Raw genomic sequence first — 72,089 nt, forward strand, 5'->3', positions numbered from 1 at the left:
CTTACCTCAGCTACAAAGGCATCAACGCCTACAGGAAACTGCGGAACGTTTCCTAACCGCTCACGAATTGGAAGCTTGGTCATGTTCATCTTATCTATCTGTTGTTGTGTGATGAAAGAAGAAAGCAAGGGTGAGCAACAAGCCCATCGAAATAATATGTATAATAATTTACAATATATGAGCATTCTCATAGTACTCATGAAAGTCTTGGTCAAGAAGAAATGAACCAAGTTGATATCTTAACGCGATCAAGTCGCAAAATATTCAGTATATATATACCTATATACTTTTCACAATCCTTGAAATCCTCTGACATGTATAATATACACAGAGTTCCAGTTTATAATTGTATAAAAATATCGTTGCAAGGTGATCTCATATATCTAACCTTGTCTCAACGTTTTTCTGAAAACCTTTGTTATTCATAAGATAATTATTAACTAGATATAAGTTGAAAAGATGAAGTTACAAGATACTCCAATATACTTATATCTTTTCCGAATACTACTTGAACTACCACCGTTCAAGTTATAATTAGTTTCAAAAGTTCATCACACTAATGAGACTACAAGATAAGACTTGAATAGATTCAATCTTTGAAATATCATTTGAAAGAAATGAAGTTACAAGATACTTCATTAAGTCCCGATATATATATACACCTATATATATACATTTCATACACTCCTTGAAAACCTCTAGTATGAAAATTATAAACAGAGTTGCAATATCCAATGAATTTGGAAGGGAGAAAACCTTGGCATAAACCTGATATCTTGTTGATCAGGCAAAGATACCAAGAGTAACATTTTCTACTAGTAGATGGACGAATTCCCCACTGGTCATCACCCTGGCCGCAATAGGACCTTATGTTGGACTGCCACTCAGCCACTTACGCATTTGATGGACTCCTGTTAGGTCACACTTTCACTGTAGAGAGGGTGAATACAGTGTTTATTACAATCAAATCAAACTTCAAGAACTTATGTAACAGAAAACAAACTTTATTTAATCAATAAACTCTGTTACAATCTGGAACTGTTATCTCTCAGTGATGAACAAAATATCACGAGAGCTGCTAGGGTTATAGTAAATAATATTCTCGATTATGATAACACTTTTAGTGTAAACCCTATGTCTGTGTTTATATACTACACAGTTACAAGATAATCGCTAATTGATATGGAATATAATTCTGCTTCCTAAAATATATCAATCAGATATCTTCTATTCCAAGTATTCCATTCTTCACGGAATTCCTTCTTCATGCATATCTCTTCTTATGTTTATCTTGATCTTCTTAACTTTAATCAGCTACTGTCTTTATCTGATCGTCCTTCAGCACTTAAGTTCTGATATCTATCTCCTGATAACATAAGTACTGATATCCCTTAAGTTCTGACTTCCAGTATAAGTACTGATCAGTTAAGTACTGATTTGTTCTGTTCAAATAAGATCTAAACATAAAACATATTAGCCATGACATTATCAAATATATCTAACAATCTCCCCCAACTTGTAAATTAGCAAAATATACAAGTTTAACAGATATTTGATGATGTCAAAAACATTAAGTACAAATGCATGAGAAATAGACAAGATAACTACAACTTACAGTCCTTAAAGTTTTTACCAATTCAACTTCTGATAACAACTTCAATCTGTATAAATGTCAGAATTTAAGCAGTTGTAGATCTTCGACTTGGCTTCATCATTTTCTGATCTCTCTGATGTCAGGAGTTGTTCTGAGATAATTTTTCAACAAACATTTCTCAGCATATCTGAGTTCATCAATCATTCTCCGTTTGACATCTTTAAGCTCTGCAGTATCTTCACCAGTTTGAAATATTGCAGCTCTGAGATCATTAATCTTTGCTTTTCTCAACTCCCGATCTAGTCTTATGACATAAGCTTTGTTAGACTCTAGATTGAATTCAAGCCCCTTAATACCAAGATATGTTCTGATCTGTGCAGTATTAGGCTTCATATCAACAATATCACCATTGTGATTTCTGTACTTTGGAACATATCTGCTGTCAGACTTAACAGAATAAAGTCTTTTCTGTCTCTGAATCTGTTCTTTTAAGTAGTTTGCAGCAGTCTCTGTTATTCTGTTATCCACTTGAAGTAAGAAAAGTACATGCTCCAATTCTTCAAAATACTTCAAAGGAATGGCATTTTGTCTTATATGATAAACCCTACCATCTGTCATGAAATACAACATAATGTATTCTTTCAAGTAGGTATGGTAAACCATCTGTACAGATTCTAGTTGATTCAATCTCTCAGGAGTTGCTCCAATACCTGGTTCACTCAAGGAAGTTGGATCATCAGTAGTGTTGTGTACTCTTCTTTCATCAGCACTTCCCAATCCAGTTTTATCTCTAGCTTCCTTTCCAGTAACTACTCTTGCTTCAAAACCACTTGGAGTAGTCTTCAAAGATTGAGTCTGTTTTGCTTTAGTGAATCCTGGTAGGAGTGTTTTAGATTTATTTTCTGATATCAAGTTAACTTGAGCACTGTCAGAGGTTACTTGCTTCTTCTGAATATCAGAACTTACAATTTCTTGACTCTGAACAACTTGAGCCATGTCAGAGGTTGTTTTAAGAACTTTTCTTGAAGTCAGAGCAAGATTATCTTTTCCATCAGTAATTTCTTCTTCCTCAGGAGGTACATAAGGCTTGATAGGTTCACCAACCTTTTCTTTACCCTTGGATCTTGGATCTATCTGTGGTTGTGATCTAGCCAAAGTTTCTTCAGTATGTATCCTTTCTTTGATCACAATGCCTTTAGGTTTTGGAAGTAACTTTTTACCAGAAGCTTCAGATTTAGATGTGACTTTCTCTGATTTAAGTCTGGCTTCTTCTTCCTTTAAGCTTTCCAAGTCCATCCCTGGATTTTCTTGAAGAAATAACTGTCTTGACATTTCCTCATCAAGATCTAGAAGTTCATCAGAACTTATCCTTTTACCAGCAGCAGAACTCATTCTTTTCCCAGTATCAGAACTTGTTCTGTGACTAGCTTGTCTTGATGTAAACCTTCTACCTTGACTATGACCACTACCCATTCCAGAGTTTCCTTGGTCATCTTTTCCATCATCCTTTCCTTGCAGTGACTTGTTGGTTTTGCATTTGGACTTAATTACCTTCTCCCCCTTTTTGGCATCAGCAGGTAATAAAAGAGAGATAAGTAGTTCCACTGAGGTCTGGATTTCAGTAAGTTGCGATTGCTGAGAAGCTTGATTTGTCAGAATTTGATCAATCTGAGCTTGTTGCTTCTCTTGAGTTTTCTCAATATAAGCAACCCTGTCAATGGTAGGTTGGAAGAACTTTTTCTTATCAAGTTTCCAAACTTGTTCCTGTTTAATAAAGTTCTCCTGAATCTTGTGTAGCTCTGCATGAGTGTTGGAATGAAGACCTTGTAGATGTTTAGTACTCAATGCAGTGACTCTAAGCTGGATTTTAAAATCATCAGAATGTAACATTTCATCAGCTTTAGTCAAGTGCTCAGCAAGATGTAAAGCATTAGGAACACATGAAACTGAGTTCCATTCCTTAGTCCACTCCTGACCTGCAGGAGTTTCACTCCAAGGCACTGGTGCATCCCTAATAACAAACTCCTTTAGCAGTTCAGACTTAGGAAGAGTCAGTGGAGGAGTATGTACTGAAGGACCTGCTTCATCAGCATCTACAGTTGTAGCAGCTTCACCAGTATCTCCAACATTTGCAGCATCAGAACTTAAAGAATCAGTATCTTCTGATAAGACAACTGTGTGAGTAGCAATGGAGGCTTCAACATCCTCTAATTGCTGATCTGATAATAAGTTCTGATCAACAGCCATATCCTGATGCTCACCTAAAATCTGATCATCAGCATCTTGATGCAGAGAAGGTGTTCGTGATAACTCAGGAGGTTGAACAGCATCAGTAACAGGTGTTGTGGAAGGATTATTTGCTGTTGGAGCTTCTAATAAAAGTATGTCAGGCACAACCAAGTTCTGAATATCAATTTCAGCACTTGTGCCTGGATCAACAAGAGACATAGAAGGTGAATTAGCCTTGTCAGATACAGGTTCCTGAGATGGAGTTGATGGAGAAGAAGTGACTGGAGCAAATTCCTTGTCTTGTGAGATCAGAGATTCCTGATCCCCTTCCTTAGCTGCTTCCTCCTCATCATCTGAAACTGGCCTCTGTGCCCTCTGTTTCTTGTACTTCCTTGTTGATTTGGATTCCTTGGGAGTTTCAGGAACCGTCATACGTCTAAGCCTCTTGAGAAGCCTAGAACCCCCAATTGCAGAATCCTTCTGAGAAGTTGCCTTCTCAGCTTCATCTACCACAGGTTCTGAAGAGAGAATCTGATCCTCAGAATCTGAGTCATCTCTCAAAGTAATCCTCCTCTTCTTCTGAGATGTTTGAGGAACAATCTTTGTTCTCTTTGGCTTAGAGGATGTAGGCTTCACAGTAGGTGCTGAAGAAGAAGGTTGAGCAGTCTGTGAAGTGGAGAGATAGGATTTGAGATAAGTTCTGAGGGTAGGTTGAGTAGAATGAGAGGTAGGGACTGAGGTTGATGGATTTTGGTTATGGTGAGTTGGTTGAACATTTGAGTAAACAGATTTGTAAGTAGCAGGATCAGCATTTACCAGAATCTGTTTCACAGACTGAGGAATCTGTAATTGTCTCACCATTGATTTCTTTGTGTCAGCATTTATCAGGTCGTTAAAGTACCTTTTTGCAACCTTAAAAGGTGGGGTTTGAGTGCTGACTAACTGGGGTTCAGCAGTACAATACATATAAATAAGTTGACAGAATCTAGCAAAATAAACAACATCTCGATCCTCTGTCATCCTATCCCCAATAAAACCAATTATTCCAGTTGCAAAGTCAAAATAAGTTTGATGGATAATAGCATACCCGATGTGCTGACTCAGAATTGGGATGGCATCAAAATTTGAACACTTGTTGCCAAAAGCCTTGGTGATGCAATCGAAGAAGAAACTCCATTCTCTTCTGATATTAGCCCGTTTCAACTGTCCAAGTTTCGTCAGACTCTTTTCATATCCCAAATCAGTCATTAACCCCCGAAGTTCTGATTCCTCTGGTATAGAGAAGGTACAATCTTCTGGAAGATGTAATGCTCTTCGTACTGTACCAGGAGTGACTACATAGGAAGAATCACCCACTTGGAAGATAATACTGGGAGTTCCTCGTTTACCACCATCATCATAAACTCCAGTCCTCCAGAACCGCAGAACTTGTTGACTTGAAAATAATTCAGGCTGAGTTAAGGCGTACCCAACCTCACTATGTGCAAGAAGATCTTGCACAAAATGCAATTCAGATGGAGCTTCACCATGATCAAGAATTGCAGCATAGTTGTTTGGAACAAACTTTGCTCCATCAATGATTAAATCCTTTGGTGCCATGTGAAAAAATATTGAAATTCAAGTATGCCTGTTAGGTGTTTGAGATAATGTCTGTATGAAAAACCAACGTGAGAAGAATGAGAAAGAGAGTAAAAGTAAGAAGAGAGATAAAGTATAAAGAAAATAAAAGATTAAAGAAATCTTCTCTCTGTTGTTCTTATACTCTGAAAAAAAATGTTACCGTTGGACACCTGTCAGACATGCAGTAATAACGGATAGTTACTGGGCTCGAGAAAACAGGAATGATTACTTACCCAGTTGCCTTGTTTCAAGGAAAAACCATTTCAGTTATCAAGAGACACAGTTTTAATTCAAAATTAAAACCGTTAGCACTGATTGAATTATTTTTCACTGCAACATTAATATTCTGAAAATGAATCATGTTAAAAATGACCGAGATAATTTCGATGAATAAGTGCTGACAAAGAATCAGAACTTAAATAAAGACAAAATTTAAATGGTCATCAGAATATCAAGCAGGATTTAACAACACAGATAAGTCAAGTAAAGGGTTAGACTGAAAAATCAGAACTTAGACCTATACCAGAACTTAACAGTCATCAGAACATAATGTCTTAACTCGAACAAGGAATATCTATCTTAGTAAATACTCATCCAAGTTCTTAGTTATGAACGTCAGAACTTAATCATCAGAACGTGTAACTAGAACTTGTCCTCAAAATTTGTGCAAAAGTGACACAATGACTGTTTATCTAAAATAACAAAGACCACCACAGAAATTTCATCATTCATATGGAGTGATGTGTGTGTGCATTAAGCTAAATAACAGACAAAGAGTAAAGTCTGATCTACTTCAGTACATCTTAGAAATAAGTCATAATTAAAATTTTGCTAAAGAGCTGTCATTATCCTGAAACCTACTGATAAATGAGTTCATGCATGAGTCCACCTCAACTGTTTTTGTTCTAATTTTATGCATCTTTTGAAATTCTATTTTACAGTGGCTTCTCAGTGTAAGTGAGTCACGACTGTTTATCAGAATTTATGCTATTATCAGAGTATTTCTCCAGTAATCATAGAGTGTGAACAGTCACCAAGAAAATATTTTGCTTTTCTAATGCATATTTACTTAATACCAGCAATGCACTTGGGTCATCCCATTCACATTTTTACTCTAGATCTCAAAGGAGTACCTGATGTTATTCTTTGATTCTTTTTCTTTTTCTATTGATAAGTGAGGTTTATCAGCACTTAGTACATTCAGCAGTTTTACTAGAATCAGAACTTAAACAGATGAGTAGCATTATTCTAATTTGGGACTTAGTAATAAGATGAATAAAGTAAACTAAACTAAGCTCAAGTATCAGAATTTGCTTGTGTCATAAGATTTCCACAGAAATAATTACTTCTTTCATGGGATCATTTGTTTATTGAAGACTAGTAGGTCAGTATCTAGCACAATTATCCTCATAGGATTGAATAGTTACTGAAACAGACATATCACTTATCAGAGTTTAGAAACATATATCAGACAACAGTCAGTACTTAAAGACATTTATCAATTAATGCACAGAATATACAAAGAGATTAATTCTGTAAATACTGATCATAAAGTCTGATAACATAGAACAAGTTTAAGCAGATTTAGAGAAAGAACCTGAAATCATTCCAAGTTCATTTACCAATTTTGAAAAGGTAGCTTCACACAGTGGTTTTGTGAAGATATCTGCTACTTGTTGATCTGTGGGAACAAAATGCAATTCCACTATACCTTCATCTACATGTTCCCTGATGAAATGGTACCTGATGCTGATGTGCTTTGTCATAGAGTGTTGAACTGGATTACCTGGCATAGCAATAGCACTTTGATTATCACAGTAAATAGGGATTTTGAAATATGTTAACCCATAATCCAGTAACTGATTCTTCATCCAAAGAATCTGTGCACAGCAGCTTCCTGCAGCAATATACTCTGCTTCTGCAGTTGATGTGGAAATTGACTTTTGTTTCTTGCTATACCAAGAAACCAACCTGCCTCCAAGAAATTGGCAGCTACCACTTGTGCTTTTCCTGTCAATTTTGCAACCTGCAAAATCTGCATCTGAGTAACCTATTAATTTAAAATCTGATTCTCTAGGATACCATAATCCTAGATCAACTGTTCCTTTAAGATACTTAAAGATTCTTTTTACAGCTGTTAAGTGAGGTTCTCTTGGATCTGCTTGAAATCTTGCACAAAGACAGGTAGCAAACATGATATCTGGTCTACTAGCAGTTAGATAGAGAAGTGAGCCAATCATACCTCTGTAATCAGTAATATCTACTGAATTACCAGTATCCTTATCCAGTTTTGTTGCAGTGGCCATGGGAGTGGATGCACTTGAACAGTCTTGCATTCCAAATTTCTTCAGCAAGTTTCTAGTGTACTTAGATTGACAAATAAAAGTTCCTTCTTCACTCTGCTTGACTTGAAGGCCCAGAAAATAACTAAGTTCTCCCATCATACTCATCTGATATCTTGACTGCATTAGTTTGGCAAACTTTTTGCAAAGTTTGTCATTTGGAGACCCAAAAATAATATCATCAACATAAATCTGGATCAAAAGTAAGTCCTTGCCATGGTTGAGATAGAACAGTGTTTTGTCAATAGTTCCTCTGTTGAATCCTCTTTCCAGAAGAAACTGAGCTAAAGTCTCATACCATGCTCTAGGAGCTTGCTTAAGTCCATAAAGTGCTTTATCAAGCCTGTAGACATAATCTGGATGTTTGGAATCTACAAAGCCTGGAGGTTGTTCAACATATACTTCCTCTTCCAATTCTCCATTGAGAAAAGCACTTTTCACATCCATTTGAAAGACAGTAAACTTTTTGTGAGCAGCATAAGCCATGAATATCCTTATGGCTTCTAACCTAGCAACTGGAGCAAATGTTTCATCATAGTCAATTCCCTCATGTTGAGAATATCCTTTTGCAACCAGCCTTGCCTTGTTCCTTACAATTATGTCATCACTGTCAGTTTTGTTTCTGAATACCCACTTTGTACCAACAACCGATCTATTCTTGGGTCTTGGCACTAAGGTCCAGACTTTGTTTCTTTCAAATTCATTCAACTCTTCTTGCATTGCTTGCACCCAATCAGCATCTTGAAGAGCTTCTTCCACTTTCTTTGGCTCAGACTGAGAGAGAAAAGAATTGTAAAGACATTCATTCGAAGTACCTGTTCTAGTTCTGACACCTGCCTCAGGATTTCCAATTATCAAATCAGGTGTATGTGATTTTGTCCACTTCCTTGCAGATGGAAGATTTTCTCTAGAACTGGATGCTCCCCCATGATTCATGCTGTCTTCGGTTTCATTTTCTGATGCTCCCCCTGAAACTATGCTCTCTGAGTTGGATCCTTCAGTATTTAGATTTTCAGTACTGTCAGTACTTGGCTTATCAGAAGTTGACGAATCAGAATTTGAAGAGCCAGATGTATGTTCTGATGCTTCTTGAGATGTGATAATATCTTGAGTCTGCTCCCCCTGCATTGGTGCATCTTCCTTTGACGTAGTCACCACAGTTTCAATAACATCAGAGTTTAATCCATCAGAATTTATAGTATCAGGACTTAGACTGTCAGGACTTGAGGTATCAGAATATGAATCTTCATTTTCAAATCTCAGCTGATCATGATCAATGCAATCTTCAAGTCCAGTGATCTTCTTGTCATCAAAAGAGACATTGATAGATTCCATGACCACTTTTGTTCTCAAATTATAGACTCTGAAGGCTTTTGTAGAAAGTGGATATCCCACAAAGATTCCCTCATCAGCTTTTAAATCAAACTTGGATAGCTGTTCAGGATGAGTCTTGAGAACAAAACACTTACATCCAAATACATGAAAGTATTTGAGATTTGGCTTCTTGTTCTTCACCATCTCATATGGTGTTTTTCCATGCTTGTTAATGAGTGTTGCATTCTGAGTAAAACAAGCAGTCTGCACAGCTTCAGCCCAGAAATAGGTTGGAAGCTTTGCTTCTTCAAGCATTGTTCGTGCAGCTTCAATTAGAGTTCTATTCTTCCTTTCAACAACTCCATTTTGCTGTGGAGTTCCAGGAGCAGAAAATTCCTGCTTTATTCCATGATTTTTGCAGAACTCTTCCATTATCAAATTCTTGAATTCAGTGCCATTATCACTCCTCAAAATTTTCACAGAATCTTTGATCAATTTATCCAGATGTTTGACATGATCAATCAGGATAGATGCAGTTTCACTTTTTGTGTGCAAGAAATACACCCATGTGTATCTGGTGAACTCATCTACTATGACCAACGCATATTTCTTCTTTGCAATAGACATGACATTCACTGGACCAAATAGATCAACATGAAGCAGATAATAAGGCTCAAGAATTGATGATTCAGTCTTGCTCTTGAACGAAGATTTTCTTTGTTTAGCCTTCTGATATGAGTCACAAAGACCATCAGGAACAAACACTGATTTTGGCAGTCCTCTCACAAGATCTTTCTTGATCAGTTCATTTATCTTGTTGAAGTTTAAATGAGAGAGTTTCTTGTGCCAATTCCAGCTTTCTTCAGTTGAGGCTCTACTCACTAAACAGATTGCAGAACCATCAGAACTTGTTGAAAGCTTAGCTTCATAAATGTTACCACGCCTGAATCCCTTCAGAACAATTTTTTCTTTAGATTTACTAACTATTTCACAATGTTCTGCAAAGAAATCAACATGATAACCTCTGTCACAGATTTGACTTATACTCAGTAAGTTGTGTTTAAGTCCCGAGACCAGAGCTACATCTTTAATGATGACATTCCCAAGATTGATATTGCCATATCCCAAAGTTTTTCCAATGTTGCCATCTCCATAAGAAACACTTGGGCCAGCTTTCTCCACAAAGTCTGATAGCAGGGCCTTATTTCCAGTCATATGTCCTGAACATCCACTGTCCAGAACTAAAATATTTTTCCTGTTGCCCTGCAATCAAAAAGACCACTAATTATTAGTTTTAAGGACCCAGACTTGCTTGGATCCTTTGGCCTTTTTAGGTTTGTTAACATTTGCAGCGGATTTAGCATCAGATTTTATGTTAACAGTTTTCTTATCAGAACTTATACTACCAGACTTTGAATCAGAACTTACACTAGAAGGAACAACAGAAACTTTCTTTAAAGAAGGTTTTATTTGATAATAATCATAGTACAAACTATGATATTCCTCACAAGTATAAATGGAATGCCATAAACTACCACAATGAAAACAAGGATTTTGTGGTTTGTATCTAACAGACTGACTCTTAACTCCTGACTTTGTAGATAAGGAGTTAATATTCTTATTCTTCCTGCAAAAAGAAGCCAGATGGTTAGAACTTCCACATTTATGACATGCTTTCCTAGGAGCATCGGGAACAGATTTATAGTTATTGCTTTTATTCACACCTTCCTTTCCATTCCTGTTTTTCCTAGGTGATTTTACCTTGTTTGCATTCTTAACATCTTTCAGCTTATGCTTAAGCTGCTTCTTTGTCATTAAGCCTATGTTAACTTCAGCTATCTTTTCCTGTTTTAGTTTGTCAGAAGCTAATTCCTTTTTAACTTCTGATTTCTCATTTTCAGATTTTTCAGTTACAAACTTAACAGGTTTTAACTTCGGCTTTTGCTTATCAACAGGCTTAATTTCTACAGTTCCTTTTTCATTTTTATTTTCTCCATAGCCTAAGCCCTCTTTCCAGTTTCCACTGCTTAGCAAATTTTGAGTTGTTTTTCCAGAGTTAGTCCAAGTTCTTATAATCTCTCTCTCCTTTTCTAACTCAGTTTTTAGAGATTCATTCATTTTTAGCACTTCATCCCTAACATAAAAAGCATCATCTCTATCCTGCTGAGTTTGATGGAACATGACTAACTCTTTTTCTAAGAAATCATTTCTTTTCCTAAAAGCAAGATTTTCAGAAGTTAATCTTTCACATGTTAAAGTTTGATCTCTATAACTAACAAACATGGTTTTAAGATATCTTCTCAACTCATTAATATCATCAGTATGAAAAGCATAAGTAGTCTGAGGTACCTTTGTTTCAGCAGCTTCAGAACTGCTCTCAGAACTTGATTTATCAGCATTTGCCATCAATGCATAGTTCTCCTCACTTTCAGAGTCTGAGGTGTCTGTCCAGCTTTTCTGCTTTGTGACAAGAGCTTTGCCTTTGTCACTCTTGGTCTTCTTGCAATCAGGAGATATGTGGCCTTTCTCACCACAATTATAACATTTAACATTAGCGTAATCTCCTCTGTCAGACTTTCCTACTCTTCCTTCAGATCTTCTGAAATTCTTCTTTTCAGAACTTATGCCTTTTCTGGAAAACTTCTTTCCCTTCCTGAACTTCCTGTATGCAATCTTTGTGATTCCTTTCACCATAAGAGCACACAGCTTCATCATCTCCTCATCAGCATCAGTTTCAGGCAAGCTTTCAGAATCTGAGTCATCATCACTCTCAGAACTTGATGACTCAGTATCAGACTTTATGATAAGAGCTTTACCCTTGTCTTTCTTTGAGGAAGGTGGTTTGGGGGATTCCTCTTCAGCCTTGAGAGCAACTGTCCTTGACTTTCCTCCTTTCCTCTTGCTTCTTTGTTCCATCTCAAGTTCATGAGTCTTGAGCATTCCATAGATTTCATCAAGAGTTATTTCATCAAGATTGTAGTTGTCTCTTATTGTTGTTGCCTTCAAATCCCAACATTCAGGAAGAGCTAACAGGAATTTAAGGTTTGTATCTTCAAGATCATACTCCTTATTTACTAATGACAAGTCATTTAAGAGTTTGACAAATCTATCATATACATCAGTCAATGACTCATTAGTCCTAGAGTCAAAGTGTTCATACTCTTGAGTGAGTATTGTCTTCCTGTTCTTCTTAACTGTTTCAGTTCCTTGACACCTTGTCTCCAGTGCATCCCATATCTCCTTAGCAGTCTTGCAGTTAATTACCCTGTTTGACATTACATTATCAATGGCACTATGCAATAAGTGTCGTACCTTGGCATCCTTAGCAATAGATGCTATATCTTCAGCAGTGTAATCACTCTTTTCCTTTGGTACGGTCATTGCTGCTTCACCTGCAACTACAACAGCGAGCTTGGTAGGTTTGTGAGGGCCTTCCTTGATTCTATCAAGGTATTCTGGATCTGTTGCTTCCAGAAACATGGTCATCCTTACCTTCCATATGGGATATTCAGATGGTCTCAATATGGGAACTTTGATAGTCTCATATCGACTCTGAGTTGATGTCTTTGATGATTCCTCAGTTTTGGTAGGCTTAGTTGGAGTTTCTGTGTCAGACATGATTGTGTTTGGATCTTTAACTGTATGTATGTTAACAGAAGGCTCTGATACCACTTGTTAGGTCACACTTTCACTGTAGAGAGGGTGAATACAGTGTTTATTACAATCAAATCAAACTTCAAGAACTTATGTAACAGAAAACAAACTTTATTTAATCAATAAACTCTGTTACAATCTGGAACTGTTATCTCTCAGTGATGAACAAAATATCACGAGAGCTGCTAGGGTTATAGTAAATAATATTCTCGATTATGATAACACTTTTAGTGTAAACCCTATGTCTGTGTTTATATACTACACAGTTACAAGATAATCGCTAATTGATATGGAATATAATTCTGCTTTCTAAAATATATCAATCAGATATCTTCTATTCCAAGTATTCCATTCTTCACGGAATTCCTTCTTCATGCATATCTCTTCTTATGTTTATCTTGATCTTCTTAACTTTAATCAGCTACTGTCCTTATCTGATCGTCCTTCAGCACTTAAGTTCTGATATCTATCTCCTGATAACATAAGTACTGATATCCCTTAAGTTCTGACTTCCAGTATAAGTACTGATCAGTTAAGTACTGATTTGTTCTGTTCAAATAAGATCTAAACATAAAACATATTAGCCATGACATTATCAAATATATCTAACAACTCCCACTGAGCCACTTACACTTTCATGGACGCCCACTGAGCCCATGTTGCTTATGCCGACTCAAATAGATGGACTTACTTCCCGAACGTTGGGTAAGTAATCAATTCATTTATCAAAACAGCAACCTCGTTGTGAATATAAAATACACCACAGAGCCGGATCCTTTAGATTTTTGAGCGAGTATTCAAGTCCCCTTCAAAAAGGAAGATCTTAAATTTGAAAACGAGTTTTGGGATCCGTTCTAAACTTTAAAAATCATTTTGAAGACTCGAAAATATTTTTAAGAATGTTTGGAGTAATGCTGATTTAATGAAATAAATCAGTCCCGATATATTAGAAAATATCTGAATATTATTATTTAAATAATATTCCCATAAGGATAATCTTTATAAAAATAATTGAAGTAGAAGTTTTAAAACTCATACTTGAAATGAATAATAAATAACCAAAGATATACTTATACGAAAGTACGATCTTTATTTGAATAATCGAAAATAAGTTTGATTATCGAAACATTATTCTTTAATAAAATAAAGAATATTATTTAATAAAATAAGCAGAGTCATAATTCCTCAAATGAATATTCAAAATAATATTCATTAAATAAAACAAAGGGAGTCATAAGTCCTCGAATGAATATTCAAACTAATATTCATTAATTAAAATAAAGTTATCAAATAAACCTTATTTGATTAATAGTTTTGAAAACTATATCTATATATATATAAATATATATATATATATATATAATATACTCGGGAACATAGACTCCCGATTTAGAAAATGTTCACCTTTGGGTCCCCTACACTAAGGGTATACACAACTACTGCTTATCTCTAGCATATGTATTATGCAACTTATAAGCATTTGAATCAAAAGTTAGATATCAATATTATGAAATAGGCATGCATTTAAACCATATCAGCATGCTCCAATATACCGCAAGATTTGCTAATAACAATCATGCATCTATCAGAAGATAATGCATATACATATATACATCACCACAACAGTATAACGGGTAGAAAACTTGCCTGAGTGTTCCCGGAATAGACTTAAGCTTAGACTGGGTCCGGTAACTTATGAACAATAACATAATCTGGAATTAGACCACGGTCGTTTAAGAAACTAGTTTTTAACCACTTAGACCCTAACGTTCGCTTTTGCGCTTAGCGATTTACATAAGTCGCTCGAGTACCCTTGGCTCCACCATTTTTAATAAATTAACCGTTATGAATTTTAAGGCGATTCTTTCGCGAGTACTCTACCAACTGCCAAATCCACTTTACATAATTGTTTCATACTCCAATTAGTCATTTAAGGGCCTTAACTAAGGTTTCAAAGTAAGGTGAGGGTTAATGGTTCGTTCGCGAAATGCCGTTACTTAAAACGGTCGTTTCTCCTAAACCGTACATCGGATTCAAGCGAACCACATATTAAAACGAAGCTTACGTCATAATCTAACTAAACATGGAAAAGTTACAGATTCAATAGTTAGCTCTCTGTCCCGAACACTGAGAACAAATAGTTGTATGAAATTGGGCATTACGACGGCTATATTTACGCGATTACCAAGTTTTAAACCACTCCAAACAACCACCATTCAACTCACAACCAACAATACAACCAACCCTCATCCAAACCTTACTATATCAGTCCCCAAACCTCAAGATTTTCCAATTTATACAACCCCACACATGAACTACTAGCTATACTTAAGTTTCATTAACTATAAACAAGATTTCAACATCCAAATCACTACAAATCCAATCCAAACTCTAAACACACAAGCATCATGCTTCTCATTTACTATAACCATCAAAACCATCGTAATACTCAAAGTAAATTTAGGGTTTGGAGGTGTTATACCTTCCTTGGAGTGATTAGAGTAGCTAGGAAGTCTTAGGGAGCCTCCTACAAGCTTGATCTTTCCAAAGAAATCAAGAACACAAAGTTAGGTTTTGAAGTTTCTAAAAGTCAGATTGAAAGAACTGTCAAAACGAGGGTCTTACCATGCTTATTTGGACGAGACTTGTGAACAAGAGTTGTAGGCCATCTCAATACCTTTCCAAAGAGCTATAGAACATACTATTTGAGTGAGTTTTGAAGGAGATATGGTAGTTTGAAGTTGCTACTCTGGTTTTGGCCGAGAGCTTCTTGTGGAAAAACAAAGTCAACTTCTCAATTTTTGTGTTATGATTTCTTTTGGCTTGGTTCTTTCTCTTGTTTGCTAATTAAATTTACCAAGGTAAAAATTACATGGCTCACAATCAACCAACTAACCTTTCTATTTGTCATGCTTATGTCACCATGCCTATGTCATCTTTCTTATGTCATCTTCTTACACTTGTTTTCTTCTTATTGGTATGATGACATCATCACCCACTAACCTCTTTGATTAACCCCTAATTACTTGGTCAATGACCGCTTATCTGTTATACGGTTCGCTTAACTTTCGTTCTCGTTTATCGTTTGAGGGATCATACCCGAGATCTCATTACTTAGGTTCCCTTAAACCTTTCTCAATATTTTATATTCCTTTTATGATCCTCTCTTATAATCGTTGAATTAAAATCCTTTTAATCATGTTACCTTAACTCAATTCTTTTTGTATCTGGTGGGTTTTCGGGAAAAATCAAAGTGGTCGAATTTGGATTCTGACGATCTTTACATACACTTATATACCATATAGAGTACTAATAAGATCTCTGAATATCAATAAAAGAACCCCTACATAGTGTGGCATGAAAAGTTTTCTTATTCAGCATAATCAGCAAAATCACTATTCATAAGGGTTACAAAAAGTTCAAATTTTTTTTTGGGGTTATTACAGTGACCCTACTTACCAACTAACACGGACCACAACAGGTTAAAGTATGCACACAAGCCAAACACACACTTATATTACAAACCGTTTAAATCCCAACTATCTAAACTTAGAACTGAGTATTTAACTTTATTACAAACTTTAACAAACTTAAATTACTCCAAAAGGTGCCTACTAGCTTAACTCGATCAACCTGAACCCCTAGCTCTCGCGCTAGATTGGGGATCCTCGGTACCAACAGGTTCCTTCTTCACTGGAAAAGAACATAAACAACATCGCACAAATGAGCTAACTAGCTCAGCAAGTCACAATGACAAAACTGAGAATAATGATCATCAATTGAAAAAGGTTTATGATATTGAGTGAACAATGAATTATGATTTAGAATTGGATATTATATTTTCATTTTAAAAACCAAGGTTAGGCTGCTGATCAGTCACGCACTAACCCCGAGCAAAGCACACAGCACTGCTCTAACTACTGGATCCAAGGCACACATTGGCCTAACTTGACCATTATATGGTCTCACCACGAATCTGGTCCACAATATTATAAAAACAATCTAATTCTAACATAATAACAGGATAAACAATAATAAGCAATAAACAGAATCATTAACAACATTGGACATTCAATAATGAAATGGTTTCAATCTTTATAAGGATCAATATGGCATTTTCAAAGCTTGGCTATTAGGTAATGAAAGAATTGGATAACAAAGGAATCAATGTTTCAGGGTTACCAGGAATTGGTCTTTCAAATCATAAGGTACAATGGTTTGAGTATATAAGTAATTCGGTTTAGTGTTTGGTATTTAGTCTGTATGTATTTGTGGAGTAGTATCGTATATTTGTGGTTCGTATTTGGGTGTACAACAATCAATGGTTTAGAAAGAATAAGGTTTACGGCTCTAGATCAATAACTGGAATCAGGGTTTTGGGTTCAGTGCTTCAAAGCACTTGCAATATAGAATAGGACTATCAATCCACTACACTATATCTCGAGAAAGCTCAGAACACTTGCCTGGTATTAGCTCGCTATACTGCGCTCACTTTCAATCACAACTGTCTTACTCCTCAACTATCTGTTTCCCTTTTCTACGCCTTGCCTCTTCTGCTCATATATTATAAGCATCGATCAATATTCAACTCATACGATTCTATTTGACATGTACTTCTATCTACCCTTCGTTTCACCCAAATCCGATTAACGGATTGAAAGTTATACTATAAACAAGTGGATACCGAACATATAGACCGACAGTTAACCAAAAGGTCACATATAGCACATAACACGTCAAATAATCAAGGATATATCATTTATAAAGAAGTCTCGGGTCATAAACGGGCTTTCGGATATTTAAAATGATTTTTAAAACATTTTTCGGAATTAAAACGGGTCGTTGGATCAATTTCGGAGTAATAAACAGGGTTCGGTTGGCCAAATCTGGCTTCAAAACAATTTTATAATCTTTATCGAGCCTTGAAAATAATTTAAAATAATATTTTAAAGCTCAAAACTATTTTTCCGAATTTTTAAATCATTTTTAAATAATTAAATCTAATTAAATAATTAATTAAATCAATTAATCAATTAATTTTGAATTAATTGACCAATTAATCAATTAATTATTACCTAAAATTAATTAAATAATTAATTCAGATTTATTTTTGAATTAAAAATAATTTTTGGAATTAAAATAATAATTTTTGGAATTTTCAGAAATTAAAAATGAATTTTTATAATTAAAATAAATAGGAAATATGATTTTTAAATGATTTATAGACAGGACTCCTATTTCTGCAAGTTTTGGAAACCTGGGTGACTAAACTTCACCATCTTTAATAGTTCAGGGACTAAACTGCAATTTTGCAGTTTAGTCGCTGGAAAAACGACGGGCTCGCCGGGGAACTCGTCTCCGGCACCGTCACCCCTCCATCTCCTCCAGATCACTTCTACTCATCATCAAAAATCTATTTATGCAATCAAAACATTTCAATAACCCCAGACTTGGCCGGAAATTGGCCAAGAACATCGTCGGTTTCCGGCGAAACATCGAAAATTTAAAAACACAACTCCCTTCGATTCACTAATCCTCTGTTAAAGAGCTATATACCAATCGATTGCAAATTTCATAAGGAACACAACCCACTATAAATCAACAGCTAGTAACCCCTAAATCAAAAGGCCCCAAATTTTAATTGAAAACATTCATACGGGTTATAAACCCTAATTTTAAAATTCGAAGATTAACTCAATTTTGAACATGTTATTGAACTCCAAATCAGACGTATGACATATGAAAATCATCAGGAAAACAAGCTCTACAACATGCAATCATCAAATCATTCAAACAATCATCCGAACAGAAATTCATAATTTTAATAAAAATAATTCGAAAATAATTAAAAATATAGAAAATAAACCTTGATTTCTGCAGGTATATGGTTCACAGAATCTGAAAGTACTCCTCGAGACCTTCGATTTGGTTACTCCAACTTTCCCAACCGATTTCAGTAACACCTTGAAATTATAGTTTGATTCTCAGAAGGTTTTATGAATTTAGGGTTTTTCTCTGGAAAATTATATATTTAGCTGACTGTAAATGATTTTGATACAGAATAAAATACGGTAAAGGCTATTTATAATTACGGAAAATTAGTATCCCGTTAGATCATTCCGGATATAAAATGGTACGTTTATTTGTAAAAACTGATCCAAACGGTACCGGTTTTCGGGATAATTATCCAAATCAGTACAATTTGTACTCCGATCTTGTTCTCAGCGCCTGGTTACACATATTACGAGGTGATAATTGTGATAGTTTAATAAAAAGATCTCATTTATCGAAAATACGAGTTTTATCGATTTACCGAAACAAATAATGTATTGAAAATGTTGCGCCGGGACCCGCGCAGGACAAACACTACGCCGGATCGAAAAAGTCGAAACATGGAAAAAGCTCGGAATATTGCAATTAGATTAGGAAGGAGTTCTCGGAAGAGTTTCGGGTTATAAAAACGTATTGGGTGACATCGGTTGGTTCCCGATTGTATAAAATAGTTTTTAAATACTCAGAAAAAGATTTTATAAAATCCATATAATTCCTATAAAATCATAAATCAATATAAAAATAATTAGGAAGATATGACAATTATCTATATTTTATTTTGGACATATAAAAATTAAAATACTCAATTAATATTATTTTTAAACATCGAGACACATTTAACACTTAACAGATAATTCACAAAATAGATACTGAACACATATAATAATTATTTATTAGCAAAATAATTACACGGTATATCACAGATATTACATCCTTCCCCCTTAAAAGAATTCTGTCCTCAGAATCTCCTAAGAAAATAAATGAGGGTACTTTTCTTTCATATCACTTTCTAACTCCCAGGTTGACTCTTCGACCTTAGGGTTTCTCCACAATACTCTTACTAACTTTACAACTTTATTTCTTAATAATTTCTCTCTTTCCTCTAGAATTTTTATCGGACTCTCTACATATGACAAATCTGCCTGAAGCTCTATTGGCTCATATTCTATTACATGCCTGGAGTCTGGATTATACTTCTTAAGCATCGATACGTGAAAAACATTGTGAATGTGCTCCATGTGCGGAGGTAACGCCAACTCGTAAGCTACTTTGCCAACGCATTTTAGAATCTCAAAAGGTCCGACATATCTTGGGCTCAGCTTTCCTTTCTTTCCAAATCTTTTTAATCCCTTCCATGGTGATACTTTCAGTAATACCAAGCTTCCTTCTTCGAATTCCATATCTTTTCTTGATTGATCTGCATACTTTATTTGACGGTCTTGTGCGGCTATCAATCTCTTCTGAATAACTTCAACAACTTCCTTGGTCTGCTGTACCAATTCAGGTCCAAGTATTTTGCGTTCTCCTACTTCGTCCCAATATACTGGAGATCTACATTTGCGTCCATAAAGGGCTTCATAGGGTGGCATCCCAATACTGGCGTGATAACTGTTGTTGTAAGCAAATTTTACCAGAGGTAATTGCTCGTCCCAACTCCCTTTGAAATCAATAGCACAAACACGTAACATATCTTCAATCGTCTGGATCGTTCTTTCACTTTGGTCGTCCGTCTGTGGGTGGTAAGTCGTACTCATATTCAGTCTTGTTCCCAAACATTCTTGAAAACTTTTCCAAAATCTTGAATTAAATCTTGGATCTCGATCAGATACGATAGACACAGGAACTCCATGACGAACTACAATTTCCTTAAGGTGCATATGAACTAACTTGTCGAGCGAAAATCTTTCATTTATAGGCAGAAAATAAGCTGACTTGGTAAGTCTATCCACTATAACCCAAATGGCATCATGATTAGCCCTTGTCCTTGGTAATCCAACTATGAAATCCATGGCAATATGTTCCCACTTCCACTCTAGAATTTCCAATGGCTGTAACAATCCACTTGGTCTATGATGCTCTGCTTTAACTCTCTGACATGTATAACATCTGCTAACCCATTCCATAATTTCCCTCTTCATATCTGGCCACCAATAATTTTCTTTTAAATCTCTGTACATCTTGGTACTCCCTGGATGGATCGAATACCTTGAATTATGAGCATCCTGTAAAATTTCATTCTTCAGCTCCGTCACCGATGGAATCCAAATTCTAGAAGAAAACCTAAGAATACCTTGATCGTCCTTTTGCGTGCACAATTCTTCACCTACCAAACGATTTATATCTTAATCCATTACATCTTCCTGACACTTCTTTATCTTTTCTAACAACTCCGACTGGAAAGTCATACTATACACTTTTTCTTCATCAGGCTTGCAAACTCTAATTTCCAATTCTAATTTCTGAAATTCCTTATATATTTCTTCGGGCACTGATAACACATTTAACTTTTCCTTCTGACTCAACGCGTCTGCTACAACGTTCGCTTTACTGGGATGATAATTAATCGTGCAGTTATAATCCTTGATTAATTCTAACCATCTCCTTTGCCTCATATTAAGCTCCTTCTGTGTGAATATGTACTTCAAGCTTTTGTGATCCGTGTAAATCTTGCACTTTTCCCCATACAAATAATGTCTCCAAATCTTCAAAGCGAAAACTATGGTTGCTAGCTCCAAGTCATGAGTAGGATATTTCTGTTTGTGTGGTTTCAATTGCCTTGACGCATACGCAATCACTATATCGTGCTGCATCAGAACACATCCGAGTCCTTTATGAGAAGCATCGCTATAAATTATGAAATTACCTTGATCGTCTGGAAGTGATAAAACAGGTGTCGTGATTAGTCGTTGCTTCAATTCCTGAAAACTTTCTTCGCATTTATCGTTCCACATAAACTTTTCATTCTTCCGTGTAAGCTTTGTCAATGGTGTTGCAATCCTTGAGAAATGTTGAACGAATCGATGATAATATCCCGCTAATCCCAAGAAACTTCTTACCTCTTGGGTGTTCTCGGTATTTCCCAATTTGTAATGGCCTCAATCTTTGCTGGGTCCACTTTGATCCCTTCATTACTGACTATGTGTCCTAAGAACTGAACTTCCTGTAGCCAAAATTCACACCTCGAAAATTTAGCAAATAACTTCTTTTTCCTTAAAATCTCCAAAGTTGTTCTTAAATGTTCCGCATGATCATCTTCCGTCTTTGAATAAATCAAAATATCGTCTATAAACACAATAACAAACTTGTCTAAGTATTCTTTGAAAATTATGTTCATCAAGTCCATAAACGCTGTCGGGGCATTGGTCAATCCAAAAGACATCACTAAAAATTCATAATGTCCATACCTTGTCCTAAAAGTTGTCTTTGGTATATCCTCTGGCTTAATCTTTAGTTGATGATATCCCGATCTTAAGTCAATCTTGGAGAAGTACTTGGCTCCCTTCAATTGGTCAAATAGATCGTCAATTCTGGGTAACGGATACTTGTTCTTGATTGTAAGCTTATTGAGGTCCCTATAGTCGATGCACAGTCTCATGCTTCCGTCTTTCTTCTTGACAAATAATACCGGTGCACCCCACGGGGATATACTGGGTCTGATTACTCCTTTTTCTAATAACTCTTACAATTGCTTCGCTAGCTCCTTCATTTCAACGGGCGTCATTCTGTACGGGGCCTTGGATACTGGTTCCGTTCCAGGTGCTAAGTCGATTGCAAACTCAATTTCTCTGTCTGGAGGAAATCCTAGTAACTCATCGGGAAACACGTCTGGATATTCATTGTCGACTGGAATATCTTCAAGTTTTGCTGGCTCCTGACTTCTGTCAATCACATATGCCATGAAATGCTCGCATCCTTGCCGTAGTAACTTCTTGGCTTGAATCATTGTTAAGAATTTCTTTACTTGCTTCTGGCCCTTGAACGTTATTATCCTTTCATCTGGCGTCTTCACCATTACCTTCTTATTTCGACAATCTATCTGGGCATCGTGCTTAGATAACCAATCCATTCCTAGGATAACGTCAAATTCTCCTAACTTAAATGGTATCAAATCTACACAAAACCTACTACCAGAAATCTCAATCTCACAATTCCCATAAACTTGATTAACAGATACACGTTCTTGATTTGCTAATTCCACAGTCATTATTTCATTTAAACACTCAACTGGATAATTTAACTTACTAACAAAATCTTGTGAAACAAACGATCGAGTTGCTCCCGAATCTATTAACACTTTGGCACATAAAGAATTCACATTAAGCGTACATATCACGACATCAGTATCCTGGATAGCGTCCTTCACAAATATATCAAAAACTCTAGCCCTTGGAGTCTCGTTCACTGCTGGGGTAGATCCCATAATCCCCAATGCATTACTGACTGGGGATGGTGTCTTGCAATCCCTTGCTATATGTCCTGGCTTCCCACATTTGAAGCATGTAAATCCAATAGTTGGAACCTTAACTGCTGGATTTCAAATAGGCTGATCCTTATTTGTTGACTCTTTTGTTGGCTGATTTCGGCACTCCCTTGAATAGTGCCCTTTCTGATTGCACTTGAAACAAAACACATTTAACTTGTTACAAACTCCTCCATGTTTCTTCCCACATACCTGACAATCTGGAAAAGTTAATCTCAACCGATTCGGCTGATTCACATTGGCTGGACGGTTGCCCTGGTTTCCGTCGCCTGCATTTTGCCTTTTGAAATTAAAATTTCTCCCTAGCTGAAACTTGCCCTTCTTAAAGTTTGGAAACTTCCCTGGTTGTGACTGACCTTCATTTCCTTCAAATTTCCTTTTCTTGCTTTCTTTCTCCTTCCGTGACATCTCGCTCTCTGTCTCTGCGATCATGGCCTTCTGTACAACTCCTGCATAGGTATCCAATTCAAAAATGGCTACCTTCCCTCTGATCCATGGCTTCAAACGTTGCTGGAATCTCTTAGCTTTCTTCCTGTCGGTATCCACATATGACGGCACATACCTTGACAATTCTTCAAACTTGCTTTCATAATCTGCCACCAACATATTTCCTTGCTTTAACTCTAAAAACTTCAACTCCATCTGGTCCTGAACAAATTGGGGAAAATACTTTTCTAAAAACAATTCCTTAAACCTCTCCCAAGTAATAACATATGTACCTTCCAATGTCTTCACCATCTCCCACCAATAGGTGGCCTCATTCTTCAAATAATAACTTGCAAACTCAACCTTCTGTTCTTCCTTTACTTTTACTAAGGCAAATGCCTTCTCTATCTCCTTTAACCAAACATTTGCTTTAATCGGCTCTAAGGAACCCTTGAATTCTGGTGGGTTTACTGCCTGAAAAGTTTTGAAAGTTACCTGGGGGTTGGTCTGTCTTTGCTGTTGTTGTGCCAGGTGAACTGTTTGTTGGGCCAAGATTTGGAGAATCTGGGCTATTGCTAGATCTATGGGTCCTGGGTTCACATTCTGGTTTATATCATCTTAGTTGTTATTGTTGTTGTTGTTATTGTTGGTTTCTTCATTCTGGGTGTTGGTGCGGGTATTTCTTCTGGGAGGCATTTTCTGTAAAGAATCAAACAACTTATTTAGCTTTTAAATCAAATCTTTGCATAAAAGAAAAGTTTTGTAAAACAGAAATATCTCTTTTTGAAAACAGTTATAACAGTTGAACTAAGTATATTGCATGCTTCTTTACAGAATATAAACAGTTAAGGGAATAGGGTACATGGTATCACAGGGGTATAGCTGATGCAATAAATAAGGTAGAATAAAACAGGTGCAGTAAAGTAAATGACAATGCTGGAAAGGAAAAGGTACTAATATATATAGATCAAAAGTTTTGGGTAGTACAAGCGTAAAAACGCTTCGGAAGTAAAAGCAAAAGGGTACAACAACCTACTCACTAGTCAGCATATCTAGTCTATAAATACAACTCAAAAGTCTACTGATACACACTACACACTACTGTACATACTACACAACCATAACAACTCTAATCAGCATCTCCATTTCTGGATCTCTGACTCATGGCATGTCTGGACCTCCAATCTCCTCAAGCTCCTCTAGAACCCACTTAGCCCACTCCACTAGGAAATCAGGGGTGATGTCCTCATGTGTAGCCTCAGCAATCCTCACAGCAGCTGCTCTATGAAACACCTGGAGCCTCTCTCTAAGTCGCCTCCCACCACTCCCAACCTCTCTGGTACGCATGATATGCAATAACTCCTGAATCTGACCCTTTAGGAATCGCTGCTCCATAAGGCAAGCCTCAAACTGATGATATGGGATAGGATAAGAAGAGAACTGGAAAGGTACTCCTGTAACTGAATGACCGGTAAAGCCTGAATCAGTAGGTGGGGGTCCTCTGATAGGTGGCCTCATGCCTGGGGGTGGAATAGCCTGCAGTGGTACGGGCTGCAACACATATGGAGGTAAAATAGCCAACACTGGTGGAACAACAGGATATGGATCTGAAGATGGTACTCCAACTGAAGGCTCTGAGTGATCAGCTGGTACGGGGATGAAAGAGTCGGCCATCGCTGCTATCTGAAATCATATCACAGTATAAAAATCTCGAACCACAACTCGAATCATACTAATACATGTTATACCATAGCACTCAACCTCTCGATGTTCTATCTTTCTATTCCTTACTTCTAATCCTAACCCTCTACCCATTCCCGTCAACCTAGGCTTGTGTCAGTGACTTATAACCTGTAGCTCTGATACCAAACCTGTGACGCCCACCAAACCCGGGTCAGAAGTTTGGGGTCCACACACACACCTTATTTATAACCTGCTTATAATAATAATAAAGATAATAATAATGTACAGTGACCCTACTTACCAACTACCACGGACCGCAACAGGTTAAGTATACACACAAGCCAAACACACACTTATATTACAAACCGTTCAAATCCCAACTATCTAAACTTAGAACTGAGTATTTAACTTTATTACAAACTTTAACAAACTTAAATTACTCCAAAAGGTGCCTACTAGCTTAACTCGATCAACCTGAACCCCTAGCTCTCGCACTGGACTGGGGATCCTCGGTACCAACAGGTTCCTTCTTCACTGGAAAAGAACATAAACAACATCGCACAAATGAGCTAACTAGCTCAGCAAGTCACAATGACAAAACTAAGAATAATGATCATCAAGTGAAAAAGGTTTATGATATTGAGTGAATAATGAATTATGATTTAGAATTGGATATTATATTTTCATTTTAAAAACCAAGGTTAGGCTGCTGATCAGTCACGCACTAACCCCGAGCAAAGCACACAGCACTGCTCTAACTACTGGATCCAAGGCACACATTGGCCTAACTTGACCATTATATGGTCTCACCATGAATCTGGTCCATAATTTTATAAAAACAATCCAATTCTAACATAATAACAGGATAAACAATAATAAGCAATAAACAGAATCATTAACAACATTGGACATTCAATACTGAACTGGTTTCAATCTTTATAAGGATCAATATGGCATTTTCAAAGCTTGGCTGTTAGGTAATGAAAGAATTAGATAACAAAGGAATCAGTATTTCAGGGTTACCAGGAATTGGTCTTTCAAATCATAAGGTACAATGGTTTGAGTATATAAGTAATTCGGTTCAGTGTTTGGTATTTAGTCTGTATGTATTTGTGGAGTAGTATAGTATATTTATGGTTCGTATTTGGGTGTACAACAATCAATGGTTTAGAAAGAATAAGGTTTACAGTTCAAGATCAATAACTGAAATCAGGGTTTTGGGTTCAGTGCTTCAGAGCACTTGTAATATAGAACAGGACTATCAATCCACTACACTATATCTCGAGAAAGTTCAGAACACTTGCCTGGTATTAGCTTGCTGTACTGCGCTCACTTTCAATCACAACTGTCTTACTCCTCAACTATCTGTTTCCCTTTCCTACGCCTTGCCTCTTCTGCTCACATATTATAAGCAACGATCAATATTCAACTCATACGATTCTATTTGACATGTACTTCTATCTACCCTTCGTTTCACCCAAATCCGATTAACGGATTGAAAGTTATATTATAAACAAGTGGATACCAAACATATAGACTGACAGTTAACCAACAGGTCACATATAGCACATAACACGTCAAATAATCAAGGATATATCATTTATAAAGAAGTCTTGGGTCATTAACAAGCTTTCGGGTATTTAAAATGATTTTTAAAATATTTTTCGGAATTAAAACGGGTCGTTGGATCAATTTCGGAGTAATAAACAAGGTTCGCTTGGCCAAATCTGGCTTCAAAACAATTTTATAATCATTATCGAGCCTTGAAAATGATTTAAAATAATATTTTATAGCTCGAAACTATTTTCGGAATTTTTTAAATCATTTTTAAATAATTAAATCTAATTAAATAATTAATTAAAATCAATTAATAATTAATTAAATCAATTAATCAATTAATTTTTGAATTAATTGACCAATTAATCAATTAATTATTAACTAAAATTAATTAACTAATTAATTCATATTTATTTTTGAATTAAAAATAATTTTTGGAATTAAAATAATAATTTTTGGAATTTTCAGAAATTAAAAACGAATTTTTAAAATTAAGATAAATAGGAAATATGATTTTTAAATGATTTATAAACAGGAATCCTATTTCTGCAAGTTTTGGAAACCTGGGGGACTAAACTTCACCATCTTTAATAGTTCAGGGACTAAACTGCAATTTTGCAGTTTAGTCGCCGGAAAAACGACGGTCTCGCCGGAGAACTCGTGTCCGGCACCGTCACCCCTCCATCTCCTCCAGATCATTTCTACTCATCACCAGGAATCTATTTATGCAATCAAAATATTTCAATAACCCTAGACTTGGCCGGAAATTGGCCAAGAACATCGCTGGTTTCCGACGAAACATCAAAAATTTAAAAACACAACTCCCTTTGATTCACTAATCCTCTGTTAACGAGCTATATACCAATCGATTACAAATTTCATAAGGAACACAACCCACTATAAATCAACAGCTAATAACCCCTAAATCAAAAGGCCCCAAATTTCAATTGAAAACATTCATACGGGTTATAAACCCTAATTTTAAAATTCGAAGATTAACTCAATTTTGAACATGTTATTGAACTCCAAATCAGACGTATGACATATGAAAATCATCAGGAAAACAAGCTCTACAACATGCAATCATCAAATCATTCAAACAATCATCCGAACAGAAATTCATAATTTTAATAAAAAAAATCGAAAATAATTAAAAATATAGAAAATAAACCTTGATTTCTGCAGGTATATGGTTCACAGAATCTGAAAGTACTCCTCGAGACCTCCGATTTGGTTACTCTAACTTTCCCAACCGATTTCAATAACACCTTAAAATTATAGTTTGATTCTCAGAAGGTTTTATGAATTTAGGGTTTTTCTCTGGAAAATTATATATTTAGCTGACTGCAAATGATTTTGATACGGAATAAAATTCGGTAAAGGCTATTTATAATTACGGAAAATTAGTATCCCGTTGGATCATTCCGGATATAAAATGGTACGTTTATTTGTAAAAACTGATCCAAACGGTACCGGTTTTCGGGATAATTATCCAAATCAGTACAATTTGTACTGCGGTCTTGGTCTCAGTGCCTGGTTACACGTATTACGAGGTGATAATTATGATAGTTTAATAAAAAGATCCCGTTTATCAAAAATACGAGTTTTATCGATTTACCGAAATAAATAATGTATCGAAAATGTTACGCCGGGACCCGCGCAGGACAAACACTACGCCGGATCGAAAAAGTCGAAACATGGAAAATGCTCGGAATATTGCAATTAGGTTAAGGAGTTCTCGGAAGAGTTTCGGGTTATAAAAACATAAAAACGGGTGACGTCGGTTGGTTCCCGATTGTATAAAATAGTTTTTAAATACTCGGAAAAAGATTTTATAAAATCCATATAATTCCTATAAAATCATAAATCAACATAAAAATAATTAGGAAGATATGACAATTATCTATATTTTATTTTTGACATATAAAAATTAAAATACTCAATGAATATTATTTTTAAACATCCAAACACATTTAACACTTAACAGGTAATTCACAGAATAGATACTGAACACATATAATAATTATTTATTAGCAAAATAATTACATGGTATATCCCAGATATTACAATTTTGGTATGTCATATGATTGATTTGGAGTTCCCTAGCATGTCCAAATTTGTGTTTAATTCTCGGATTTTGAAAGTAGGGTTCTTAGTATTCTTAAATGTTTTCAATTGAAATTTGGGGCTTTCTTCCCCGGGGGTTATTGAAGAAATTGGTTGATACCATTATGTTTAGAATAATTCCAGGAGTCGAATCATGTCCTTGAATCCATTGGAGGGTTCCTGGATCGAACAAATCGGGAAATAAAAAACTCGCCGGCGACGGCGGGTTTCTTGGACATTTTCTGCCAAATCTTTGCTTGTTTGTTGATTTTGATTGTATTAATAAAAACCTAATAGTTAGTAGACCATTTCTGGAAAGTTTGGTGGCCTTAGGTGGCCAGAATCTCCGCCTTTGGCAAAGTCCGGCGGTTTTCCTGCGAGGGGTTGCAAAATTGCAATCCCTATACTTTTGAAAACGATACAGTTAGATCCATGTAGTTTTCAAAATTTTCATTTAATATTGACTTTTTAAAATCTTTTATAAACTGTTTTATTTATTTATTTTAATTTCAAAAATACTTTTAATTAATTATAAATTTATAAATAAATCTGAATTAATTCATTAATTAATTATAATTATTAATTAATTATTTAATTGGTCAATTAATTTAAGTATTAAATGATTAAGTAATTTAATTATTTATTAATTAATATTTAATTGATTATTTAATTGGATTTAATTATTTTTTATTTAAAAATTCCGAGAAATAGTTTTGAGCCTTAAAATAGTTTTCTAAATTATGTTTAATGCTCGATAATTATTTATAAATGATTTTAAAGCTAATTTTGGGTATTCGAACTTCATTGTTTATTTATAAAATGATCCTTTTACACGTTATAATTCCGAAAAATGTTTAAAATTTGTATTAAATGCCAAAAAAATCTTTTTAACTACAACCTTCTTCGAAAAAATATTTTTTATCAAATACCTCATGTGCTATGTGCTATCTGATTAATGTGTTATATGCTTATGTGAGTATTATCTGACTGTTTTAATCGTACTTTCAATTCGTAAGTCGGATTTTGGTGAAACAAGGGGTAGATTGAAGCTTATGTCGATTGTGTGACGATTAATAAGATATGAGATTGAGTATTGATAGATAATCGTTATGTCTAGCATAGGAAGTGAGGCGCAGGAAAGGAAAGCAAGTGATTATTGAGTAGAAACGTTAGACGAGTGCAAGCTAAGTTAGAAATCAGTGAGATAAAGCAAGTACCCTGAACAGTTCTTGTGTTATATTGCAAGTACTTTGAATATATTTGAGATATATCATATGATATCATGTGTTAGTTAAATTGCTTAGCCCTGAACCCTGACCAGATCATTTGATATTTTAACTGTAAACCATATCTATTGCAAACGATTGATTGTTGAATTCCCGGTTATTAACCCACATAAATACGATACTACTCCACAAATACATTCACACCAGACACCAAACAATGAAACAGAATTGACAAGCATACGATAATTCATACATTCTACAATACATTGTAACCTCAAAGAACCAAGCCTTGTTTAACCATTAAACCATTTTTCATCTATTATCCGATTCTTCTACAGACTTGAAGCCATTTTTCATACATACTTTGGTATACCCTTGTGATACTCATGAATTGCTTTATGCCTTTAGATAAATGTTTTATAAATGTTGATTATGATCCTGTTTTATTGAATTACATTGTTTATCATATTGATTTTCTATAGAATTGGATGGTTTTCAGAATATGGACCAGATTCGTGGTCAGATCAGATTGGTGGTCATATTAGGCCAATGTGTGCCTTGGATCCAATATAGAGAGCAGGGTTGTGTGCCTTATTCAGGGTTAGTACGTGACTGATCAGCAGTCTCACCCTAGTTTTTTTAAATCAAACGTGAATATCCAGTTCTAATAATTGCTTAACCAGAAACTTAATTTCTCCAGTCCATTTCATTTGATTATTACTTAACCTCAATCATTGTTTATATGACTCGCTGAGCTAGTTAGCTCACCCTTGCGATCCTTTTTGTGTTCTTTTCCAGTTAAAAAGGAAATTTTCCGTACCGAGGATGCCCAGACCAGTGCCCGATCTAGGATTTCAGGTTGAGTATTGAAATGTGCTACCAGAAGTGTTTTGCTATAGTTGTAATATGTTGATATTAATATCTTGCGAGATGTAAATTTGTAAGAATGTTTTGATATAAGTTGTAAGTTTAAATAGTTGGGATTTGGAACGTTGTAATATAAGTTAAGGTTGTGGCTTATTTTATACTTTAACCTGTTGCGATCTGTGGATGTTTAGGGTCATTGCGTATATTATCTCATATACAGGTTTATATTGTGTTTGAACCCCATATATACACTACGCCATAAGTGGGCTACTGTAATGCAAGTGTTACAAGCAGCGTTACATTAGCTAAGAAATTTTGGTCCTATTGTAACACCTTAAAATTAGTGTTACAATAGCTATGAAACTACTGTTGCAGAGAAATGCCGGTGTTACACCGCATGTAACACCAGCCCTTGATGTTACATTAGTTACTTTTTTACTTTTAAAAATATTAAAATAAAAATGTTATTATAAATTTGTTTTAAATTATACTCTGAATTATTAATACATCAAGAATATTATATATATTATTTATAAAATTTATAAAATTTATTGGACATAAATATAAAAGTTACTTTTTTATATTTTATATAATAAAATAATAATTTAATAATTAAAATAAAAAAAATGAAAATTACTCCCTCCGTCCCTCCCAAATGTTTACATTTGGTTGGGGCGCGGAGTTTAAGAAAAATGATAAAGTAGTGGAGAAAAGTTGAAAAAGTGAGTAAAGTAGTGGGACCGATTAATATTATATGTATAAAGTGGGTATAGTGGAGGAAAGTAGTGGATGTAGTTAATTTAAAAATTATAAAAACTTTACTATTTTTGGAAAATTTTGAAATGTAAACAATTGGAAGGGACATCCCAAAAAGGAAAGTGTAAACAAATGGGAGGGACAGAGGGAGTACAACCATACACGTTTTACTAGGTGAAAAATGGGCGGTATTTTTCCCCCTTAACGAAAATGTCCCGGACTTATTCACTTGGACAACAACTCTCTCTCTTTCTCCCTCTCTTTCTCCCTCTCTCAAAACTCTCTCTCTCTCTCAAAACACCATCTCTCTCGATTCTGGATGAATTGATGAGCAAATTTGCGATTTGATATTTGAATAAATAATTATATGGCTCTAATTTAAATGGTTGGTCCTTACTTTTCAATTTTTATGGTTATGCGGAATTTTTAGGGCTTCCCAGTGGAGATTTGAAGGCAAATACCAATTTTTAATTGATTTTGCAAGTGACTCGGGCTTCAAAATTGGGATTCGAGTAAATTGGTAAGTATGTACATCTATTTGGAGTTTTGTTATGTTCAATTTTGGGTTTTGATACCATTAACTGGAGGTTTCGTTTTGCATTACATCCCGCAAATTTTAGATGTAGATTCCAACCACTTACTAGTATTAATATGCTCATTAGTTGTAGTACTAGTAGTAGTTGCAGTAGTGCCCCCGCGGATAATACCATTGTTACTAAAATAACAGCATACAAGAATCTAAGTATAGGTAAGTGGAGTTCAGTTCAGGTTTCCAAAACCAAAATCTAATAAGGTGTTTGATGTGCGGGTGATGTATCAGAATGGTGATCCTTTAGGGAGAAGAGATTTGGGGAAGCGTGTTGTGAAATGGATTTCCCAGGGAATGAAGGCCATGGCTTCTGATTTCACCACTGCCGAGATTCAGGGGGAGTTTTCTGCGGTTTAGCAGAAAATGGGCCATATCAATGCCATTGCTCAACCTCTGAGATTCCAAGATTGAATACGAGCAGTCTTATGCCTTCTGGCCGTTGCTTCCTTTCTGCATTTTCGTGTTGTCGAAAAGTGGTACATATTTGTTATTTATTAAGCTTTATAGAATTCTCACTTGTCACTTGTTAGGGAGCACCTGGCTTGTATCTAATAAAAATATCTGATTACAGCGCTAAAGTCCAGAAGGAATACCTGGAATCCCTTCTGAGGGAGTCTAAGAAAGAGGAAGCGGTACCAGTTCTACACGACGATGCTGTCAATGATCTAATATTCACGGGATGATCCAGAGTATCTTCTGCATCAAACTACTGATAAAAATGTCACTATTATTGCAGTCTCAGTCTGTAGAATGTAGCCCTGCTTTAGGGATATGAAAATAAATTTACCTTCCACAGCCTTATGGTCTTATCTTTTGAAGCAGTGGCTACATGCATATATTTACTACTTTCAACACCTAAAAATAAATAGAGTGCAACTTAAATTTGCTAATTTTGTGATTAGTATTTACTAAAACTACAAATTGAGAGCCATATATTTGTTTTAGTTTTACTCTTAAATCTGTCAACTGTTTTCACTGGAATGAATATATTTCACTGAATATATGTGCTTTTTTTACTTTCCCTTAGCCAGCAACTTTATATTTCTTTAAAACTTGAGGAAAGGGTATCTTGCAGCAATATCTGCTTCGAGTTATTCCTACATTTCCTTTTTAAAGAATTTTATTCCGATAATGAATCCGGGTATTACCTCTATTCTGTAGTCTGATCCAAGCTTTCTATACATATATGTTCTTACTTCGTTCAAACTAGTAAATATAAGAAATTGTATGAAACTCTGTAGTATTTATCAATTTGTACTGCTCTATGATGCGTACTATGAGCCTGCATTTTTCTTTTAAATATTGTTGATTTTAATATTTCTCGGAGATACTTTTATAATGGTTTAGGATCTTCATATGCAGAGGAATCATATTATCTCCCTTTTAACTGCTACACTAATCTGATAGGAAAAATAAACTAGCTTGAGGTATAGTTAAGGAGTAGTAAATCTAGTGTTCATTTTTTGTTTTTCTCCTTTTTCTTAAACTGAGAATTTAGTAAGACGAAATTCTGCACTGAGAAATCAGGTAAAGTTCATTGGTATCTGAAATTCTGAACTATATATACAACTGTTCCTCTGCCTAATATTATCCATGTCTTGATGTTAGGATTATTGTTTTAACCTTCTGGAGGTTAACTTAAAGCTAATGTTCAAGTGCTTGCTTTTGAAGCAGGAAGAAAATGTAAAATTAGGGTCAACACAATATATGCTGGTACTTTTAAATCTCTCTTCTGAAACTTATGTCTGTGAAAGATGTCATTGAGCAGATATATTATGCTTGGTTCAAGTTTGTTCAGTTACTTATTAAATTTAAGTAAAGCATGTAAGAACATATCATCTGCAGCTATGTACCATAAACAATCTGCCATATACGAGTTTAAATTATTTGAACTGTATGATATCCTTGTCATTTTTAGTACATGTAAATCCAAGAAAATGTAAGAAACTCTGTAGTAATTATCAATTTGTACTGGTAGGAGGACCTAATACTGGAAATCTAAGAAAATACTTTTACTTCTTAGAAAGTAAATCCCGGGGTTAGTTACATCTTATGATTCAACTTTAAGACAAAGAATGTTTTGCTAATTTAACATGTTCTGTAACCGTCTTGTGCAGTCAACTGTATATACAGGGTCCTAGGAGTGTTATGGCTTCTTTGTGAATATTATATGCATTTTATCTTCTTGTGAAATTTTTTTATTTCAAGTGTTATGATAAAAGAAAGCTGAGGAAGAGGTATTTGTATTCAAGGCAGTATTACATCTGGCATGTCCATGTAGCAGTATTTTCACAATTTTAGGAATTAAAGTCTAGATATTTTCTTGGTCTTATATGACAGGTTTAACAAGAAGGAATTTTGTAGAGATTGCAGAGTGAATTTTCAAGAGTTCAAAGAATAGGAGTTGAAGCGCACACGACGTGAACAAACTATACTTTGTGTAATTCAAGTGATCAAGATCTACAATGACACTTGTGTCAAGGCGGTAAACTTCTTAGATATTCTATTTTATATTATTTTACATTTGTATCTGCTCAGAGTTTATTGTTGTCTACGTACTTTTGTTGTAATCTAGTCTTTGATAATCTAGTACTTTTATCGTAGTTGTGATATGTGATGGGGGTGTGAGTAGTTGATGTTGGCCAAGTTTGGATGTAATGTAGTAGTATGGTATGTATGACAACTTTGATGTTTTTTGCTAATGGGTATGTTCTTTAAATTAAGGATAGATTTCAAATTTTTAAAATTAACGGTTACATTTGCCCCTATTCTAGTGTAATATATGATTATATAGTGTAATATATGATTATATAGTGTTACATTACATATGCTAGTGTTGCTTAATTATAAAAAAAATCGTGTTACAATAGATAAAACAGCCTGTTATAATAGGTATATGGACCCTACCAGTGGGTCCCACTTATTCAATCATGATCAAGCTATTGTATCACTCATTTTGCGTTATATTTGGGCCTTTTAGTGTTAAATTAGTTGCCTATTGTAACGTTTTTTTCTCTGTTACAATAGATCAATGAAGTGTTATATTAGGGTGTCTATTGTAATGCTCGTATATGTAACGCCCCCTGGTGTTACAATAGACCTATTATAACGCTTTTAGGGCCTATTATAAAACCATTTAGGCATTATAATAGCCCACTTATGGCGTAGTGATATGACCCGCATTTGGAGGGCATCATAATAATCAACCACAATATCTACACGAGAATAAAAGCTATCATAAGATTAGAATTCTTAACTGACGGATGTACTACCACAGCTGATCAGTTCATGTGATAGCACTGAATCATGATTCGTAGAAACACGTCCAAAAATAAGGAGTACTCAAATAAAAAGGTAATATATATGCCTGTAGCATAAGTTATATTATAAATATTACATATAATACATGGACCTTCATTGGACCTCCATCACGGCTTCTTACGAATTCATCCAATCAAAATATTTTTATTTAAGGAGCCGCATCAATCGACATCCTTATTCAAATAACTCCCCATGTAACATGGTCCTGAGTAATTGCATCAACTGATGGCGAGATAATTAGAATGATTAGTTATTCGCTAAATATGTAATCAAAATCTACTGTATAGAGTATATTTGTATAGAATAGTTATTAACTATCTATCTGAAAATGAATTATATTCTAGCAGAACAATTGCTAAAATAGCATGATTTCAAAAATCTAATGATTATATGCATACAATGTTTCACAAAATCTTTATAAAATAATCTAAATTTTCTGGTACGTAAACATTTATCTATTCTTAATTTATAATAGAATCAGGGTATTTGTATAATCAGAATTAATCATTTTTTTATATAAAATATTGATCTTTTCTGAAATTAGAATAGTGTAGGAAAACTTGCCTTTGAGTTTTAGCAGTTAAGCACACTCGCACTAACACAATCTTTTATTCTGAATTCCCATGACATCACCATCTTTTATTTCATTAATTCTCTAGTTTGACGCTCATACGGTTGGTGCAAGCCTGATATGAAATACCATTCCATTTCACTCTTTATCCAATGTATGGTTCTGATTGTCCATATATATAATTAAAAGATGTCACTTTAATCGCTTAAATGATAATTATCCGATGAACTACGCTTCAAAACTCTATCGTCTACCCTAGGGCTGAGCATTCGGTCGGTTCGGTCCAACAATCGGACCAAACTGAATAGACCGAAAAATCGAATAGTCAGTTTTTCTTGGACCGAACCGGACCGAAATTATATTATGGACGGACTGAACCGAAATACTGTTTTGTACCGAACATACCCAAAAAAATCAAAAATAAAATTGCATTAAAAATTAAATCACAAATTATAAATTTTAAAAGATAATTAAAGTAATGTGATATGTAGAGTTCTAGTAGTCTATAAATACAATTACAAATTAAAAATTATGGTTAGAATTTTTAAGATATATGTAAAATGTATATAATATGAAATTATAGTATTAATGATTTGGTCTACTTGGTCTATTCGGTCCGGACCGAAATATTTGTTAAAAGAACCGAACCGAATTTTATTTCGGTCAATTCGGTCCCGAATTTTATTTCGGTCTATCCGGTCCGGACCGAATAGACCGAATTTCTGAAAAAATTAGGACTGAACCGAATTAGCACGGTTCGGTTTGATTTTTCGGTTTTGGTTCGGTTTTGCTCAGTCCTAGTCTACCCAGACGATAACCCACACAAAATTACAACAATCAAACACAAGAATCTTGACCCACGTACGCACATAATTCACATAGCAAATAAATACATAATTCACGTATCACATAACTCGGTCGTCAAAAGATTCGACTCGGTATGTTTAAAACTGAAATCGAGTCGAAATATGACTTTTCAGTCAATATGCGACTCATAAACGGTTACATGATGAGCGAGCTTTCGATAAAAAAAGGTTTTATTTCTCAAAAGTATATTTCATGAAAGTGGAATTTTTTCTGAGTCTAGACGCGTTCGTTTCGTAATAAACGGACATATATTCTATTTATTATGAATAAAATAAGAATAATTCAATTAATAATAATATTAATTGATTATTCAATACCTTTATATATTATTTAAAAGCACAAACAAAATTTTAAAATAATATTTGGCTTAATTATAAATAAATAAATTTCATTTAAGTATTTATAGATAAAATTAATTGATTAAATGAATAAATCAGCTAATTAAATCAATAAATAATTAACTAAAACAAATTATAATAATTAAATCAAATTTGGATTTCTGGAAATAATAAATTAATTAATTTTCTATAATTAAAATAATTCAATTAATTATTTAAAAATAATTAACCAAATTAATTTTGAATTATAAATCAATTTTTGAAAATAAAAATATTTTTTGAATTATCTTCAAAATAAAATATGCACAAACAGATTTTTAGGATTGGAAGTTCAAAAGCGGGTCAACAACCGAGTTGAAAGTCGTGTCACGAAAAACATAATTGGGTATGAAGGCCGCCAGAACTTTACCCAAATTCTCGCGGACCAGGGAAATCCGAAAAGGCTCCCATGTGATCAAAATAGTCCCGTTTCGACAGGTTTTTCAGCCAAAAACACTTACAATTATTCCACTAACATCCTCCTAACCATAACATGTACAATTAATCGATGGTTCATTGATTTTAATTAAAACCGATTAAAATTCAGTAATAACTCTGGCAAATACTCAAATTCGTCAATTCACAACCAAGCTTAGCGATTTATGACTCAAATCGAAGCTACAAACACGTATAATATGTTCACAACATTGATATCAACAAGCACAACCTCTAGAATCTGGAAACAATGAAAATTAAGAATGATAAAAACTAATATCTCGACTTAACAGTTCTAATACTCAATCAATACAATTAATTACATGATTCGACTCTAAACAATCTGGGAACCATTATCTAGCATCAAAATAATCAAACAAACAAGGAATCCAAAAGCAGCAAATCGAAGAACATGATGAAAAACCTGAATTTAGAGGATGTTCAACCTTATTTAACGACAGTGGTATGAAATTGTAGAGCTTGAAATAAGCTTTAGATTGTATACTAGAACGCCAATAGCGGTTAATTAAGTCTCCAGATATCTGATCAAAGAAAGTGATGAACGGATTGAACTAGGAACCTTATCTGAAAAATTGAGACTAATCTAAATGATTTTATGATTTTTCTAAAAATTTAAAATACTTTTAGGCTATTTATATTTACGAAAATATTACCCGATAAATCACAAATCGATGTTTTGATCTCGTAATTTAAAATGGCTAGCCCGAAATAATAATTTACAGAGATTGACTTTTAAAATATTATTTTTAAATAAATATAAAATATCTACCGAAATTCCACAAAAATTATGAATATTCCAAAAATGCGAAGACATAGAATATTCAAAAGATTTTTGATTTTATAAAAATAAAAGTACGAATTTTGTGGGCTTTGACGTCCCGGTCGAGTCCCGGTCTGATCATTTTTAAGAAACCAAAATATTTTCTAAATTAACAGTAAACCCCAAATACACATATAACGTATGCAAATGCGCACAGAACGATTCAAAAAATATACCACGTAATAAACGCACTTTGACAGGCGTCTAAATTGCGTATAATCTTATAAAAATGCATTTTAAACACGTAACAATTATTCGGAAAATATTCTGGTCCTTGCGGGACCACAAATAATGACTACTACATATTATATCACGGCAAGAAATATTTTAAATAATATTAAACACATAGTAATTCATTTAACACGTGACAAAATAGTCACAAAATACTGTTTTTGAATATTTTCACTGCACACCCGCCATCACGGAGAACCCAAATAAAAACAAATATATTTTTGACGCGGATAAAATATCCACTCAATTCTAAAAATTACAAAACAACTTTAATCACCGATGACAATGAAATGATCGCCTTTTAATAATCTTTTAAAAAAATAAAAATAATTAAAGTAATTTAATAGTTTCATAAAACCGGCCGAAATTGATACAAACTATCAGTTACTACCTTAAGCATTTAAAGACACAAACTCATGAAATAGAAATAAATATCCATAATTTTATTCCTTCCAAATCGAAACAATCACATAAAATTATTCAAGTAATAATAATAATAATAATAATAATAATAATAATTCCTGAAAATACGAGATATTATAGCTTACATATGCCCAACTACTAAGAAATGCAGATATTTTCTAATTGCTAAGCATTGTGCCATGAAGAACAAGAAGCTGTTGATGGTGATTGATACAACACTGAAGGTGAAAAAGATTAAGCCTGGTGATGATTTGGAGATGATCACAATTTTGGGGAGATATATTCAAAATGTTGAAATCATGCTACCAACGACTGCTATCAATGATAAAGATGATGACAAGGATGATGATGAGCAAAAGAAAGATGAACACAAATCTTTTGGCTCAAATCCAAATCAATCTAGCAAAAGCAGTATGATTCATAAGGATGCAAAGGGTAGCAAGGATGAGAAGAAAGGGAGGGATAAGGACCAAGATGGGAGAGACACAAAACAAATACCAGTAAGCCAAGCATCTACAACTTTATAAACCTCAATCCAAAACACTAACCAATCAAAAAATCAAACCATTCAAACCACCAAGCCTGAACACCTCTACAAACTCACAGCCAACTTTCTAATAAAAATACATGTCCTAGCCAATCAAACTTCCTTGAAGAAAGTAGCCAAACCTCAAATATTCAAGACACCAGTCAAAACACACTTCAAGCCCATTGGAAGAAAATTGAAAAAGAGCAAGGTTGAAATGGGAGCATTATAGAATTGTTTTAATCATGGTGACTTTCTGTCAATCTCAGAAGAAATCTCAGAAGATGATAACAATGACCAACAAGCTGAATTCATAAACAAAGTCTCTATGAATAATTTGGGTGAGGTAAAAATCTACTTTAAAGATGACTCGTTCAACTTGCTCAACAAAGAAATAATTAAAAATTATTCCATAGTGGAACTTGAAAGAATGATTAGTCTGATGAATAAGAATGACTCACACATAAAGTTGAGAAAGGTAGAGATGGCTACAAGGCTAAGAGACAGAGAAGAAAGAAGAACAAGGGAGAAGGCTCAAAGAGAAGAGAATGTTATTAGAAAGGCTAGGGAGTTGGAGATATTTTGGAAAAGGTTAAATGAGCTAAAAAGCTAGATGATTGAGCAGAGTTTCTGAAGATGGTGTATTTCTCCATATCAAGACTCACAGATTCTCAAGGTCCAGAGTTAAGTATCTTGACAATTACTCAGCAATTGAATGGCTAAATCTTGTGGAAGCACTTAGAGGTACTGAGATCATTTAAGTGTCAGTGTTTGTTCCCTAAAAACACCATTATATTTAAATTATAAAACATTTGGATTATTAATTATGATTCCATGGATTATTCTTTAGTAATTTATTATATCTTTATTTTCTGTGATAAAATGTTAGATTAATAAATGTCCTTCAATAAGATATGTAAATCTATATCTCTAGGTACGTGACTTAGAAATGAGATTATGAAAATAGTATTGATATTCCTAAAGGTCCCTAGTCAAGTATTATTATTAAGGGACGATAATAAATATGTTGAGACTAGTGTGTTTGTTGATTGATGATCACATCTCATTGATCATAGGTATGGTGATACTAAAAGTCAAAACACAGGCACGTGTATTAAATACATGGTGCTGGATTGACACGTTGTAAGATACTACATGTTTAAAGTATCATAAGTTAATCTCACAGTGATAATGATGTATTGGTCCTTCGACCTGAAATCATTATATTTATTTACGAGAATTAATATACTTTGATACTATTGAAAGTTATCCTTAACCAGGTAATAATAAAAGTACACATTGGGTATATTATGAATCGTAAGAGAAATATGAATGATCTAGATGGGATTTAGCCCTCATATATTAAAGAAGTGATATTATTGGCCTCTTGATTGAGTAATACTATAAAATGCATGGTCGTGCTCAAATACTGATTTGTTTAATAATTTACTCATTGATCAAGGAAAGAAGGATTAAACGTTAACAGAGGATGACACAATGCATGCCTCGAGTTTGATCTATAATATAAGGTAAAAGGGATTATATTACATTGTACATTATTCACGAAAGGTTTAATTGAATCACCAATTATTAGTACTTGGGGAGCAATGACGTATTACTAGATACCTCTCATTGCTTATAATTTTATTATTAGAAAATAAAGTTATTGTCAACGTAATAATAACCTAATGGGTCACACACAAAGAACGTTTATAACGGAGTGTTACTTAAATTATAAATTTAAATATTTTATTTTTGTTAATTCGAATTTAAATATTAAATTAATTAGGTGAGACTTGAATAATTGTATATATATATTAGAATTCAAATTTAATAATAATTTAATCCCAAAATCAGAATGGGTCCTTTTAGAAGCCCATTATGATTAGGGTTAGGCCCGAATCTCCTTTCTTCCTCTATATACATTAAGATGTATATTTTTAGGGTTTAGAAGTTGATCACGTTTTTAGAGAAAAACCCTAGCAGCTCTACATCTTAGAGAAGCTAGAGAGAGAGAGAAGGAGGCAACCAAATCGGCTAGTATCGGCTCTGGTGATCATTGGACGACTAGACATTCATGTGGATACCTTTGGAGAGCAGATCTTCGAAAGGAGGGCTACTGTGTCGGTTCATCAAGATTAGAATGCCCATTACAGTTAGAAGAAAAACTTTATCAAGGTGAACATCTATTCTCCATAATTATCCGTTCATTATACATAGAACATGCGGTAGGGATTCAAAATTTTTTGTATTTTCCATTGCATTTTAATGATCGAATCCCTACCATTAAAAACAAGAATGTCTTATAAGACTCAAGGACTTGATCAGGTCTCAGCCTGGTTATAAATATTTTAGCTAATTCTGTAAACTCAAATCTCATTCTAACTGTTAAGTGACATTTATGTATAAAATTCTGTACCTTTGTAAGTCTGCTTGATTTTCAATATTTAGCTTGTGATTAGTCTTGTTATCAGACATGAATTTGTGAAAGTGATCTTCTTACAAATTAAGGGAGATTGTTGTGCAAAAAATGTATTTACATAACAAGACTAAGTCACATTGACAATCCTAAGAGTTAGTTGACTTTAATCTTATGTAATATGTAATGATATTTCTTGAGTCTGTAAAAATGCTTGTATAGACTAGACTGAAGTATTTTTCAGTAAACAGCCAAAAAGTTATGAATAAATCTCTGAAAGAAGATCAAGCCTTATCATGCCTCATAATGAAGATAAACTTATTGGTGAAGAATAAAGATGTGGATTGAAATATGTTCTAAGTCAAATTTTAAGAAGTCGTAGATCAATTCATATCAAGAAGTATATCGATAAGTCAAATTTGTCCTGTAGAGAAGTCACCTCACTTGTATAGAAGTCACTTCACATGTAAAGAAGTCATTTTACTTGTAGAGAAGTCAATTCAGCCTATAATGAAATGGACATATCGATAAGTCAGTTTAGCATGTAGAGAAGTGGAGATATCGATAAATCAAACTACATGTAGAGAATTGGAGATATCGACAATTCAAAGTACAGGTAAAGAAGTGGAGATATCGACAAGTCAAAATACCTATAGAGAAGAGGAGATATCGACAAGTCAAACTACATGTAGAGAAATGTAGATATTTTCAATCCATTTACATATGTAGAAAAGTGGATATATCGACAAGCCATTCTACATCTCGATATGGACATCTCTATACTATATGAAGATCCCAATAACAGCTTCAAAAATTACAAAAAGCATCAATTCTGAAGATTCAAGATTATTTGTCAACAAACCATTTTATAATCAAAATGGAATGTCTATAAATGCAACTTGAGGAGTGCAAGATCAAGGGTTAAGATGAACTGGACAAAGAAGGGTTACAGACCTAGAAGATTATATACAGATTTGTTGCACTTAAAATAGAAATAGACAAAAGGACTTTAGAAAATGTGTTAGTCTATTTTAGAGCAATCTCTGTAAACTGTACATGATGATCTATAAAACATGTCACGGGTCCTTAGTTCAGATGTAACAAAATAAATCTAGAATTTCTTGTACTCTCTCAAGAAGTAGATGTGTTCTAAAGTATTCAAGAACACATCTTTGTAGGACAACTAATTTGATTTTTATATAAAGATCAAGTAAGTTTTGATAACTGTTTTTCTTTGTTTTCTACAGTCAATTAATTATCATTGCAAAATTTATATATCATGTTGAGTTCCAAACCATAAACATCAAACTTGATTTTCTTGAAAGCAATTTACAAAGTTTTAAAAAGAAAATTCAAGAAACACACATCCCCCCCCCTTTTGTGCATTTCATACCTAACACATATGCTTATATTGTACATTGGCATTCTCATGACTTCCATTGTAAAATATTTCTTAAGTTTCATAAATTAACTTATATTTGATTTAAAAAAAAATTTGCACCTAATTCATTCTGATTTATTAACAAGAAACACAGTTTTTATAGACTTATAGTGGCCTTCATTATATAAAGAAAAGACCCCATGTGACATAATTTGAGAGGGAAAATGCCCAAATGACACGATATGAAAATATGATCACATATAGCACTCTAAAACACAAAATAATCCAACGTTTTATAAAGTGGGAGAGCGCCACTTCATATGATGTTTTTTACGGTTGACAAGATATATATTCATAATTATTTTAAGAGATTTAACAACTGTTCGGATGGTAGTGTCGAGGGAAGATCACTCACACACGCTTATTTTATTACTCATTTTCGTAAGTACCACCTTAATTCTGACACTCATATTTTCTTTTACAAGGATTTGATTAGTAAAAATCGTGATAGTTTTAATGTGGTAAATGATGTGTTTAAATGTTTTTAGTGGATTTTAAAAATACATTTAACATGATTGATTGGGGAGATGTTATCGGAGGTTAGACTCAGATGTTCGTCGATCTCTCCTTGGGTAGAATTTCTTTATGAGCAACCATCTAAGTTTTTTGGGAACTAGTTTTATTTTGTCGGCTTGCGGAATACAACAAGGAGACCCATTGGGTCCTCTCCTCTTTGCTCTTACATTAAATCCATTAATTCTTAGGATATGTGATAACTGTAATCTATCTATTCAGACTTGTTATTTGGATGACGCCAATGTGATTGGGGATTCAGTTGAGGTCCCCAGGGCTTTGTATGTTATTCAATCAGAATGGCCTCAATTTTCTTGGAGCTGAACATTAGGAAGACGGAAGTTTTTTGGCTTGTTATTGATCCATGTGTCAAACTTCTTAGTGGAGTTGTAAGCAATGATGTTGGGTTTATACAGAATTTTGTTAATAAAAAGGTTTCCAAGTCTGTATAAATATGGGTGCATTAGAGCAACTTAATGAACCTCAATGTTAGTTGGTGTTCCTTAGAGCTTTTATGGGGTTAAGTAAACTCTACTATGATTCATGCACTTATCCACCATATTTTTTTGAGGCTTTTGCTCAGTTTGATGCTGCTTTGAGGAAAGCTCTAGATAATATTGTTAAATCCGAAGGACCTAGTTTTGGTGCTCTTCGGTTGAGGTTATCTACCTTACTTATTCGTGTAGGTGGGTTGGGTGCGTATGCTGTATGTGATGCTATTTTATATGCATTTTTTGCTTACTAGATACAATTCATTAATATACAGAATTATATACTCTGGTAATGTGATGGGGTTCCCATTGGGAAATACTTTGGATCAGCACTAGAGTATTTACAACTTAAACTCACAGATGTGAATTTGACAAATTAAGTACTAAAGATATGTCCCTCCAAAAACAATTCACTATTTGACAGTTGTTACTTTAACAGTGTTCGTAGAAATCTATATACCGTGTTCAATTTTTCATAGAAAAAGTAGCAATATTTAAGCAGTAATATTTAAGTGCTTAGGGCCAAAGATGCTCAAAATTTTCTGCTGGCTACTCCTAGAGAGGGACTGGAATGACAGGAAATGGGACAATATATGACATCGACTGAGTATTATTTGACTTTTTGCTACATACTTATGATCCCCTTTTTTTTTAGGGTGCACATTGTACTCTATGTTATTTAGAGAGCATGTTGTTCACTGTCAAAAGTAGTTAGGTTTTAAGTATCGTCATGACATGGTCAGAGATGTGTTGTACGATTTTCTTTGGAGAAATGGGCTTCGGCTAAGAAAGAAGTTAGAATAATTCTTAGACCGAATGATGTTTTGGTATAGATCTGAAATACAGGAAAACATACTTTTATTGATCTTCCAGGAGGTTAACTAGTCAGTGGTTTGGTCAGTGGTTTTGGAAATGGAGTATTTATATATAGAAAATGAACAAAAGACACAGCGATTAAGATTTTGGGGGTCTAAACCCTATATCATAAACCTTAATTTAAGCGAGAATCTAATAAAATAATTTTTAATATTTTAGATTTCAACGAGGTCTCGCAGCGCAGTTTGTTGCCTGTTTAACTAGCACATTTGTAACTTGAATGCTTTGTTTACTTTATCAAAATAAGAAAAATTATTTTCAGAGGTTATACAAAATTGTGCATGGATTTAATTAAATACACAACTTGATGTCCCATTTTGCAAAGTAAAGAACACTTGATGTTATATTTTTAATATTAAAAAATAAATTAAAATTATGATTTCAATAGATTTTATTTTTTTATATTTTGACACATATTTTTTAGGTTTTGGAAATATTAAAATTTTAAATTAATTTTTTTAATTCTAAGCGTGACCCTAGTTCAACGGTTTTTAAATATTTTAGGATTCAAAAGTTCCTCATTTACGTTTTATAAATATTTATAAAAAATGAAAGAAAGATGCAACAATTTAGATTTTAGGAGCCTAAACCCTAGATCATAAACCTTAATTTAAGCGAAATCTAATTTAACAATTTTTAATATTTTTAAAATATTAAGGGTACTTTTCAACAACTATTCAACAGTTTAGATTTTAAGGGTACTTTTCAAGCAGAGAGTCTGTAATAACCCCAAAAATTTTGGACTTTTTGAAACCCTGATGAATAGTAACTTTTGTTGATGATGCTGATTAAGAAAAATTATCAGCCCACGATATATAGGAGTACTGTTATGGAAATTCTAAGATCGTATTAGTATTCCATAAAGTAAATGAGTGTACGTAAAGGTCGGTAGAATTCGAATTCGAACACTTTGATTTTTCCCGAAAATCCACCAGATACCGAAAGAAATGAGTATAAGATAACATGATTAAAAGGATTTAAATTCAAGGATTATAAGAGAGGATCATAAAAGGAATATAAAATATTGAGAAAGGTTTAAGGGAACCTAAGTAATGAGATCCCGGATATGATCCCTCAAACGATAAACGAGAACGAAAGTTAAGCGAACCGTATAACAGATAAGCGGTCATTAGCCAAGTAAATAGGGGTTAATCAAAGAGGTTAGTGGATGATGATGTCATCACACCAACAAGAAGAAGACAAGTGTAAGAGGATGACATGAGAAAGATGACATAGGCATGGTGACATAAGCATGACAAATGGAGGGATTGGTTGGTTGATTGTGAGCCACACAATTTTTACCATGGTAACAATTTAATTAACAAACAAAATATAGCAACCAAACCAAGGCAAAACAAATCACAAAACACAAATTAGAAGTTGACTATTACTTTCCAAGAACAAAAGCTCTCGGCCAAAACCAGAGCAGCAACTTCAAACTACCATATCTCCTTCAATACTGACTCAAATAGTATGTCTATAGCTCTTTGGAAAGGTATTGAGATGGCCTACAACTCTTCTTCACAAGTCTCGTCCAAATAAGTATTGTAAGAGCCTCGTTTTGACAGTTCTTTCAATCTTACTTTTAGAAACTTCAAAACCTAACTTTGTGTTCTTGATTTCTTTGGAAAGATCAAGCTTGTAGGAGGCTCCCTAGGACTTCCTAGCTACTCTAATCACTCCAAGGAATTTATAACACCTCCAAACCCTAACTTTACTTTGAGTATTACGATAGTTTTGATGGTTATAGTAAATGAGAAGCATGATGCTTGTGTGTTTAGAGTTTGGATTGGATTTGTAGTGATTTGGATGTTGAAATCTTGTTTATAGTTAATGAAACTTAAGTATAGCTAGTAGTTCATGTGTGGGGTTGTATAAATTGGAAAATCTTGAGGTTTGGGGACTGATGTAGTAAGGTTTGGATGAGGGTTGGTTGTATTGTTGGTTGTGAGTTGAATGGTGGTTGTTTGGAGTGGTTTAAAACTTGGTAATCGCGTAAACATAGTTGTCGTAATGCCCAATTTCATACAACTGCTTGTTCTTAGTGTTCGGGATAGAGAGCTAAATATTGAATCTGTGACTTTGCCATTTTTAGTTAGATTATGTCGTAAGCTTCGTTTTGATATGTGGTTCGCTTGAATCCGATGTACGGTTTTGGAGTAACGACCGTTTTAAGTAACGGCATTTCGCGAACGAACCATTACCCCTCGCCTTACTTTGAAACCTTGGTTAAGGCCCTTAAATGACTAATTGGAGTATGAAACAATTATGTAAAGTGGATTAGGCAGTTGGTAGAGTACTCACGAAGAATCGCCTTAAAATTTTTAATGGTTAATTTATTTAAAAATGGTGGAGCCAAGGGTACTCGAACGACTTATGTGATTCGTTAAGCGTAGAAGTGACCATAAGCAAACGTTAGGGTTCAATTGGTTAAAGTCTAGTTTCTTAAGCGACCGTGGTTTAATTCTGACTTATGTTGTTGTTCATAGGTTATCGGACCCACTCTAAGCTTAAGTCTAACCGGGAACACTCAGGCAAATTTTCTACCCGTTACACTGTTGTTGTGATGTAAATATATGTATATGCATTATCTTGTGATAAGTGCATGATTGTTATTAGCAAATCTTGCGATATATTGGAGCATGCTGATATGGTATATATGCATGTCTATTTCATAATCTTGATATCTAATTGTTGATTCAAATGCTTATAAATTGCATAATACCTATGCTAGAGATAAGCAGTAGTTGCGTATACCCTTAGTATAGGGGACCCAAAGGTGAACATTTTTCTAAACCGGGAGTCGATGTTCCCGAGTATAATATATATATTTATATATATATATTGATATTGTTTTCAAAACTATTAATCGAATAAGGTTTATTCGATAACTTTATTTTATTTAATGAATATTATTTTGAATATTCATTCGAGGACTTATGACTCCGCTTACTTTATTTAATGAATATTATTTTGAATATTCATTCGAGGACTTATGACTCCGCTTACTTTATTTAATGAATATTATTTTGAATATTCATTCGAGGACTTATGACTCCGCTTACTTTATTTAATGAATATTATTTTTGAATATTCATTCAAGAACTTATGACTCTGCTTATTTTATTAAATAATATTCTTTATTTTATTAAAGAATAGTGTTTCGATAATCAAACTTATTTTCGATTATTAAAATAAAGATCTTACTTTCATATAAGTATATTTGGTTATTCGTTATTCATTTCAAGTATGATTTTTTAAAACTTCTACTTCAATTATTTTTATAAAGATTATCCTTTATGAGAATATTATTTAATAATAATATTCAGATATTCTCCAACATATCGGGACTGATTTATTTTATTAAATCATCATTACTCCAAACATTCTTAAAAATGTTTTCGAGTCTTCAAAATAATTTTGAAAGTTAGAGCGGATCCCGAAACTCATTTTTATATTTAAGATCTTCCTTTCAAAGGGGATTTAAATACTCGCTCAAAACCCGAGGGATCCGGCTCTGTGATGTATTTTATATTCGCAACAAGGTTGCTGTTTTGAGAAAACATTTTGATTACTTGCCCAATGTTCGGGAAGTAAGTCCATCTATTTGAGTCGGCATAAGCAACATGGGCTCAGTGGGCGTCCATGAAAGTGTAAGTGGCTTAGTGGGAGTCCATCAATGCGTAAGTGACTGAGTGGCAGTCCAGCATAGGTCCTAATACGGCCAGGGTGATGACCAGTGGGGAATTCGTCCATCTACTAGTAGAAAAGGTTACTTATTGGTATCTTTGCCTGATCAGCAAGATATCAGGTTTATGCCAAGGTTTTCTTCTTTCCAAATTCATTGGATATTATAACTCTGTTTATATTTTTCATAACAGAGGTTTCCAAGGAAAGTATGATATATATAGGTGTATATATATGGGGACTTAATGAAGTATCTCGTAACTTCATTATTTATAATGATATTTCAAAGATTGAATCTATTCAAGTCTTATCTTGTAGTCTCATCTGTGTGATGAACTTTTGAAACTAATGATACCTTGAACGGTGGTAGTTCAAGTAGTATCCGAAAAAGATATAAGTATATTGGAGTATCTTGTAACTTCATCTTTTCAACTTATATCTGGTTAATGATTATCTTATGCATGACAAAGATTTTCACAAAAACGTTGAGACAAGGTTAGATATATGAGATCACCTTGCAACGATATTTTTATACAGTTATAAACTGGAACTCTGTGTATATTATGCATGGAAGAGGACTTCCAAGATTTTGAAAAGTATATATACATATATACTGAATATTTTGCGACTTGGTCGTGATAAGATATCAAACTTGGTTCATTTTTTTACTTGACCAAGACTTTCATGAGTACTATGAGAATGCTCATATATTGTTAATCATTATACATATTATTTCGGTGAGCTTGTTGCTCACCCTTGCTTTCTTCTTTCATCACACAACAACAGATAGACAAGATGAACAGGATCAAGCTCCCAATTCGCGAGCGGATAGGAAACGTTCCACAGTTTCCTGTAGGCGTTGATGCCGTTGTAGCTGAGGTAGGGTCTACCAATAGGCTAGGCTTTCAACTTTTGATGTACCAGACTTATGTATATTTATGAATTATAATGATGGCAAAAAATATGTAAATTTATTCAGAAACCCTTTTGAGGTGTAATGACTTATAATTGAGGAATAAAATGACTTGTGTTATTGTTTGGTATTCATCTCTGAGACTATAACTTATGGTGTGTGTGTGTATATTGTGGGGTCACAGTACGTAGTAGTTGGTTGATTATTAAGATTAAGTATTATTAAGGGAAATGGAACTCGTGACAACCCGGATCCCCGACCCCGGATTTGGGGGTGTTACAGAAATGGTATCAGAGCCAAGCGTTATAAACCTCAGAGATGATGTGACGTTAAAATAATAAGTTCACTAAGATAATAAGAACTTTTGCCAAGTTCATAGTCGGACTACCTAACGTAGTACTGACAGTTAAAACCCTTATGGGAACCCTTATAAATATCGTGATAGGAGCGTAGTTCATTATCGTATATGGTAGCGGGACTCCGAACCCTGAGGTTGAGGAGCAACAATGCGATGATGTTTTATTAATTATTGGAGATAAGATTGTGGATTCGATAGAGCGTCCTAACACGGGACCGGATAATGTTCATATTGAGGATGTATAGGTTAAGGATGTTGTCCTAGAAGGGATTATTGCTGAGAAGGATCCCGTGGAGGATCCTGACAAGAATTAATAAAGGACCACTAAGGAATTGATAACCATGGTTAGGGCGACTACCAGATGTAGGATTGGCCGGTCACTACCGGAGGTTCGTTCAAGTTTGTAAAGATAGTAGCCCCTTTAACGCGGCTTACTCGTAAGACTGAGAAGTTCGAATGGACAGAAAAATACGAGATCAGCTTTTAAGAACTAAAGCAAAGGTTGGTGACGACCCCTATTTTGGCATAGCCGGATGGAAAAGGAGATTTTGTGATGTGTAATGACGCTTCGTATAAGGAATTAGGGTGCTTCTTATACAGCACAGCAAGGTAATCGCGTACGCATCAAGAAAATTAAGGGAATATAAAATTCGATGTCCCCACCCATTAGCTTAGGCTCGTGGCAATAGTTTTGCCCTAAAGATTGGAGGCACTACTTGTATGGAGAGAAGTGCGAGATTTACACAAGCCATAAGTGCTCTAGTGCATTTTCACGCAGAAAGAGCTCAACATGCGCCAGAGGAGGTGGTTAGAGCTAATCAAGGATTACGATTATGAGATTCTTTATCTTTCAGGGAAAGCCAAAATGGTGGCTAATGCCCTTAGTATAAAAGAGAGACTCAAGATGAAAATGTCTTTGGGAGAGTTGATAAGAGATTTTGAGAAAATGGAAATAGAAGTGAAGGTAACCGGAGCCGGTACCGAAAAGCTGTTTGAGATTGCAATACAGCCCGAATTATTGGAGAAGATCATTTTGTGCCAAGAAAAAGTGATGAATAGAGGCAGAGAACCCATGATCGGAGAAGAGATTAATACCTAGAAAGATGATGAGGGAATAATGAGGTATCTACAGAATTTTGGTTCCAAACATTCAAGAGCTTAAGGATGAGATCTTAGATGAAAGCCATAGTTCGAGGAATAAGATTTAGGGAAAACCCTGAATGTGATAGTCAGGGAGGTCGCCATCAAGAAAGAAAGAACCCATAACAAAATGGAAAACAAGGATTTTAATGTATAAGATAACCCTGATTAGGGGAGAAGGATGAAACATTTCATACTGAGAAAACAGAAGTCGAGCAAGATAGGGAGAACGGGGATGGTACTCCTATGGGACAATTCATGGACCTGCCTAAACAAAAATTATACTTTTATTCCCAAACACCACCCTGAGGAAACAATACGGTGGGAAATTATTTCAGGACCTTTAAGTCACTAAGCTCTCAGAGTTCCAAGGAAAATAAATTGGAAAAGATAATAAGTGATAATAATTTATAATTTATTGTATCTTGAGTCAAATAGATGACGGTGAAAAATCAAAATATCCATCATTTGAGGGACAAATACTCAAAACATAGTTTGGCGGGATATTCCGTTCAAAATATCCACTCAATAACCATCTGGGAGATGCATGTTTACTTTTTTAAAATTCTGTGAACATGCATGTTCCATTTTGATTTTACTTGAGTACGATGCGTATTCATTCAAGTTCAAAAGGGGAACACGCATGTGGAAAATACGTGTTCTTTGCAGAATTTTAAAAAATTAAATATGCATCTCTTAAATGCCATATTTTCGGCATTGTTAGCGATTATAGGTATTTTGGGCAGTTAGACCCCGAAAATGAGATATTTTGATCTTTTTTTAAAAGACGAAGGGGGCTCTAAATATAGATAATATAAAGTCTATAGATAATATGTTGTTAACGGGACTCGAACCATCAATATTTTGAAAATACACAATATACAAATAAAGAATATAAAAGTTTAACAATAATATGTTGCTAAGGGGATTCGAACCCAGAACCTATAAAAGTCATTAAAATATTAATGTAATGAATATTAATTTATCATTACATCTAAGGATTCTCATATCTTACTTAAGATCTAATGATTGTTATTTATCGTACCAAGCAACTATCCCGAACAATCAACTAACAACTATCAAATAAATATAGGGAACCTATAACCCGTGCGATGCACGGATTATTTTCAACATTTGCTATCTTTTTGTTAATATAATGTTTAACCACATTATACCAAACAACCAACTAACAGCTTTCAAATAGTGCGAGTGTACCACCCATGCGATGTACACATTAATTCTAACATTCGCTATCTTATTGTTAATATAATGTTTAACCGCATTTTTTATTCTGTCTTTCTCAAAACTATTGATCATGTCCAAAAGTATTCTTCATATTTAATTAATATGGTAATTAAGTGTCAGTTCTTTTTACAAACTAATTTAAGTGTTAGTTATGGTAACTTATTTTAAAAAAAAAGTTTGAGTTATTGTGACGCCCTCAATCTCGGGGTTAGGAAATGAGTACCCACATACCAATATACTAATACCATAATAGCAGAAATATAATAAACCCTGATACTAACAGGGTCTAAATAGGATAAAGTATGAGACAAGATTACAACTACCAACCAGAAAATAATATTATTATAACCCAAAATATGAATAAATTCAAATTATTCGATTCCGACTTGGAATCGGCAGATAACCCAAAAGTATCTGACTACGCTAATTCATTTCCCACCATCGCTTGCTCACACAGTAACTACCTGATCTGGCATCTGAAATCCCTCAACACGATAGGGACCTCCAGGAACGCTCTTGCGAGCGGTGCGCCTAAGTCTGGCCATCTTCTTGCTTAATTATCATGGTTAGATCAAAGCAAATAAATGAGCAAAGACGCTCAACAAGTAACTATATAGAAGTTCTAAATATCAACATAAAAAACATTAACTGAGGCATTCTATTTCTAGATAAAACTAAGCTAGGTGGCAATATTCTTTTAACGGCTAGATAAAAGCATTGAAAAAGCTTCCTAGCTTTCAAGATTCAAAGTTTGGGAGAAAGCTGACATTCATCACAAATCAACGACAAGGCTCTCAAGGAGTTTCTCATTTCAAAGGAAGAAATCATTCAAGTTTCGAGAATCAATAACAACGTAAAGTGACAGGGTTCTCGATCAAATTTCATCACTTTAAAGAAGATACTACTCATTCTGTTTCATTTCATATAATTAAGCAAGTTGCTTTATCAAAGATATACATTACCCTTTTTATAAAATATTAAAGAACCCTTGACTGGAATATCCATCTTTTAAGTATAATACGAGTGATCAGCCCGTATGGACCTCCATCCGATCATTAAGGTACCTATGGCATTATTTCAACCTTATAGTGGACTAGCCCCGCTAGCCTCTTATATGATTGGACTAGTCTGACTAGCCTCTTACGTCTCTATCCAATCTTCAAGGAATTTATTTGGAAAACCTTTGTGTTGGAATACAAGAAAGTTTATATAAATTCATTTTTAACATTACCGATAAGTGAAATCATTTGGACTCTTTCAAGTCGAAAGTCATTCTTAAGTTCAATTCAAGAATTCATGAAAAGTGAAAAAATCGAGAGTAAGCAGGGATTATAAGTCGAAGATAGTGATCAAACGTTAATCAGTGTATAAGGTAGAAATAAGGATAGTTCCAATGAACGATACATAACAAGGCATAAGGAATATCAGGGAATCTCGGATAACAAGATATAGCGTGTGAAAAGTTCATAAGGCTCTCTTTAGGGTCAAAGGACCATAAGTTAACAGATTATAGGGATAGAGTAATAAGTTCTAGAAACAAGGGGTTATTATAGGGATCATCACAAGGATTGATAACGGACTTATTCCAGGGAACAATAATAGGGTTTCTCAATAATCAATAATAAGGAACTTTCATTCTATCATGACATCAACAATATCCTCTCTATAATAATTCAAAGTAGAAGGCAGAGTTACTTGCCTAAAAAAAAAAGATTTCCTGTTTAATGGAACCTGAGCTACTGCCACCTAAGATATCCTTCCGTTTACTAGCCCGAATGCCTCTGTTATCCAAATCTACAATACAAAACAGAACCCTAATTAGCAACTTGATTGATTCCCGATATTTCTCAGAACGTCTAACTCCTACCCCAAATGTTTTAAACTTTAACTTAAACACGAGTATGATCACATAGCACATAATATGATATACTCCTATACTCTTAGTATCGTAACTAGTTTAATACATAGCAAATAATCACTAATTCAAATATCACAACACGAAAACAACTTTTCCCTTTTTTAATTAAAAATTCGAACCAAACATAATAGTACCAAATACATTCCTTTGATAGTCAACATGCACCCACTAATACAAACATGCATGCTTTTTAGATTAAAACCAATCATATCTCAAACCTAAACAAAACATCACATTGACTCAATCAAGTTTTTCAAACCAATTTCTTTCTAAAACTATGTCTCATCCAAGTTTTTCAATCTAAACAATGACATGCAAGTAGCACAAATCAACATGCAAGTTCAAAGATCATGAATCAAATTTAATCCAAGCTAAAAACTATCAACCAACATCAATTCGAACCATTCCTCTTAAAAACCGAACCTTACAACAAATTTACGAACCAAAACTCTTTGTAAAACTCGAAATCAATATCAAATTCCATCTTAAATATACTAAATTCATTACTCTAGACTACAACTAACCTTTTTAATTCTTATAAGCCAAAATTGATAACATAGAATCATAAAACTTGACATGCATGTGACATTTAACCAAAAAATCATCCAAATCAATTACACAATCAACTCAAAACACATAATTCGAATTTAACTATGAAGAATCATCGATATTTAACAAATAATTTCAACCCAATTTATTTTAAACTAAAAGTAGCATCTGGTTTCTTTTAAAAACACCAACATGCAACTTTCAAACTAAGTGTTTTTAATTTGTTAGAGCTCAGACAAGCATCATAGCTCACCACCGACTCACCGGAGTTCATTGCCGGTGGCGGTGGCTTCTCGGTGGTGCCCTCAATCGAGGGTATCCTACCAAAAAACCACTGATTCTCAAGCAGCACAGAAAACAACTAACATGCATACTATCAACATCATTTTTCTACAAAGATTCAAACCACAAACCGAATAAAACTCAAGAACCGAGAGGTTCTTGGTTCAAATCGAACACCACATACACAAACAAACGCATTTGTATGTATATATTTAAAGCACAAGGAACTCAAATCTTAAATAAAGATTGAGTTTTGATGGAAGATTTGAAAGAAACAAGAGAGAGAGGGGGGAGAGAAAAGAGAGTGAAAGGGAGAGACCGGGAAGAGAAAGAAGAAAGGGGGAGGGAGTATATATATTATACTAAGGGCAAAAAGGTAATTAGAAATTAATATTACTTTATTTTCTTTTATTTACAAAAATTATAATAAAATAAATGTAATTTACCTCTACACAAAGTACAAATACCTGAACTTTTATTTTTATAAAATAAAACATAAAATTAGCTTTTCACCCGTATTTTAAAATAATTTTTGAGCGAATAGATTGTTTATTATGGATTTTACAAATAAATCCCCAATAATAGAAATAAACTTCATAAACTCATTTTAAAATATCAGAACATCCAAATAAATTCAACTATTATTTTTAAAAAGTATCCGGGATCATTCCAGAGCTAATGAAACAAATTTCGCACCTTGATCACATTTCAATTATTTAATAAAAAAAATATATAAGGACCATTAAATCCTTATTTAAATCCAATAAATCTTTTTTAAAATCATTTAAAAACTCGTGAATCATAGATTTATACTCGTAACCATCAAATAACATATATTCACATTATATTAGCCACCATAATTCGTATCTATACACCTTAGCATATAGTTCCCTTTTTAATTACTGATTATGCGAGTATCAATTGCTCGATAGATTCATTAACAAGATAACTTTTCAAATATAAACTCAAATCATAGAAATAGACAAAGGTATTCACATTTATCACAACTTACTATAATTCTCGATTTTATTATTCTTAATCCTTCTCATTTATTCCATCCTTTGAACAACGGGTCTCGTTCTATTTGACGGCCCGACAATCACAGCTTAAACCCTTAGCTGACTCATCAAACTGGAACGAGACTTTGCCCGTTCTTTATTACTATTTCACAGAATTTATACATAAACTTCAAAATCATTTATCATTTTATTATATTCACATAAATCCACGTAACAGCATAAGAACTATACTTTATTCATATAAATACATTGCGAAAATTACAGTCGCTACAGTTATGTTAACTTATTTGAAAAATAATATATGTTTTTGGTAGGTATTAGTTTGTTGAATATGATCTTGACATAAAAATATGTGATTAAATAAAAAGTGTAAATGAGATGGTCAGTTAACATACTTTTAGGAAGATTTTTGGATTGGTGATAAACCATTAATGCATGTTTTTCCCATACTGTATAGCATCTCATAGAGGCAGTAAAGCAGTGTGAAACAATTCCTAAGTTGGTGGAATTCGAATATAGATCACTTAGTGCAAGGATGGAGTAGACAGTTAAGAGCTTGGGAGGAAGATTGTGTGAGTCAGTTGCACTCAATAATTTCCTCAGTTTCTCTTAAAGATGGTACTGACTTGCTAAAATGGAATTTATCCCATAACTGCTTTTTTCTAAAAGACTGTTACTTGGCTCTTTCTGATCAAGTAAATGGCCAAGGCTTGAGATGGAGGACAGTCTGGGATATTTTGGTTCCTCCCAAGATACATGTCTTCCTCTAAAAATTGTTTCATGGAATTCTCCCTTTAAATGGCTTTTTGTTCAATAGATTGCAAGGTAATTTTCACTCTAGTTTATGTGGATGGTGTGGAACCATCAAGAGTCTATGGAGCACCTATTCTTTCAATGTGAGTTGGCAATTTGGAGCTGGGAACATGTTAAAAATTGGTGGGAAATAGACATTTTGTCTGAGTCTCTACTAGATATTTTTCATATTGGTCTAAAGGGTGCAGTCTCCATGTCTTGGAAAGTTACTGTTTCGGCAATTCTGTGGTCTATTCGGTTGGCTCGAAATCAGTGGGTCTTTGAAAGAAATAGAATTAAAAAGAGTTCTCTTTTGATCATTATTAATCATAGATCATTCAAGTGGCTTGAGGAAAAAGGCTTGGTAAGTACTAACTTGGCTAATGCATAGAATCTAGCTCCTAAAGGTTGTATCATAGCTAGTGAATACCAAAGCAAAAGGAGTTTTTTGGAAAAGCTCTGCATAAAATCAGAATTCATTTTATTAGTAGATGGATCATTTAAATCTATTGGTCAGGTGAGGGTCAAAGCTGGTATTGGTGGAGTAATATTGAATAGTACCCTCAAAAAAATATTTTGTTTCTCAGGGCCAGTAATTGCTTCTAACCCTATAGAGGCTGAGGTTAAAGCTCTCGATTACATCATTGAATTATTACAGAATTTGATCTTTTCAGGACACCAGACTTGTATCTGCTCAGACTCCCTAGCTTCTATTGATAGAATAAAACAAAAGATCCAATATGGTTTAACTTTGGATTTGAGAATAAATCTTGTTTACATTTCTAGGAAATATAATGATGTCACAGATTATCTTGCTAAAAAAGGAGCACAAAATCCTTTAATCATTAGTTGCTGGCTATGATGTTGTTAAATGGGGAGACAAAGGTTATTCGAGATTGGTCATCTGGGTTTTGGCTAAAAATAGGTGTCACCTTTTTATTTTTTCCCAGAAAGCATCTAACCAACTTTCTCTGGTTTATCTTCTATCAAAAAACATGCTCAGTTAATATACATCATTAGTTCCTTGGTATTCTATACTTCTCCACATTATATACATTATATACATCCTTCCAGTTCTCTCATTAATCAGTTTCAACTTCTCCGTCCCTTCTCCAAAATGGCTTTTAACAACACTTGGTTTCCTCAAGAGAGGGGAGTGATTAAGATTAATGTGCATGGTGTTGTCGATGAAGTTGCTAATCACAGAAACAATCTCAACAGTATTGGTCTAGTAGCACGTGACTATCTGGGTGGCTATGAATGGGGTATAATGGGACCCTTGAGAGGTATGGAAGGTCTTTAGTCTCAGGTATGGGTCATCCACCTTGCAATGAAGGAATCAGTCTTTTGTGGGCATTCTCATACCATCATAGAAACGGATAACATCCAAGCCTTCAACATCTTGAATAATAATAATGAAGAGGTCCTGGAGGCTGAAGGTTTAACAGTAGCAGCTCAACAAATTAGTGTGATGCACTCAGAGCTTAATAGGGTGTTTGAGAATATAGTTTTAATCATTATGAGAGTTTGGTTGATGTCCCATATCCTTTTGACCGGTTTGCTGAGGTCCTAGATCTTGAAAATAGGCTTGGTCCTCATCTTCCTGCTTTTGAAGTGCTTCCAAATTTTGGTTTTGGTGAAGTTCTCAACCCAGCATTCCCAGTTGCCCCGACAACACATAACATGATGCAAATCTCTGAAAGCTTGTTTGATACTCTCCTTTCAATGGCATTTGGCTTGTATAACAATATGCATGACTTTAATGACAACAACCATCTGGGTGTGGAGCTCCAGGAAGGTAACCTAGCTTTAGCACAGGCACCTCTTGCAGTCTCTCAAGCAGTGGTTTCTAGGGGTTCTCCTAGTACTGGCATTGTTATTAGGGATGCTTCGCTTCCCTCCCCCCTCCTCCCTTCTTCTATGGTTGTTATAGAAGTGGATGGCAAAGGTAAAGGCAAAATGGCTACTGATCTTAATGATGAATTTGATGCGATGGGTTCTAGTTTCTCTGATGCTCAAGAAATCTTTTCGGTCTGCCAGCTCTCTCAGGATGTTAACTTGGAAATGACTAGCTCCTTAGAAGTAGGAAGTGTAGGATTTTATCTATCACAGAAGCATGGTAAAACAATTTTCTTGATATAAAATCCAAATAAAAGCATACAAATCGTGATTAAAATATATGGGATCAATTTCTAACCTTTAAAAGCGATCCAAGAACAACGAGCGGAGATCCTTAGCAGCTGCTCCTCAAGTGTGAAGCACTCCACCGGTATCCACCAAGAAATCGATATAATGAAGGAGGAGGAGGTGGAGAGAATCAGGGTTTTGTAAATTTTTTAGGTTTAGGCAAAAATAGGGTTTATAATAGTATATTTATAGGCAAAACTTTCAGCTGAAAATTTTCCCATAAAATATTATTATTATTAACCCTTTATTATTCTCACTAATAATTAAAACACTTTTTAATTATTAATCCTTTTTCTAAATACTTTAGAAATAATTCTCTCTCTTGATTTAATTTCCAAAAATTAAATTCTTAATTAATAATATTAAGAACTTTTCTTAATTAATTTATAATCAATTAAATCTCATTTAATCAATTATTAAATTTGACAATTAATTATTTATTTCATAAATAAATAATTATCATCCATTATTAATTAATTCCTCCACCATTAAATCATTCTCTTTTATGGTGTGACCCTGTAGGTTCAATATTAAGCCGGTAGTAGAAATAAATAATAATAAAACTATTTTATCATTATTTATATAAATTCTCTAATTCATTAAATATGATTAATTAATTAATCATATTTATTCTAAATCGTGAGGGATACTTCTCAGCATATCGCGACTATCCGGATAATACGAATTCACTGCTTATAATACCAAGAACCTATTTAGTGAGTAGTTACCGTACAATCAATTCCTTCTACCCTGCAATGTCATAATTAAATACAAGACATGGAACTTGTGTCAAGCCTATCTTATTTAATCGTTTGCTTTCCCATTCACTATGCTTAGTTCTATTTAATGTAAATTAGAAACTCCTTTCTAATTTCATTCACTCTGGCCAGAGATTCCTGAACTAGCATAAGTGGATCAGCATTGAACATTCTCTTCCTTCACTGGAAGGGGTAGATCCTTTATTGATCATACACTATCTTCGTGTACAAATTCCTATACCCAGTAGAGCCCTTATAATTGTCCCTGAAGACTAAGAACTAAACCAAAGTATAGTTCAGTATACACAAGATGACTATGATGACCTCAAGTCGAAGGATACTTGTACAACTATCACTATGTGAACAACTGCTGACACGTGAGTGAACTCCATCAGTTGTTCAGCTGTGTGAGTCATGTTCAGTGAACTTATTCTATAATAAGCACCTACATACTAGCTATAGTGTCACCACACAAATGTCTATGAGAACAGACATCCTTCATAATGAAGCAAACATAGTATGTACCGATCTTTGCGGATTATTAATTACCGGTTAGTAATCCTACGACCAGAAACTATTTAAGTTTAGAGTTATCATCTTTTACGTCTCATTATTATGATCTCATCACAATCCATAAAAAGCTTTACTCTAAACTGTGGTATATCTTATTTAAACACTTAAAATAGATAGAGCCCGCAATAAAAACAAAACAAGTCTTTTATTAATATCAATGAAATCAAAACAGATTACATAAAAGTTATTCCTAAATCCTCATACATGATTGGACTTAGGACATATCTCTTTCAGGAAGCACATCCAGGACAGTTACAGCTCTCGATGATATGGTTCAACTTGACGAGTGATATATATAGTGCTGATCTTTCTTATAATGTCTCTAGTTATCAAGCAACTAGTTTTCAAGGTCCTAGTTAATTAGTGGGTCAGAGTTTAGATTAAATTCAGTTGTTTTTATGCTTAGTGGTTTCTTTCGGGAATTGTAAGCGTCGTTAGGCCCTCTCTTAATATATCAGCTTTTCTAAAAAAAATTATTTGAAATGTGCTAATAAATATTTTTGGAAGTCCAATCAACCAAATTATGCTATGTTTTATTTATAATAGTATAGTGTACAAAATACATATGAATTTTAGAAATATTAAAAAAAGCATTATAAATACATGGATTTAGGGTTTTGAAGCTCACTCTATAACATGAGTTCTGTGACCAAATTTTAAGGTAGACCTAGTAACATATAACTTCATCCAGCGTTTAGAGAAGAAAAATATTTAAAAAAAATTAAAAGTAGTTTAGGTGCTTTTTTGTTGAACCATTTTTAGTTATTAAAAGTAGTTTAGGTGCTTTTTTGTTGAACCATTTTTAGTTTTAGGAGGTACATTGATTGATTAGAGATTTTAATAGGTTTTTATTAATTCTTGAAATGATGAGGTATTTGTTATGGATTTAAACAATCTTATAAAATTTGCAGGTAATTAATTGAGATTTCAAGTAGTACTAGTAAATTTGTAGATATTTAATTTGAGATTTAAAACTATCTTTCAAAATCTGAATAATATGTATGTATTCAATCATGATTTTAGAAAAGCTAACAAAATATGAGGGTATTCAAATTTTAAAAGATTTATAGAAGTCATGGATTTCAAAGTATTTGTTAGATATTTTTTATATGTAAAATGAGCAACTTGAAATTTCATCATACCATCCAAGATTTTTGGTAGATTTCTAAATTATAACAAATTTTTAAACATAAATCCATAAAAGAAATTTTAATAAATAAATTTTCTATGCCAACAAATTTCAGAATATCATGATTATCACATTCAAAAAACCACAGATGAAGAGTTGCCAATACTTACAGCAGGCCATTCCCTAATGATTCATGTTATGCAAATTTCAATAAAATCTGTCATATTCTACCTCACTTAACTTCCAACTAGTATTTTAATTTTGAAGTATATAGAGTCGAGATTTATTATGTGTCAAATGCTCTGCATTTCTTTATTTACAAGTATTTCCTGAGTTGTCCTTAGTGATTATGTAATTAGTGATAGTTTAATCTATAATAAGAATCAATAGCTTAATGTATAATGAGTGATATAATGAGTGATAAGTTAGATTTGTTATTTGAATATTTATTTTGAACCGTAATATTGTTATAAGTTGATATATGATATTGTAAAAATAAGAAAAGTATTAATAACTTAATCTAATAAAATTCATAAATTATTATCAATAAATTAAAAAAATTATAAATAAATCCATCAAAATTCATCAAAAATCTGTATTAAATTTAAAAAGTCAATATTCAAGTTTTTGTGGAATTCAAAAAATCTATGAATTTAAGTTCTACTAAAATTCATGTATTATTGTAAATCCATTAAAATCTCAAATGAATATAGGGTGAATGACCTTTTACCCACTTTTAATCAATCAAAAGCCAAAATACCCACGGAGCTAAAGTGCCGCCCTAATTACCCATTAGTCACGCCGTTTTTAGTAGGAGCAGAGTAGCATCTTCATGTTAGTTAAAATGTTTAGCCAAATTATCATTATCTATAATTTTGTTGAACCTGCAAGCACATATACTTTAATGGTGTTAGCTATAATGATTATAATTATTAGCTATAATGATTATAATTATTAGCTATATTCAAAAATATTATTTTTACCTATTTTTCAGATACTCAAATACATATTTTTAAATGATAAAATAAATTTATTTAATACTTAATCTAATAAAAGTGTAAATAAAATATAAATGTAATGAAAAATATTGAATATAATTGCAATTTAATAAATATTAAAACTCAAAATATATAACACATTTAAATATAAAAAAATAATAATGAATAAAATCAATTATATATTATAAAATGTATAGTTCTATTATATTTTATCATATGGGATTTATTACTATTTTTATAAATATGCAATTGTATGTCAAAATAATTAATAAATTTGGTTAATAAGAAAATAATATTTTTATACTTAATATTATATAAGTTAAAAATATTAAATATAAAATAAGAATTTTTATCCATATATATCAAATGTAATATAAATATAAATATGTATGTATAGTTATATGTTTAAATATGTCAGAAAGCTGACGTGATCGATAGATGATATCTATAATTATTGGACTCATGGTTGGAGTTACATTATTTTTACCTAATATGAATATTAGGATGACACCCAAACATTTTAGCTAACAAGTGAACACAGTTGGAGTTGCTCTAACACCCTTAGTACTGCAGCAGTCAGATACGCCCATATTATCAAATTGTATTTGATAATACAATTTCTAAGTTGTATTCTTGGTATGCATAATCACATAACTTTTCCCCAAATGTTCTTTGAAAAGTTTAATTGGTTGTTGGGTTGAATAAAAGCACCAGCATAATGTTTGGATTGGGTGCTAATTAGTTAAACATACGCCTTGTACAAGGGCGCATGTTCTAGGTAAAATGGGCACGCGGAACGAGATTGGGTATTCTGGTGTTTTAATAGTGAAAAAACGGGTATTATGGGCAATCTTTCATGAATATACCACTTGGTGTGTCATTTGAGACATTTTTTCCAATTGTGCTATTTTAGTAAATATCTCTAAAAAATCGTTATATACAGGGCCAATACTTCACTATATTCTTGTATGTTGACGAATACCAGGTTTTCATGGGTTTTATTCGTGAAGAAAAAGTTCAATTTTATCAATCTTCAAGCAATTCAAATCAAGAGGAAGATCGAGTGTGAGCTTTGAAAAAAAATAGAGTGCAAGGAAGTTATTCATCTTTCTCAAGATCAATGTGCTAAAAAGATTTTGAGAAATTCAAGATAAATAATTGCAGACCAACACCTACTTTAATGAAATAAAATCTAAAGTAAAAGAAAAAATATTGAAAAAAGGTTAAAAAGTGTAAAGACATATCACACTAGGTTGGAAATTTATTATATAGACGAGACATTTCTTTCTTGGTTGGAGTAGATAGTCAATTAATATAAAAGTCAAGGATGGATCTAATATGATACTTGGCGCACAAAATGAATTATAGGGTAATGTATGAAGAAGGCGCAGAAGATTTTACTTGGCTGATTCACTGATGCATATTGGGAAGGGTGATCCCTTTTCAAGATGATCTACTTGTGGCTATACTTTTTTACTATGGTTCAGCTGCAGTCTTAGCATTATTAAGTTTAGAGGCAAGGTATAATATTGATGCATGCGGTTGTTGCACAAGAGTGCGGTTGACATTTCACAGCTGACTGAACATTTCGAGGCGCACCATCAAGTCTCACACACTTTTTAGTTTCTAGGGCGTTGCCTAATTTTGCATAAATTCCAGGGAGGGGGGAATTACTCAACAGAGGATAGCTTTTAAAATTGATCATTTCAATTCGCACAATAACAAGTTAGGAGTCCCAAGTCCAACATGCAAAAATTCAAGCTTATAACGTCCAAAATTACTAAAGAAAAAGATGCAGTCACAGAAATGAGAAATACACCATTTGACATAAAGAAAAAGATGCAGTCACAGAAATGAGAAATACACCATTTGACATTTATGATCTTTTGCTGTATCTATCAATCTCAATCCTACAAGCTGTTGTTTTCTCTACTTTTATACAACCAGGCTCCTAACAGAATCGTAACCAACTTTTCTACAAGAAATGACTATCCTACCCTTGACAGTTGACTAACATGGACTGACTTAGACTTAGTAACAGTAGTGTAGTAGCAGCAGCATTTAGCATCATTTAGCATTTCATATCCCATTACTCCCCCTCAAGCTGTGTGTTACATGTAGTAACACCAAGCTTGTGAACTAAGTAGTTGTGCTGCTTGGAAGAGAGCTGCTTTGTAAAAACATCAGCAACCTGAGCATATGTAGGAACATGTCGAGGAAGAATTATCCCAGAAGCCACTTTATCTCGAATAAAATGACAATCAATTTCAACATGTTTTGTTCGCTCATGTAATACTGGATTAGCAGCAATAGCAAGAGCCGCCTGATTGTCACAATTAAGCACAGTTGGAGGCAAGTTATGAAGACCCATATCATGAAGCAGAGTAGAGAGCCAAGTTACTTCACAGGAGGCCAAAGCCATGGCACGATACTCAGCCTCAGCACTAGACCTGGACACCACAGATTGCTTTTTAGATTTCCAGGAAACGGGTGAAGCACCAAGCATAATACAAAAACCGGATGTAGAACGTCTGGAGTAAGTACAGCCAGCCCAATCAGAATCGCAATACGCTGTGAGTTGGGCTGCTGATTTGCTGGCCAAAAGAATACCCTGACCAGGATTACCGGCCAGATACCTCAACAAACGTTTTGCTGCCTGCATATGATCTGTAGTTGGCTTTTGCATATACTGTGCAAGAATGTGTACAACATAAACTACGTCAGGACGTGTAACAGTGAGGTAAATCAATTTACCTAGTAATTTCTGATATGGCTGAGCATCTGTCAAGTAATCACCTTTGTCAGGAGTTAGAGAATGTTTTGTCTCCAATGGAAGTTTGCTTGGTTTAACACCAGTCATATGATACTCATGCAGTAAATCGACAATATACTTCTTTTGAGAAACAAAGAAACCATTAATTGATCTATGTACCTCCAAACCCAAGAAGTATCTAACTTCACCTAGATCTTTCATATGGAAGTATCTTGACAACATTGTCTTTAGCCAGGAAATTGCAGCACTAGAATTCCCAACAATGAGAAGATCATCAACATACACAAGTGTGATTGTAATTGTTGTGGAATCTGCCTTTGTAAACAAACTATAATCAGCTTTAGATTGCTCAAAACCATTCGATCTCAGTGTAGTTGACAGCTTATGAAACCAGCACCTTGGTGCTTGTTTTAATCCATATAAACTCTTTATCAACTTACACACCATCTTGGCACCTGAACGACCAAAACTCTCCCCCTGAATAGTATAACCATCACCTGCAATTCTACTACCCCATCCAGTATATCCTTGAGGAAAGAACATGTACACTTCTTCTTGCAAATCTCCATGCAGAAAGGCATTTGTAACATCCATTTGTAGAGTGTGCCAGTTCTGCATAGCAGTGAGAGCAATAAAGTTCTCACAGTTGCCATCTTGGCAACTGGAGCAAATGTCTCTTCATAGTCAATACCACGAGTTTGTCTGCAGCCAAGGATTACCAACCTGCTCTTGAATCTGTCTATAGAACCATCAGCTTTGTATTTTGTCTTAAACAACCACTTACAACCAATAGCTTGCTTTCCTGGAGGTAACTCTGTAATGACCCAAGTACCATTTCTTTCCAAAGCCTCGATTTCAGCATTAATTGCATCAATCCGGTGTTGATGCTTAACAGCCTGTTTATAAGAAGTGGGATCTGCATTTGTTGTAACAGATGTTAAGAAGCAGCTAAAGGTTGATTTTATAACTTGATCCACCACAGCTGAAACATTCTTAACTTCAGAAGACACCATATTAGCTGTATAACTAGTCATCCAAACTGGTGGTTTTCTCACTCTTGCGGATCTCCAATTCTGTAAATTCTGAGGACCAGTTGAGTCAGTATCAAGAGAGTCAGAAGGCACTTCATTATCAGATTCACTTGTTACTATAGTGTCTTCAGTCAAATTCTGAGTTGATTGATCAACTGTGTCAGTTGGTGCTGGGTAATCAAAATCATCATCATACTTATTAGGCATATTTACTGACTCGGGCATATGAACTGGTAATGGCTGCAGATATTGAGGTGTAGCAGATTTGTTAAAAGGAAATATATCTTCCCTAAACACCACATCCCTTGACACAAAGAATTCTTTGGTGCTAATCTCCAATAATCTGTATCCTTTTTGACTAGGAGTGTATCCCATGAACACACATGGTACTCCTCTACACTCAAACTTATTAGAGGTATGTGTTGGATTAGCAGCAAAGGCTAAGCAACCAAATGATCTCATATCTTCATATGCTGGTGCTTTCTTGTACAACAGTTCATAGGGAGATTTTATGTTCAGAACAGATGATGGAAGTCTATTAATAATATAGACTGAAGTTAGAACACATTCCCCCCAATACATGATTGACACTCCTGACTGGAACTTCAATGCCCTTGCCATTTCTAAAATATATATATGCCTTCTCTCAACCCGGGCATTTTGTTGCGGGTTATAGGGGCATGATGTTTGATGCAGTATACCAACAGCAGCATAAAATTCAGAACATGATTTATCTTTAAATTCCAATGCATTATCAGTTCTAATCATTTTAACAGCAGCATCGAAGTGAGTGTGCACATAAGCATGAAAAGCCTTAAAACTAGTCAAGAACTCAGATTTGTATTGTAGAAGATAAACCCATATCATTCTGGAGTAATCATCGACTAATGTCAAAAAATATTTATACTTGCCTCTTGTAGCCACTTTGTATGGCCCCCACACATCAATGTGTATTAAATCAAACTCTTTGCAAGCATGTGATTTACTTAAAGAAAAAGGCAGTTTGGTAAATCTTGCTAGAGGACAGGTAACACAAACATGAGAAGGAACAGAATTTACCAGCTCTTTTATTTGTGCAATTCCCATAATTTTTGACTCTGGAGCATGTCCCAGTCTATTATGCCAGATTTCATATTTAGACTTCACAGAATGTTGTACAACATTGCATTTAGCTTCACTGCAGGAATTTACCAGATAGTATAATCCTTTCTTCAGAACCCCCATGCCTTGCACAACATCAGTTGCTTGATTCATAATCAAACACTTGTCTGGATAGAACATTACTTGACAACCATTGTCTTGAGCTAGCTTATGAATTGACAGCAAATTATGATTGAACTCAGGCACACATAGCACTCCAAGTAACATTAGTCCACTCTCTAGTCTAACATCTCCAACATGTGAAATAACTGCAGTATCTCCAGTTGGTAGTTTTATAGTTAACCTTGAGGTTACTATTGTAACATTGCTTAACAACTGCAAATTAGATGTCATGTGATCTGTAGCCCCAGAATCCATGATCCATTCCTCCTTATAATAGCAGTCAGAATTTCCAACGGCCATGCCAGAAAAAGGACTATCCAACTCATTTGTATCCTCCCTTTTCTGATGTTCAGGCAATAACTTCAGCAGCTGTTCTAATTGTTTAGCTGATAGTATTACTTGATCATCACCAGAATTTTCATCTCCATCCATGGTAACAGAATTTGCCATTCTAGCACCAGAACTACCATAATTCCTATTTGCCTGCCATTTAACTGTGTTACCACTCTTTGAAGTTCCTGAGTTCCAAGATCCTTGATTCACTTTCTTATATCTACTATGCCATTTAGGATAGCCAATTATACTCCAGCAATTTGCTTTTGTGTGACCTCTTCCTCCACATTCTGAACACCTCTCTATATGACTCTGTGAAGAACTTTGTGAAGTATATGAATTTTGAGATTTACTAAACATAGCAACAATCTCATTTCCTGCACTAGATTTACTATTTTCTCTTTGTGACTCCTCTTGTTGAATCACAGAGCAGGCTACTTCTACTGTAGGCAATGGTATCATCATTAATATTTGACTCTTTTGTGGTCCATATTCTTCATCCAAGCCATTTAAGAAGTGAAATAACTTGGCTTCTTGTTTCTGAGTATCTATTATCTTAAGCAACGCATTCATCTCATCAGTAACAGCAGTGACTACAGGTAAACTATTCATATCATCTAGTTCTTCCCAAAGCGTACTTAGTGCAGTATAGTACTCAACCAAAGTTATGCCATTCTGTTTGATACTAAACAGATCTTTACTTATTTTATACTTTCTTGAACCGTTTGTTACATGAAAACGACTCTCTAACAATTTCCAGATCTGACTTGCAGAATTAACAAACAATATCGATTTCTTGATCGCATCAGATACGTTGTTATGGAGCCAAGAGATTACCGTCGTATTACACGTATCCCATTGCACAGCCTCAGTTGCATCAGTCGCACTCCGGATCTCCGTTCCAGTCACAAACCCTAGCTTTCGCTTTGAAGCTAATTGAATCTCCATTGACCTCTTCCAAGTTCGATAATCACCTGATCCTTGCAGTTTCGTAACACTAACTGAGGTCGGTCCATCACTTGGATGAAGAAACAATGGATTCTACAAATCTGCAAACGAAAATCGACTCGCTGCCATTATCAACAGCTTCGATCTTACAATATACACTCAATTGATCACAAATCTACTCTCAGTTGATGTTTTACACAAAGATGATAACGATTTCACCAGCTTTTTAACAGATCTTATGACTTTAATGGAGTAATCTCACATTCTCAATGACTAGCTCTGATACCATAAAGAAAAAGATGCAGTCACAGAAATGAGAAATACACCATTTGACATAAAGAAAAAGATGCAGTCACAGAAATGAGAAATACACCATTTGACATTTATGATCTTTTGCTGTATCTATCAATCTCAATCGATCAATCTCAATCCTACAAGTTGTTGCTTTCTCTACTTTTATACAACCAGGCTCCTAACAGAATCGTAACCAACTTTTCTACAAGAAATGACTATTCTACCCTTGACAGTTGACTAACATGGACTGACTTAGACTTAGTAACAGTAGTGTCGTAGCAGCAGCATTTAGCATCATTTAGCATTTCATATCCCATTAATTACAGGGTTCAAATTTATGCTCAGGAATCAGGATGAATGAATGACAAATAACGATGTGCTTTTCTACCGCTGTTCATCTTTATTGGTTACTTCTGTAGTATTAACTTTTACAAATTTACAACAATTAAATATAGTATATTTGTCTCTGATTAAGAACCAAACAAGTGAGAAAAACCTGGATATGGGCCATTAATTTTTCAGAAATTATATATTGATACACATCATCACTGTACAACAGACATAGGATCACCGAAACTTCCAATTCTGAATATAACCCCATAGCCCATTGTTCCCCACCATGAACCAAAATTAATACTGTAGCATTACATTAGTATATAGAAATTAACCAAGGATTTGACATGCTACAAAGTCAGTTGTTAGCAAGGCTATCACACAGTGCCCCGTACATTTCCTAGCAATAGTTAGTCATTAATAATGGCAGGAACTTCCTCTTCTTTACATGGAATGTCGACCATCAATTCTTTCCTTTTTTGGCCTTTCATCTTGAATGTCTTCCAAATCTTCATCGCCATCTCTTTTACCTGCTTGCTCCTTCCAATGTGCAACCAATCTTCTCAGGCGTGCCACCTCTTTTGATGCAACATTTTTACTAGGATCATTTACAATAGACCGAACTCTAGATGCATACCTACATTAACGAAAACAAATCAAACTAGTTCTTTTATATGAATCACATTATATAATTTTGTGTCAACCCAAATATACACTAACAAATTCAAAATTAAGATGATGGACAATAACTTTTTCTTATAGGTAATACTATGATCTTATGTTTTAACAATATTGTGATTCATTTACTGAAACAGCGAACATAACATAGCCTGCATACATCAACGCAATCATACTTAGAATTGAAGACCATGAAAATTTTAGATAAGCAATTAAACACCAGATATAATCAATAACCATAGGAATACAATCATAAATTTAAGACAATCCCCAACTAAAAAACCTTAAAAGGAAACAAAGATATGGCATGTGTCAAAAAGTAAGATAACATACGTGAGAGAATTGTACGTCTCATCCAAATTGGATTCAGCTGGAGATATGTTAACAAACATAAGTGTCTTTGCGTTGCCTCCAATTGAATCGCTCATCAGCATTGTAAGCTTGTGATTTCTGTAAGGGATGTGTTGACTGGTAGATGATAAAGCACTTATAACATCGCCAAGTGCTGAAAGTGATTTATTGATGCTTTGAGCTTCCTTCAGGTTACTACCGGTGGAGCCTGATTTTTTCACTCTTTCTGAACCAGCCAGGTCTACAAAACTTAGCTGCAGAACATGTAAAATGCCATGTCATGCTAGAGACAAGTAATAATCTTTAATCTCAAAACAACTTTAATTACATAAAATTATAAGTCCTTTTCCTATATCCCCTCAATTTTCATGCTAACATAAAATGATAATTACAACAAACTTTGCTGCCACTTGTCTCATCGCACACACATGCAGGTGCATGCGAATGATTTTGACAAGATGACATGACTTCATAGTATGATTCAAATGATGATTACCTTTCCCCTTGCAACAGATTGAGTTTGAAGGTTTGTACTCTCAATGATAATGGAGAGAATCAGATGAGATCGTGAACTCTGTTCATTCATCAATGTTCCTGTTGTGTGGCGTTGTTCTGATCCTCTCTCAATGATAACTTTGAGTTCATCATACGAAGAAACTGGTACAACAGTCGCATTCTCTACTGAAACCATTCCCTGTAAATTTTGATGTAACCAATTAATGGAATCATAAGCTAAATTTGTTGTAATATAATCCTATGCTGACGATCAAGATGTTGCAGTATCAATTTACAGAAGCAATAAATCTATGATACTTTAAATGAAATAATATATAGTATTTAGAATGATAAAAAAACATAATAAACAAAATAAGAAACATCTTTCAACGGTAAGTGTTATACCTTTGAATCTTTTTTAACATCTAATTTCAA

The 72,089-nt window shown here is 34.1% G+C and overlaps 1 protein-coding gene and 2 long non-coding RNA genes across 5 annotated transcripts in view; 1 reads left to right on the forward strand and 2 right to left on the reverse strand.

The window, feature by feature from the left end:
* The first annotated feature begins 31,908 nt into the window (after positions 1-31,908).
* Positions 31,909-34,977, forward strand: LOC141670570 (uncharacterized). Its single transcript, XR_012554631.1, has 4 exons — positions 31,909-32,206; positions 32,507-32,751; positions 32,847-33,988; positions 34,616-34,977. It is a non-coding gene; the product is annotated as an uncharacterized LOC141670570 (long non-coding RNA).
* Positions 34,978-35,508: 531 nt separating this feature from the next.
* Positions 35,509-38,449, reverse strand: LOC141675144 (uncharacterized). The gene is made up of 2 exons (XR_012555913.1): positions 38,293-38,449; positions 35,509-35,818 (listed from the first exon to the last, which is right to left on the reverse strand). It is a non-coding gene; the product is annotated as an uncharacterized LOC141675144 (long non-coding RNA).
* Positions 38,450-70,283: 31,834 nt separating this feature from the next.
* LOC141670480 (kinesin-like protein KIN-14E) overlaps positions 70,284-72,089 on the reverse strand; it is a 10,006-nt gene continuing 8,200 nt past the window's right edge. For all 3 annotated transcript variants that reach the window (XM_074476354.1, XM_074476353.1, XM_074476352.1), the window contains 4 exons: positions 72,060-72,089; positions 71,656-71,853; positions 71,142-71,413; positions 70,284-70,767 (listed from right to left, as the gene is read on the reverse strand). The exon at positions 72,060-72,089 is cut by the window's right edge and continues 66 nt beyond it. In XM_074476354.1, the coding sequence (XP_074332455.1) occupies positions 70,575-70,767; positions 71,142-71,413; positions 71,656-71,853; positions 72,060-72,089 (693 nt within the window). In that variant the 3' untranslated portion in view covers positions 70,284-70,574. The remainder of the gene's footprint in view (positions 70,768-71,141; positions 71,414-71,655; positions 71,854-72,059) is intronic.

The sequence above is a fragment of the Apium graveolens genome, chromosome 7 (genome assembly GCF_009905375.1).
Source record: "Apium graveolens cultivar Ventura chromosome 7, ASM990537v1, whole genome shotgun sequence".
Lineage (NCBI taxonomy): Eukaryota > Viridiplantae > Streptophyta > Magnoliopsida > Apiales > Apiaceae > Apium > Apium graveolens.